Here is a 72089-nt window from a genome sequence, read left to right on the forward strand (position 1 = left end):
GATTGATGAAATGTACATTTCATCTTCCAAAATGAATGAAAGATTTTAGTTTGATAAAAGTCCTCCTTTGATCAATTTATATTGATTGCATTTCCCCTCCCTTTTCATCTTGATCCCGTTCTCTCTTCATTCATGTCATAGACCTATGATATCTCTACATCCTACGGCTAGTTGATTGTAAATGAACATGAGTATGGATGAGATTAGGCCCACCCTTTTGCATATTCTTTTTAAGTGTGGTATGTTTTAGGAGCATGGTTCATAATACCATGTCTCTAACATGGATTAACACTAAAATTTCTATTGCCCGACCTCAAATAGTTGTGACTTCTACATAAGTCCAATTACGATTTCTTAACATATTGACACAAAAGGCATATCATTCTATTAAGTGAGTTTGTAAGTCTCTCCTCTTTCATGGTATTGTGTGGAAACTTGGCCTTTTTTTCATTCCTTTGGAAGATGTCTTGGTTCAAGGATCCATGCTTGTGAATAGTGGGTTGAGTGTTCTCCAAAGAATGACTTAAACAAAACAAAAGCAAAAGCAATACTAACTTCAAATCAACTAACAACTAACATTTAATTTCAAGCCATTTACTTTTATGCACTTTAATTTTGAACCTTTATTCATTTGCCATTATGCATACCATTTAACTTGTTTACTTTATTGTCATTTTCACTTTTCTCATTTGAGCCTTATTTGTGATTATATTGTGTTTGTAAATAGTTGTTTGTGTTTGTGGTATTTTGACCTTTATGTACATAATAACAACAAAAAACTCTAAAAGACATTTTGTGTGGACTGTCGGTTTGCTCTGATACATTGGAATTAGAATTAGGTAACATTCCCTATGCAAAAAGGACTTGGCCAATGCCAACTTTCATGGAACCAAATGCTTGTGAATTGAAACTTCATCTGAAGCAAGTATTATGATCCCATATGAATTCATCTGCTACATGGTCTTTTAGAGTTGTTACTTTGAATCTATACCTAGTGCCCATCTTTGAGTTCATCTGATGCATGGGAAATTATGAAGAAGATGATGAAGTTGCTAAGATTGGATGTGGTTATCTTTATTTTATGCCTTGCTCTTTATCTTGACTTTTTGTGTACTGATATTTCTTGATTCTAAAGTCCAAGGAAAATATGGGTTTCTATATGACATTCTTATCTATTGGATTGCAGCCCATTGGTCAGATCTTTTCAACTCTTAACTTTTAAATTTGTGCTTAGGATTAGTCTCTTCATCTCCTCCCCCATTTATTTAATTTCAAATCTCTCCCTCCTTTTGAAAATCTTCTTTGATTGTGTTTGTTTTCTAAACTTAGACCATTTTGCAAATTAGAAACTTTGGCCTTCTGCCATTGCATTTTAAAACTCTTTTCTTAATCAAACTTGTAAATGAACTTAACTATACTTGACTTAAAATTTCAAAAGCCAAAAATAACTAACACTCATTCAAGCCATTTTTAGGCCTCTTATGCCTTTGTCAAGCTTAAATTTTTGTTAAAAGTAATGCACTCATTTTGAAATTATTACCATGAAATACGAGGTTTTGATCCCTCATTTTATGGTGGTACATAGGCACAGGTCCGAAGGTCTTGTCAAACACGAAAATATAATTAATGAATTCTTTTCTCATCCCTCCACTCTATTTATTGCAAACATCATTTTATACAAAAATATATATTCACACAAAAAAAAGGATCCCTAAAAGTACCTAGGACATTTTGGGTGCTACCACCTTCCCTCTGTGTAACCAATCCCCTTACTTGTAATCTCTGGAATTTTATTAGTTTTGATTTGAAAACTTCTTATCTTTGGGTTTTGTTCGTACTTTTTCCTTTTCCCTTGGAAATAATAAAAGCGCGACGTCGACTCTGGTTTAATTGACGTCTAGCTTATCCATAACTTGATGGTCATGAATTTACCACTATAGAAATTAAGTGGTGACTCTGATGGGGAGTAGTCTCCAGTGGGTTTAGCCTACTTTTTTTGTGTGCATATATTTGTATATTTGATGTATGTATATTTGTTTGTGTGATATAATATGCTTGTTGTGCTTGGTGATCTCTGAGTGGTGAGATAAGTTCTAACCCGAACTTGAATGCAATTAAGATAGGAGGATGGTATAGTCATGTTCGACTTGTGTGGAGTAGTCCTTAACAAGTTGGCTTGAGACCCATCTACTCAGTGGAGACCCTTTTGGAGTTATGAATTTCACACAAGTTATTTGTGGTTAGGCATTACTTTCTCTAATTTGGGGTCTGAGAAGCTGAGGACCATAGAACATTTAACCCCTCTTGGCCTATTTAGGACGTAGTGCGGAGACTGTTCAAGTGTAGACTTGATAACAGTTGTTACGCGATACTACACTCAGACGAGTTTTTGTTGAGAATATCATGGGTTGATGAGTCAGTCATCCTAACCTGTAATATCTGATAGATGGAATTATGACTCTGGGAACTTTTTAGAACATGATCTACATGTTTTTATCCTTAGTTCACTCCTTTGGGATGATTCTTACCCAAACTCCATGCTCGTGACTCACAACAAACCCTTGATTCTGGGTTGATCCGATCAAGTATTGTCAATATCAATGGAACTTGGGTGTTGATAAGGTGTAAACCATAATCCACCAAAATGGATGATTGATTTTGACAATGACTTGATTCATCCCTTTACCTTTGTGTGTTTGCCTTATGTGTGATCCCTTATTTGTGATTGTTGCATTCATGCATTCATGCGCATCATAACATTCATCACACCAGAAAAATAATTTCAAAGAACTGAGGTCTTGTTTGTAAATATTTCCAGACCATGGATTATGGATGAAGGAACACTAAGAAGTACAGTTTCAGATGTCCGGACTTGAAAGAGTTAAGGAAGCTATCATATTTTGTATTAGATCCCTTGGACTTCAAGCAACATCATGGGAAGCTTCTGTCTATCTTGTCTGCTGATGTGGTTGAAGGACTCTTAAGTGTGTTGGTTCAATTTTATGATCCTTTCTACCATTGCTTCTCTTTTCCTAATAATCAGCTTATGCCTACATTGGAGGAGTATGCCCATCTCTTGGGAATACATATTTCTAGCAGAGTGCCTTTTAGTGGATTGGAAGAGACTCCCAGATCTCATATTATAGCTGAAGCTCTTCACTTGAAGAAGTCTGAGATAAAGGCTCATTGGATGAAGAAAGGAGGATTGTTTGGATTGACTTCTGAGTTCCTAATCAAGGAAGCTACTACCTTTGCTCAAACCGGTAGTGTGGATGATTTTGAAGCTATCTTTGTGTTTCTCATCTATGGTTTAGCCTTTTTCCCTAACATTGACGGTTTTATTAATGTTAACGCCATTAGAATTTTCTTGAGTTGGAATCCTATGCCTAATTTGTTGGGTGATATGCACTTCTCTTTACATCTAAGGAATTCTAAAGGTGGTGTAACTATTGTATGTTGTGTTCCTCTTCTGTACAAGTGGTTTATTTCGCACTTGCCTCAGACGCCTACTTTTATGGAGAACAAACAATGTCTAAGGTGGTCTCAGAGACTTATGTCTCTCACTAATGATGATATAGTTTGGTATGATTCTTCATTAAGTAGTTTAGATATTATTGATTATTGTGGTGAATTCTCTAATGTACCTCTCATTGGTACACAATGAGGAATCAACTACAACCTTGCATTGGCTCGTCGTCAACTTGGGTTCCCCTTGAGAGACAAACCTAATAATACTTTTTTAGAAGGTCTTTTCTATCAAGAGGGTAAAGATCCCCAACATTTGAAGCAGAAGATGGTGCATGCTTGGCATAATGTACATAGGAAAGGAAGACCCGAGCTTGGGTAGCGCAATTGTGTAGCTTTGGAAGCATACACTCTTTGGGTGAAGAAGAGAGATTTGGAGTTGAAGATGCCTTATGCTTGTGAGAGACCTATGTTTATGGTTGTGGTTGAGCCATTAACTCTCCCTAACCAGGATGTAGAGGAGTTGGAAGACGCGCTCGCAAAGATGAAGCAAGAAAAGGATATGTGGGAAGAGCAATTCCATGCTTTGAGTAGAAAGCATGAGGAGTTGAAACTTGAGTCTAAGGACAAAGATGCACTTATTGAGCTTCTTGAATACTGAGTAATAAAGAGACAAAGAGAGGCAGATGTCTTATCTTCCTCTAGTATGCCTCAACCTTCCATTGCTTGGAAGAAGATTGTTGATCAGCTTGTTCTCGAGAAGACGCAGATGAAGACTTCTTTTGAGTCCGAGATTCGATGCATCCGAAGGAAGTACGCGCCTACAACCCGATCTTCTGATATTGTTGTTAGGGATCCTTAGGATGACTAGTCTCCTTTCCTCTTGTATTTTGTATTTTTGGTTTCTGAAATTGTACTATGTGTAATCCTTCCAATTATATAAATAAAAGAGATTTTATGGTCAATTAAATTGTGCAATTGTTATTATATATATATATTTGCAAATAAAATAGTAAGTTCCTTGAAAATAAAAACAATCAAGCATTTCATTTCATGCATCATATGCATACAGGTTTCTCTTTCTCCAGATGTCTTATTGGTATTTCTTCTGTGCTTCAGCCAAGCTGACTCATCGATACAATACTCGTGCCAATCACTAAAGAATTATGGAACATCTAGAGCAAGAGAACAAAGACTTGAAGGACGAGATTGCCCGTCTGACTGCCATGATGGAGTCAGTGTTATCTGCTCATAGTCAATCATCTCCAACGCCTGCAACTCCTCCTCCTTAGAGGACAATCATTTCAAAGGTTACTACCTTTACCGTTCCTGCTACTGCTGCTCACTTCGCGCCTTCCATGCCTGCCAGATTCCCGTGGGGAATGCCGCCTAATTTCATGCCTGAAGGTTTTGCGCCTACTTTTGCTTCCATGCCGACATCTAGCCCGATCATGTCTGTGCCACCACTGGTTGTTCACACTCTTCCTCGTGTTGAGGACACCATATATCATTCCGAGCCGTCTGAAGGCCCTGATGTTTATAAAAAGATGGACGAAATGAAAGACCAATTCCTTGAGCTGCGAAAGGAGTTGAAGACCTTAAGGGGAAATGATTTATTCGGTAAGAGTGTTGCGGAACTTTGCTTGGTTACTAATGTGAAAATACCGATGAAGTTCAAAGTCCCTGACTTTGAAATGTATAAGGGGAATACCTGTCCACTCAGTCATCTCGTCATGTATGCTAGAAAGATGTCGACGCAAACTGATAATGATCAGTTACTGATTCATTATTTTCAAGACAGTCTGACTGGTGCCGCTCTAAGGTGGTACATGGGTCTGGATTTAGTGTGAGTGTCCATATGTTCAATAATTTGGGTGAAGCATTCATAAAATAGTACAAATATAATATGGATATGGTGCCGGATAGGGACCAGCTGAGGTCATTGTCTCAGAAGGACAAAGAGACATTTAAGGAGTATGCTCAATGATGGAGAGAGCTAGCCGCTCAGATCAATCCTCCTTTGGAAGAAAAGGAGATGACTAAGTTTTTTCTCAAGACCCTAAGCTTATTTTACTATGAGTGCATGATTGCCACTGCCTCCAGTGATTTTACCGAACTGGTAAACATGGGGACGAGGTTAGAAGAAGGTGTTCGAGAGGGACGGTTGTCTAAAGATGAGGTTTCATCTAGCAAGAAGTATGACAGTGAATTTTCCAGAAAGAGAGAGAACGAGACTAATGCAGTATCTGTTGGGAGGCAAAGGAGGCCTCATGCTAGAATGAGTCCACAACCCCGTCATCAAGTATCATCGGTAATTCCGGTATTTTCTAACAACCAGTCAACACCAATTCAACAATAACGTCAACAACAACCACTATAAAGAACAAACGCCTACAACAACAACAATACCAACAACCACAAAATTTTGAGAGGAAGAAGGTATCTTTTGACCTAATTCCTATGACTTATGCTGAACTGTATCCATCTCTGGTTCTCAAGAACCTTTTGCAACCAAGAAATCCTCCACAGATTCCTGAACCACTTCCATGGTGGTACAAGCCAGAGCTTAATTGTGCCTTTCACCAAGGATCTCCCAGTCATGATATTGAGAATTGTTACCCCCTGAAGTATGAAGTCCAAAAGATGGTAAAGAGTGGGATGGTGTCCTTTGAGGACCGTGCGCCAAATGTCAAAGCTAATCTACTACCTGCTCATGGTAACCTTGTTGTCAATATGGTGGATGGTTGTCCTGGGGAGTTCAAGGTATTTGATGTCCGCTTTATTAGGAGGTCCTTGGTGACGATGCACAAGGATATCTGTTTGGTGAGTGATTGTGAGCATGACCGTCATGGTTGTGCAGTCTGCAGTGTCAACCCCCGAGGTTGTGTGGTTGTGAAGAGAGACATCGAAAGGTTGATGGATGAATACATGATCCAAATTCTCCATTCCCGTCACGTGGATGACGATGTGAATTTAATAGTTCCTGTGTTCAAGACACCAGAGAGAATGGTGATTCAATTTGACAACAACAACTGTAATAGTGTCAGCAACAAATCGGTATCGCCGTTGGTAATATGGTTAGCGGGTCCAGTCCCATATACATCCGATAAAGCGATTCCGTATGAGTACAATGCAACCATGTTAGAGAATGGTCAAAAGGTCCCTTTACCTACGATTAGTTCTGTTGTGAGCATAGTTGATGTTAAAAAGGTGGCCCGTAGTGGTCGAGTTTTGGGGTCGATGTTCCCTAAGAATGTAGAAGATTGTTAAGTTGGTAAGAAGATCGAAGTGCCTGCAGTAGATCCAACTAGTGCTCCAAAGCGTCTGTCTGGTGAATCCAGCGATTTTAAGCCTATTGATGATGATGAGGTACTCCGATTGATTAAGAAAAGTGAATTCAATGTGGTGGAGCAGTTGCTCCAAACTCCTTCCAAGATTTCAGTGTTGTCTCTGCTTATGAAATCTGAAGCGCACAGAGAAGCATTGTAAAAGGTATTGGAGTAAGCGTATGTTGAGCATGATGCTACGATGGATCAGTCTGATCATATTGTGGCTAACATCACTTCCTGCAACAATTTGAGCTTCTGTGATGAGGAACTTCCTGAGGAAGGTAGAAATCACAATCTAGCGTTGCACATTTCAATGAATTGCAAGGAGGATGTTCTGTCGGATGTGTTGGTCGACATTGGCTCTTCATTGAATGTACTTCCCAAATCAACCTTGTCAAGATTTTCGTATTAAGGTGCTCCAATGAGATATAGTGGCGTGATCGTCAAGGCTTTTGATGGTTCTTACAAAACTGTGATTGGTGAAGTGGACCTTCCTGTGAAGATAGGTCCGAGTGATTTCCAAATTACTTTCCAGGTAATGGATATCCACCCGACCTATAGTTGCTTGTTAGGAAGACCATGGATACATGAGGAAGGAGCCGTTACTTCAACGCTGCATCAGAAATTGAAGTTTGTCAAGAATGGTAAGTTGGTTATTGTCGGTGGGGAGAAGGCTTTATTGGTAAGCCACCTATCGTCTTTCTCTTACGTGGAAGCTGAAGATGAGATTGGAACTCCGTTCCATGCCTTATCTATTACTGAGGAAAAGAGAGCTAGGGCACCTATGTCCTCATTCAAGGATGCGCAGAAGATTGTCGAAGATGGTAGTTCTGATTAGTGGGGGCCAGATGGTAGAGGTCGCCAACAAAAAGAGAAAAGCTGGTTTGGGATTCCAACCAGGTTCATCTGTTGTTAGAGATGAAGATGTGCAACCCAGTTTCCGTAGCGGAGGGTTCATTCATGGTAATGAACAACACTTAGCTACCGTAATCAAGGGTGATGAAGATGAAGACTACACCAATTTTGTGACGCATGGAAAAGCTTGCAACAATTGGACTACTATTGATGTTTCCATTATTGTGCTCGATCTAAGTAATTGCTTTTTATTTGTTTTTGAAAATCCTTCTCCTATGCCTAAGGGAGAAGTGAACATTGTTAGGCATTTTAAATTTATTCATCAATAAAATTCTATTCTATTCATCCACATCTATGATGTTTTACTTTTACTTTTTTCTTTTTCTGGAAAATGGTAATCACAAAAAACATAAATCAATAAATAATAATTGTCCATCTGCATAATATTTGGTCATAATTCACTTCTCTAAAATCAAAATATCAAATCATTATGCAGGTCGGTTTCTAAACCCATTGAATACAATGATCCTACTCCATCTCCAAATTTTGAATTCCCTGTGTTTGAGGTTGAGGAGGAAAGTGATGAAGATGTATCTGATGAATTGTCTCGTCTACTTGAGCACAAGGAAAAAGCCATTCAGCCGTTCGAAAAGCAAATTGAGTCAGTCAACTTGGGTTCCGAAGATGATGTGAAGGAAGTCAACATTGGGTCTCAACTGTGCCTAAAGGTTAATAAGGGGTTGGTTGATCTTCTTTGAGAGTATTCAGATGTGTTTGCTTGGTCCTATCAAGACATGCCTGGGTTGGATTCTGAGATTGTGGAGCATAGATTACCGTTGAAGCCAGAATGCCCGCCAGTCAAGCAGAAATTGAGGAGAACTCATCCTGACATGGCAATAAAAATCAAAGAGGAATTGCAGAAGCAGATTGACGCCGGTTTCCTTGTCATTGCTGAGTATCCGTAGTGGGTGGCCAATATTGTGTCTGTTCCAAAGAAGGATGGAAAAGTCCGTATGTGTGTTGAATATAGAGATTTAAGCAAAGCTAGTTTGGAAGATGATTTCCCTCTGCCACACATTGATATGTTGGTAGACAGTACATCTAAATTCAAAGTCTTTTCGTTTATGGACGAATTTTCCGGTTATAATCAGATCAAGATGGCACCCGAAGATATGGAGAAGACCACATTCATTACACCCTGGGGAACATTCTGTTATAGAGTGATGCCTTTCGGTCTAAAGAATACTGGTGCAACTTACCAGAGGGTAATGGCTACTCTTTTTCATGATATTATGCATAAAGTGATCGAAGTCTATGTTGATGATATGATTGCCAAATCCATTGATGAAGAGGAACATGTTGAGCATTTATTGAAGTTATTCTAGCATTTGAGGAAGTACAAACTCCGCTTGAATTCCAATAAATGTACTTTTGGTGTTCGTTCTGGTAAGTTGTTGGGCTTTATTGTCAGCGAGAAGGGTATTGAAGGTGATCCTGCCAAGGTCAAAGCAATACAAGAGTTGCCGACGCCCAAAACTGAGAAGCAAGTCAGAGGCTTTCTTGGCCGCTTGAATTATATCTCGAGATTCATTTCACACATGACTGCCACATGTGCGCCTATATTCAAGCTTCTTCAGAAAGGTCAGTCTTGTGATTAGACCGAAGATTGCCAGAAAGTGTTTGACAGTATCAAAGAGTATCTGCTCGAGCCTCCGATTTTGTCTCCGCCTGTTGAAGGACGACCGTTAATCATGTATTTGATTGTGCTTGAAGAGAGTATGGGTTGTGTTCTTGGTTAGCAAGGTGAGACTGGAAAGAAAGAATATGCTATTTACTACCTCAGTAAGAAGTTCAGTGATTGTGAGACGCGGTATTCTATGCTTGAGAAGACTTGTTGCGCATTGGATTGGGCTACTAAGCGTCTACGCCAATATATGTTGAATCATATTACCTGGTTGATATCCAAAATGGATCCAATTAAGTATATTTTAGAGAATCCTGCTTTAACTGAGAGGATTGCCCATTGGCAGATGTTATTATCAGAGTATGATATTGAATACCGATCTCATAAAGCAATCAAAGGTAGTGTCTTGGCTGACCATTTGTCTCACCAACCGATTGAAGATTACCTGTCAGTGCAATATGATTTCCCGGATGAAGATATTTTGTACTTGAAAATGAAAGATTGTGATGAACCATTGCTTGAAGAAGGGCCAGAACCTAGTTCCCCGTGGGGCATGGTATTTGATGGAACTGTTAATCAATATGGTAATGGCATTGGGGCATTGATTATTACTCCTCAAGGCACACTTTTTCTGTTTACAGCTAGATTTACTTTCAAGTGTACAAACAACATGGCTGAATATGAAGCTTGCGTTATGGGGCTTGAAGAGGCCATCGATCTCAGAATCGAGTATTTGGACGTCTATGGAGATTCAACTTTGGTTGTGAATCAGATCAAAGGTGAATGGGAGATGAATCAATCCGGTTTGATACCATATAGAGACTATGCAAGGAGGATTTCAACTTTCTTTACAAAGGTTGAGTTCCATCATACCCCTCGAGATGAAAACTGGATGGCAGATGCTCTTGCAACTTTAGCTTCGATGATTATAGTGAAGTATTGGAATGAGGTTCCCAATTTAACTATGATGTGTCTTGATAGGACAACTCATGTGTTTGTTGTTGAAAAGGCCAAAGATGAGAAGCCGTGGTATTTTGATATCAAGTGTTTCCAACAAAGTCAGATTTACACGCCTGGGGCATCTTTGAAAGATAAGAAGACTTTGAGAAGATTAGCCGGCAACTTCTACCGAAATGATGATGTATTGTATAAGAGAAACTTCGATATGGTTCTGCTCAGATGCATGGATAGACACGAAGCAAACTTGTTGATGACTGAAGTCCATGAAGGTTCCTTTGGTACTCATTCCAATGGACATGTTATGGCAAAGAAGATGTTGCGAGCAGGTTAATATTGGCTGACAATGGAATCTGACTGTTGCAAGTTTGTGAAGAAATGCCACAAGTGTCAAATCTATGCAGATAAGATTCACGTTCCTCCGACACTGTTAAACGCCATTTCCTCCCCATGACCCTTCTTCATGTGGGGAATTGATATGATTGGCATGATTGAGCCCAAAGCGTCGAATGGACATCATTTCATTTTGGTGGCAATTGACTACTCCACAAAGTGGATCAAAGCGGCATCGTACGCGAATGTAACCAAGCAAGTTGTTGTGAGGTTCATCAAGAATAAGATCATATGCCATTATGGTGTTCCAAGTAAGATCATTACTGATAATGGATCAAACTTGAATAATAATATGGTGGAAGCTCTTTGCAAAGACTTCAAGATTGCACATTATAATTCTTCTCCCTACAGACCTAAGATGAATGGGGTCGTTGAAGGTGCAAATAAGAATATCAAGAAGATCATCCAGAAGATGGTTGTAACATACAAAGATTGGCATGAGATGCTCCCATTTTCTTTGCACGGGTATCGTACATCCATCTGCACTTCAACATAGGAAACCCCTTTCTTACTTGTTTATGGAATGGAAGTTGTGCTCCCACTAGAGGTAGAGATCCCATCATTGTGTGTCTTGATGGAAGCCAAGTTGACTGAAGCTGAATGGTGTCAGGCCAAGTTTGATCAGTTAAATTTGATTGAAGAGAAGAGGTTGACTTCCATGTGTCATGGTCAGTTGTACCAGCAGAGAATGAAGAAAGCATTTGATAAGAAGGTCAGACCTCGTGTATATAGAGAAGGTGACCTTGTGCTCAAGAAGATTTGATCTTTCAAGCCAGATTCAAGGGGAAAATGGACTCCTAATTATGAAGGCCCATATGTTGTTAAGACAGCCTTTTCAGGCGGTGCTTTGATTCTTACAACTATGGATGGGGAAGAGTTCACACGTCCTGTGAATGCAGATGCAGTCAAGAAATACTTCGCCTAAAAAGAAAAGAACAACTTGCTAAGTTGAAAACCTGAAAGGGAGCCTTAGGCAAAAATGAGTGTCTCGGTGGATTGAACCCGAAAGGGAAATCCAGGCAAAAGTTAGAGACATAAAACAGAAAAAGAATTATCTCGATAAATTGAGTATCCTACCTTGGGACAATTTATGCAAAAATTAGGGATTATAGCAAGTAACTACATCCTGCTGATCTTCAGTTTTGAAGACATTCTTGAGCAAGTCGGTCAATTCTGATTCATCATTCCCCGCCGTCGCCAAGAGCACAGTGGACATCAAAAGTTGGTAGAAGGATTAGTGATCATTGTATTTAATGTAGCCATTTTCCGTGTAAATTACCACTTTTCAACTTTTGTAAAGATCTATGGAGTCTTGTCATTTACAAACTACCATTCTATTAAATAAAGTTGAGCTTTTATCCAATTGTTTCTACTCTTATTTATTATTCAGCCAAATAGATTTAAATTTTATTGTGATCATTCTTGAAAATAAAATTTAAAACAAAATCATGTTTTCCTAAATATATAAAAGCAGTTATTTTTTAGTAATCGATTTTATTTAAAAGAATATCAACAATGGTTTGAAAATAGTAAGCCATAAATATGGAGCATTGTTGGTTCTTCCCAAGCAGTCGGCGTGACCCCTGCCTTTCATCCCTGGCAGCATATCGACATCCAATGTTTGTTGGTTTCCTCAACCGAGTTTTGTTGACACTCCTAGCCGATTTTGTTGGCCTCCCTTGAGTTGTAGGCGCGCTATTTCAGCAGTTTGTTTGGTTTCGGAAGAATTTTGGCTTCCCCGTAAATCACCATCAGATTCTCCCCCAGTTAGAGTTTCTCCTTGATTCTGAGCAGCTATTATGTTATCCTCTGCAGGGTTGTCTCTCATTTGATATGACATTGACCTAAAATTCTCTACAAACTTTGTAGCAGCTTCCTCAGCAGATCCTCTCCTTTCTTCCCCATCCAAGGTCGGGCCTTCGAGATGTTTGATCTTTTCTCCAGCAGTTGTTCCCCCTTGTGTGGATTGGCCAAGAATTGTATCGATGATTCAAATCAGCGACAATTCTATCCTTTGTGATCGTTTTGTCAGCATAATCATCATATATACATATACATATACATATACATATACATATACATATACATATACATATACATATACATATACATATACATATACATATTTATAAATTTCATTATTGCATCATTTTACTTTGTGATTCATTGATTTTTGATCCTCTGTTATGGCAATTGATCAGTGACCATTTATAGTAAGTTTTCATTACTGATTCGACGCAAAACAGAGATATTTGACACACTGTGCACGCATTTAAGGTACAATTCGAGTAGTTTTACTTCCGTTATGTCATTTACGCATTTTTTATCTTTATTATGTTTTATTTTGTTTATTTTGATTTTATGCGTGGAATAGCTGTGTTTTTGTCAGACAGATCCAGGTAGAAGAACCGGAGGACTCAAAACACGACAGTGCGAGAGTCCGGTATGAAAAAGAACGGAAAATCCCAGTACAGGAGGCCTGACACGGCCACCAGTGTCAGCTGACACGGGCCGTGTCAAGGAAAGGGAGACAGAGGAAGAAAACAGTAGCCTGACACGGCCACCCGTGTCAGCTGACACGGGCCTTGTCAGGCAGACTTCACCCCCGTGTTAGGCCTGCCAGGGGCGTGTCAAGCTAACCAGTAGGCTGACACGGCCACCCGTGTCAGCTGACACGGGCCGTGTCAGCCCAAGCCCAATATTTCCAGTTTTTCCGGGCTTTTCATTCTTCGGGCTTTGTGGAGACATCTTTGGACCTGTCCAACTGCTGCTGGGAACTTTCACTATAAAAAGAGGTCTTCTACCAAAGGAAAAATCATTCTGGAGTACAACAAACCACGGTATTGTGAAGCAATCAAGTATTACAGAGATCAAGGCATTTGGAGAGCTGAAGAGATTCATGAGCGGGAGCGATTGAATATCAAAGTCATCCAAATTACTTGTAATGTGTAATTTTTATTTTGCATTGGTTTTAAACAATATGAGTAGCTAAACCCCCAAATGCTAGGGGGGTGTCCCTGATTTAGAATTGTAATGAATTTGAGTTTACATTTGCATTTATAATATTTTATTTACGGTAACCTATTGATGTGTTTATTGCTTTCTCTTTCGGACCAATCGAGATTGATCTATGGTTATCACCTAGGCTGGACCGCCAGTGATAAGGTTTTCATCAGGTTACTCTACAGTAGATATCACCTAGGACTAGGGATACCCTGTATGAACCAGAGCATTCTTGATATTATACAGCTTAACTTCACACTCATTGGCTATGGACATAGGAATGAGGATAGATTGATTAAAGGTTTTCTCACCAAGGACTTGGGAGAAAATACCCTTTAGAACTGGTAGTAATTGATATTTGTTGATGCAATAGTAACTCAGAGTAATTACAAGGATAAATCATACACCTTCCCTGGCATTGTTCCTTTTTCTCCAGAAACCCCTATTTTCTTATTGCTTTATTATTTTCTTTTTACACTCAAAAAACCCAAATTAATACTTTTTGTTTAATTGAATGATAATTTAAACTCAATACTAACGTGAAGTCCTTGAGATCGACATTTGGGGATTTTCCCCATTATTACTATAACAGGCAAAATAGTACAGTTGCTATTTTTCCCGATCAAGTTTTTGGCGCCGTTGCCGGGGACTGCCAAAAATATAGAGTTTAAATTTTATTTCAATTAAAATTTTGTTTCTTTGCAATAAAATTATATTTCAGTCATACTAACCAGTGTCTGCGAGGAAAATCCTTAGCTGAAATTCTTTTTGACACAGAGATCGAGAGAACCCTTCCCAGAAGACGCAGAGAACAAAGAGTGGATTCTATAGAAGAAAGTACCTCGGATCAACCAGAAGTCAAGGAACCAATGGCTGAAGTTCCTCCAGTCCCACCTCCTCAAAACCCACCTCCGGAGAGACTCCTAGGTGATTATGGAGGTGCAAACGCACCGGGTGGTCGACTGACCATAGTTAACCAACCGGTGAATCTGACAAATTTTCAACTGCATCCTAGCATAATAAATCAATTGGAAAGAAAACCTTTCACCGGAAAGGTTAATGAAGATGCTAACAAACACCTGCATAGATTTCTGACCATGAGCACCACCTTGAAAATTGATGGTCACACTGATGAAGCAAAAAAATTAAGAATGTTCCCGTTCACTTTAGCTGAAGACGCGAAAAAATGGTTCTATTCTCTTCCTGCCGGTAGTATCACTTCCTGGGAGGAGATGGAAACTGCATTCTTAAATGAGTATTTTCCAGCATCAGTATTTCCGAGAAAAAGGTATGAAAGTTTGAATTTCAAACAGAAGGATGATGAATCATTGCGAGACACTTACAAAAGATTCAAAAGGATCTTAGTTGCGTGTCCCACTCATAATATGGATCAGACAGAACAAATGCAAATGTTCGTTAATGGTCTGAAAATAAAGACAAAGTAGTTGATTGATACAGCAGCCGGTGGCTCAACAAATTTCTCAACAGCCACTGGCATCAAGAGGATTATTGAAGCAATAGCTGCGAATGAGCATCTAGAGCTATATGACAGGTGTACCAGTAAACAAGATAGGGTGATTGATCTAAAATTGGAGGCAAATAAAATCCGCCTGGAAGACACTGTTGCTGCCGAAATAGACAAAAAGCTGAAAGCTATGAATATAGGTATCCAACAGATAGCACAAGTTCAACCAGTTCAGGAGAGCACTTGTGAAATCTGTAATGGACCTCACCACACTGTCTATTGCTTTGCGACTCCTCAACAAATTTAAGAGATCAAATTCTTGAAGCAAAATAATCCCTACTCTAGTACGTACAACCCAAGGTGGAAGAATCATCCAAACTTCTCCTGGAAAGATCAGAGAGGGAATCTCTCGCAACAAGGTACAGGGCCATATCAGACTCAGTATCAGCAACAACAACAACAACAGGCACCTAAAAAGGCTGATTGGGAGATTGCCATTGAAAAATTGGCAGCCCCCAGTATACAGTTCCAAGAAGAAACAAGGACTAATCAGAAAAACACCACAGCCTCCATCAAAAATCTCGAAGTTCAGATGGGACAGATAGCACAACAGTTAGCATCCAATTCTCAAGCCCCTGGAACCCTACCTAGTGGTACGGTAACAAATCCGCGGGAACATAACACTGTTAACCTGTCACAACCCGAAGTTGAAAGTCAACCGAGGTTAATGATATTGAAAAAGATGAATTAATAGAGGTGGATTTAGAAATCAAGGAAACAAAAGTCCAAGATGAAGAAGCAATACCACCTCCTGTCTAGGATAAGGAAAAGGTTCCTAAACCCATAATCAAACTTCCTTACCCTCCACGATAGAAGAAGAAGAATCAACATGAGAGAAATTTCGAGAAATTTCTGGGAATGTTCAAGAAACTCGAAATCAATATCCCTTTTTCGGAAGCATTGGAACAAATGCCAATATATGCCAAGTTCATGAAAGATATAATTTCCAAGAAGCGTTCCACTGATACTGAACCGATCATCCTGACTGAAACATGCAGTGCCGTTCTCCAAGGCATGAAAATACCAGTAAAAAAGAAAGACAGGGGATCAGTTACTATTCCTTGCACTATTGGTGATCAAAAATTCAAGAAGGCTTTGATTGACTTAGGAGCAAGTGCAAGTTTGATGCCACTATCCATCTATAAGAAGCTAGGCATCGGTTCTGTTCAAGACACTTGAATGACCCTTCAGTTTGCTGATCGCTCAGTTCGGCGACCCTATGGTATTGTGGAAGATGTTCTTGTGAAAATTGACAAGTTTGTCTTTCCAGTCGACTTCGTCATTTTAGAGATGCCGGAGGATGAAGAGATCCTTCTCATATTGGGAAGACCCTTTTTGGAAACAGGACGATGTATGATAGATATTGAGGAAGGAACTATGACCCTCAAGGTCTATGATGAAGACTTAAATATAGATGTGAGGAATACCATGCAATACAAAGATGATGTCGGCACAAGCAACACTATAGAAATAATCGACCAGGTAATTGCTCAAGAAAATGACCAGCATAGACCCCGGTCACCTCTAAACCGGGTCTTAAGCCTGTCCATTTTTGAAAGTAATAAAGATGAAGAAGAATCTGAGGTGCTTGCTCTTATAGAAAAACAACCTGAATGGATTAGAACTAGACCACACCGATGGGAAGATCTAAGGCCATCACCATCCGATGTCACTGAAGAACCAAAAAAAGGGGTGAATCTAAAGCAGTTGCCAAAAAATATGAAGTATGTATTTCTAGACACTGAAGAAAATGTCCAGCCATCATTAATGCTAGTCTACAGAGCGTCCAAGAGGCAAAACTCATTCAAGTGCTAAAAAATACAGGGGTGCAATCGGATGGGTAATTGAAGACTTAAAAGGTATAAGCCCTACTGTTTGCATGCACAAAATCTTAATGGAGGATGACCACAAACCCGTGGTGCAACCGCAACGAAGACTTAACCCTGCCATGAAAGAAGTAGTGCGCAAAGAGGTTGTAAAACTGTTAGATGCAGGTCTAATCTACCCTATCTCCGATAGTTCTTGGGTAAGTCCAGTCCACGTGGTACCCAAAAAAGGGGGCACAACGGTAATAAATAATGAAAAGAATGAGTTGATTCCAACCCGCACTGTTACAGGTTGGAGAGTGTGCATCGATTACAGAAGGCTAAATTTGGCAACAAGGAAGGATCACTTCCCGTTACCATTCATTGATCAAATGCTGGAAAGGTTAGCAGGACACGAATACTATTGTTTCCTATACGGTTATTCAGGGTACAACCAGATTGCAGTTGCTCCGGAAGACCAAGAGAAGACAACATTCACATGCCCCTATGGTATTTTTGCTTATAGAAGAATGCCATTTGGCTTGTGCAACGCACCAGCCACATTTCAAAGGTGTATGACTTCTATTTTTGCGGACATGCTCGAAAAGCATATGGAAGTATTTATGGATAACTTCTCGGTGTTCGGTTCTTCATTTGATAACTGTTTGACTAACCTATCACTTGTTTTAGAAAGATGTCAGCAAACAAATTTGATCCTGAATTGGGAAAAATGTCACTTCATGGTCCGGGAAAGAATCGTATTGGGACACAAGATCTCCAACAAGGGTATCGAAGTGGATATAGCAAAAGTGGAGGTAATAGCAAACTTACCACCACCAGTAAATGAAAAAGGCATCCGAAGCTTCTTAGGACATGCAGGTTTCTACCGCAGGTTCATAAAAGATTTTTCCAAGATTGCCAAACCATTGACTAGTCTGCTGGTAAAAGATACCCCGTTCTTGTTTGACAAAGACTGCAGGAAAGCCTTCGAGACCTTAAAAAAAGAACTGGTGTCAACACCCATAGTTATTGCCCCAGATTGGTCTCTTCCGTTTGAGATAATGTGTGATGCAAGTGATAACGCAGTGGGGGCGGTACTAGGGCAGCGCAAGGAGAAGCTCTTGCATGTGATCTACTATGCAAGCCATGTACTCAACCCTGCTCAAATGAACTATGCTACCACAGAAAAAGAACTCCTGGCGGTGGTATACGCCTTTGACAAATTCAGATCCTATCTGCTGGGATCAAAGGTAATTGTTTATACTGACCATGCTACTTTGAAATATCTTTTTGAAAAACGGGAATCCAAGCCGAGACTGTTGCGATGGATCCTCCTCTTACAAGAATTCGATTTGGAAATCAGAGATAAAAAGGGGAGTGAAAACACTGTTGCTGATCACTTGTCTCGGATGACTCCGATTCAAGAAATTGAAGAATCACACCCCATCAGAGATGAGTTCACGGACGAACGCATTCTAGCCGTTACGCATATCCCATGGTTCGCCGATTACGCGAACTTTGTGGTAGGTGGACTGATACCTGATGACTTTGACTCTAACAGACGAATTTTTTTTTTGCATGATTGCAGGTTCTATGTATGGGACGATCCATTCCTTTACAAAAAGGGATTAGATGGCCTAGTCAGGAGATGTGTTCTAGAGGAAGAGCAGAGGGATATTTTAAAAGCTTGTCATAACTCCGAATATGGAGGACATTTCAGCGGAGACAGAACCGCAGCCAAAGTCCTCCAATCTAGATTGTACTGGCCCACACTATTCAAAGATTCCCAAGTAGTGGTAAAAGAATGCGACCGATGTCAAAGAATAGGCAACATATCTAGAAGAAATCAGATGCCTCAGAATGCCATGTTAGAGGTCGAACTGTTCGATGTATGGGGGATAGATTTTATGGGACCATTCCCACCGTCCTTCAGAAAACAGTACATTCTAGTTGCTGTGGACTATGTGTCAAAATGGGTGGAAGCAGTTGCACTGCCCACGAATGATGCAAAGGTGGTGATCAACTTCCTCAAGAATTGTATCTTCGCACGGTTCGGGGTACCAAGAGCACTTATTAGTGATGAGGGTACCCACTTCCTAAACAAATTGATGGAGAACCTACTGCGAAAATACAATGTAAAGCATAGAATAGCCACTCCATACCACCCTCAGACCAGTGGACAGGTTGAGGTATCCAATCGGCAGATCAAGCAAATCCTAGAAAAAACTGTCAGTGCCTCTAGAAAGGATTGGTCAATCAAACTCGATGACGCACTCTGGGCATACCGAACAACGTTCAAAACACCAATAGGTATGTCCCCTTATCAGTTAGTCTATGGTAAAGCTTGTCACCTGCCACTAGAACTGGAGCATAAGGCATTCTGGGCCACCAAATTCCTCAACTATGATCTGGCCAAAGCAGGAAAGTCTAGGATCCTCCAATTACAGGAGCTAGAAGAGTTCAGGAAATAAGCGTATGAGAATGCCAAGATCTACAAAGAACAAACCAAAACCTGGCATGACAAGCGCATTCAGAAGAAAGACCTTCAGGAAGGACAACTAGTATTATTATTCAACTCAAGGTTGAAACTCTTCCTAGGGAAACTGAGGTCCCGATGGTCGGGACCCTTTGAGATACAAAAGGTATTTCCCCATGGAGCCATTGAATTAAGAAATCCAGCGAACGGAGACACGTTCAAGGTAAATGTGCAGAGAGTGAAACCTTACATACAAGACCAGGAGAATGATCCAATAGAAAAAGCCCGTCTCACCTAAGTAGACGAAGAACCGTCGAGCCATGCGACGTTAAACGAAGCGCTTCGTGGGAGGCAACCCACGCTTTTTATTTCTAAGCATTTTTTTTTGTGTCTATAGGTATACAAGAGTCCCACAGGAAGGAGCCAGAGGATCCAGCAATCAACCTGACAAGAAAACCTAAAAACGGCAAAAAGGACAGCCTGCCACGACCACCCATGTCATCTGACACGGGCCGTGTCAGAAGAGGAAAATTTGGAAAGGAGATTTGGAAAAAACAGTGACCTGACACGGCCCCCCGTGTCAGCTGACACGGGCCATGTCAGGAGCACTGTAAGAAAAGCAAATTTGAGGATGAAAAACAGTGGCCTGACACGGCCCGTGTCAGGACCACTATAACAAAAACTGGAAAAAAGGGTAAACTAGTAGCCTGACACGACCACCTGTGTCAAGCGTGCGATTTTTTTTTGAAAATATTAAATTTTTGTGGGGCCCACCCACTTAAACTTTTTTTAACCACTCTTTTTTTCTCTTAATCACTCATCATCAGATTTTTTACACCACTCTCTCTCATACTTTTCATCCTCTTCTCCCTCGCTCTCACAAACCCCATTAAACTTCACTCACCTCACCACAAAAACCTTACATGCAACCAAGATCCACTCACCTATAGCCAAAACATCCTTCACAAATATTTCTCACCTCGCCGTCCCGGTCGAAACCGCGGTTTTAGATTTTTCTAACTTGAAAGTTCAAAATTTTACTATTTTTGCAGGTCCAAAATGTCCTCGAACAAAATCCTTACGGGAAAGCAACAATGTGCAGAGATGGAAAAGTTCCGGAAGCGCCCGAGCCGGAATCCTAATCCCCACAATATTGTGTTTGACAACCCGGAGCAAGAGAGATGTTACCAAATTCACCGGAAACACAAGCTCACGCCGACCCGGTATATGTGTGAAAAGACTCTGACTGATCTAGGGCTAAAAATTGAGGTAGACCGCATGTTCCACGTCTTGGGCATGCTTGAGTTTATGAGGTTTGAGGAGCTGACCTACAAGCGCATTACTCTCGAGTTTCTCAACACCTTGGAGTTTCAACTCGAAAAACGGTGGGTCAACACAACCAGGTATTATTTCGGTACTCTACGCTTCCGGTTGTTTAACAATTACCATGAACTGTCTGTTGAGGAGTTAGCTGCTATACTCCGCCTCCCGCTAAACGGACCCGGAGCGGTCCCCGACGGGTTTTCTCCTAAGGATTTCTAGATCGCCATAACCGGAAGGATGGATTACTCCTCCAAAGGTGCGAAGGCATCGGGCATCCAGAATCCCTGTTTCAGGTACGCCCAAAAAGGTTTAGCCTACACATTGTTTGGTAGAGGCGACAACACTGGAGTAGCTACTCAGCGAGAACTATTCTTCATGTACTTGATGGCTCAAAATCAGACCATCAATGTAGCTGCCTTTGCAGCAGACTACCTGGGGAGAGTCGGCCGAGCAAACTCCGGAGGCATTTCCGTGGGAGGTATGATCACTCATATTGCATTGCATTTCGGGTATCAGGCTGTTTTACTCGAGGACACGCCAATCGCAGGTAATACTAAAATTGACATGTCTGCTCTGATTGCCCAAGGTATGATTGCGGTTGCCCCTACCCATTATTCTGTCCTCATTCATAAACGGTTTATCATCGCTTTGCCGGATCCGGACAGAGTAGCTATCACTGATTGTGTGAATTGGCTGTATGTGAGCACCGATCCCGATGCGGATGAGGGCCACGACACTGACCATTTTTATGCAGGTGACCAATTTGTAGATGACCAGGAAGAAGGACGAGAATAAGATCCTCAAGCACCGCCTGAGAAGTTTGTCCCACAACCTCAGGAACCCACCCAACAGGCGGAAGGTTCCTCATCTTGGTCAACTGACCAATGGGGCTGGATACAGACCGAAATAGGTGACTTGAGGGCTGAACAGCAAAGGCAAGGCATCGAGCAAGCCCGTCAGGGAGCGATGTTGGATGACATGAGCAGCATGATGCGACAGTTGATGTTGCATTTCCCGCAACCGCCCCCTCAGTAGGACTCTGTAAGTTCCCTCCTCCGCGCTTGTTCGCAAACATTGTGGACAATGTTGAGTTCAAGTGTGGGGGAGATTTTATGTCTTTTATTTTGCAATTTGTTTGTGTTATTTTTACTTTTTAATTTTGTATTGAATTTTGTATTGAATGTACATTATGCTGCAAGTGTGTGTGTCAGGTCTGTGTTACAGGTTGGAAAAGTAATGATCACAAGTAAAAAGTGGATGAAAGATCACACCACTCACCATGGCTTGTTGTGAAGGATCTCCCCAGAAAGTGACACTGCTGAAAGTAAAGATCAGACGCAACATACATAGCTTAATCGACACAAGTATCCTGCATACTCCAAAGTAAGAAAGCAATTGCACCAAATTAAGAAGCACTGTGGATCCTGTCAAAGCTGAACCAAACCCAGTGAGTCAGAAAAGGCCAAACACATTAATCATCATGAGCGTCATTCAGGTTTGTCTTTATCACTCTTAACTTGCGTAGACTCTCTGGGACTGTCACTGCATGATCCACACACTGAGGCACGTTATTTGTAATTAACCCCGAGCCTTTCTAGCCATCCCGCATTATTATATCCTTCGTTAACCCCATTTGAGCATATATCCATTTTTTGTTTAAAACACCATGAATGTAACCATTGGCCAAGAACACTTCCTCACCCTGCTCAGAGTCATGAAAATATTCCAATTGTGTTGAAAAGCTAAGTTTGGGGTAAAAACCCCAAAAGCTCTCAAATCCCTAAAAAGTGCAAAAACGAGAGAAAAAGAAAAAGTGATGAATCGAGAAAAAGAAAGAAAAATAAAAATCAAATACTCGATGATTCAAAGGAAAGAAGCACGGAAAAGGGTAGTCGGTAAAATTTCAAGAAATAAGAAAAGAAAACCGAGGAACTAAAAAAAAACCAACACAGGATATAACATCGACTCTGAGCCAAAAGCCCCTTGTTTTCCTTTTTTTGTGTGAATCCATACCCTAACCCAAGCCAAGTTACAACCCTAAAGACCTCAAAAGTGTGTGTGTTATGTGTAGGTGATGAGAAAAGAGAAACTATTCAAACTTGTGAGTGATATTGCATACTTTGAATTATGAGTGTAAACAGTTAACCCCGAGAGAATTGGTGAGCATGTGAAATAAGCTGACAGGTGAAATGGTGCTTTAAAGTGGAAGTGTGAATGATAACTTATGAAGATGGGTAGGACTTGTGGAAGAAAAGGGGAAGACGTTTACGAATGATCTCAGCAGTGGTGGAAAGCATAAAGAATTCTAGGGAGTGATACCGAAGCATTACTTGGGACAAGCAATGAGCTAAGTTTGGGGTTGTGATCAGTCACCATTTATAGTAAGTTTTCATTACTGATCTGACGCAAAACAGAGATATTTGACACACTGTGCACGCATTTAAGGTACAATTCGAGTAGTTTTACTTCCGTTATGTCATTTACGCATTTTTTATCTTTATTATGTTTTATTTTGTTTATTTTGATCTTATGCGTGGAATAGCTGTGTTTTTGTCAGACATATCCAGGTAGAAGAACCAGAGGACTCAAAACACGATAGTGCGAGAGTCCGGTATGAAAAAGAACAAAAAATCCCAGTACAAGAGGCCTGACACGGCCACCAGTGCCAGCTGACATGGGCCGTGTCATGGAAAGGGAGACAGAGGAAGAAAACAGTAGCCTGACACGGCCACCCGTGTCAGCTGACACGGGCCTTGTCAGGCAGACTTCACCCCCGTGTTAGGCCTGCCAGGGGCGTGTCAAGCTAACTAGTAGGCTGACACGGCCACCCGTGTCATCCCAAGCCCAATATTTCCAGTTTTTCCGGGCTTTTCATTCTTCGGGCTTTGTGGAGACATCTTTGGACCTGTCCAACTGCTTCTGGGAACTTTCACTATAAAAAGAGGTCTTCTACCAAAGGAAAAATCATTCTGGAGTACAACAAACCACGGTATTGTGAAGCAATCAAGTATTACAGAGATCAAGGCATTTGGAGAGCTGAAGAGATTCATGAGCGGGAGCGATTGAAGATCAAAGTCATCCAAATTACTTGTAATGTGTAATTTTTATCTTGCATTGGTTTTAAACAATATGAGTAGCTAACCCCCTAATGCTAGGGGGTGTCCCTGATTTAGAATTGTAATGAATTTGAGTTTACATTTGCATTTATAATATTTTATTTACGGTAACCTGTTGATGTGTTTATTGCTTTCTCTTTCGGGCCAATCGAGATTGATCTATGGTTATCACCTAGGCTGGACCGCCAGTGATAAGGTTTTCATCAGGTTACTCTGCAGTAGATATCACCTAGGACTATGGATACCCTATATGAACCAGAGCATTCTTGATATTATACAACTTAACTTCACACTCATTAGCTATGGACATAGGAATGAGGATAGATTGATTAAAGGTTTTCTCACCAAGGACTTGGGAGAAAATACCCTTAAGAACTGGTAGTAATTGATATTTGTTGATGCAATAGTAACTCAGAGTAATTACAAGGATAAATCATACACCTTCCCTGGCATTGTTCCTTTTTCTCCAGAAACCCCTATTTTCTTATTGCTTTATTATTTTCTTTTTACACTCAAAAAACCCAAATTAATACTTTTTGTTTAATTGAATGATAATTTAAACTCAATACTAACGTGCAGTCCTTGAGATCGACATTCGGGGATTTTCCCCATTATTACTATAACAGGCAAAATAGTACACTTGCTATTTTTCCCGATCAACAATATATCTTTTTCCCCATGCATATTTGGTGTATCTGTCCTCTTTCAATCGTAGAGTGTCAGCCCAATAAGCAGAAAAAATTTAACCTTTCTCTTTTCCCTACTGAGTTATTTCGTCGTGGACGATTATTATTTCAGTTTCCTCCCCAGATGATTATCTGGATATAACCACTCCCCTTGGATTATATCCTCATTGGGTTGAGTCCTTTGATTGACCTTTCTTTCGAAATCTTACCTAGATAGAACCTTTTGGCCCTCTGAGAGCCAATTACCCAATAACTGGTAATATTCTTCTCATGTTTGTTACTTCTGCCCAATACCCGGCAAGAACGACCTTTGTTTCCCCAGCGGATTCATTTTCACATTTCCCAGGAAGTATATCCTTGATATGTTCATCATAACTGATGACGAATATTTTCTTCCCCTGCTTTGAGTTTATCCTTGATATGTTCATCCTAACCAATGACGGATATTTTCTTACCCTGCTTTGAGGTTATCCTTGATATGTTCATCTTAACCGATGACGGATATTCTTGATAACGCGAAAACACATCTGATAATTGCCTTAATTTACACCCAAAGATCACACCATTTCGATTAATATCCCGATTATTGCGCAAGTATTCATGTTGTTTTTACAGGTATTTGAATCTCCATACACTAAAGAGCAAAATAAAGAAAAGGAAGAAAAAGAAGAAGAAACAAGTGAAAAAGCACAGGAAAACCAGAAAAATACAGATTATGCAGATTTTACTGATGTGACGATCGCCACACATTCATGACGCTCGTCACAACCCAGACTGTGGCGACCGTCACAGGCCCATGAAGAGCGTCACGCGGCCACAAAGTGCGCTTTGAAGCAGTCAGCAACAGGCACCCAAACGTGCCTAAATCTCCTCCAACAAACTTTTCCCACGGATTCCTCCCTCAAGACCAAGTCTTCCTTTATTTTCTCAACTACCAAGACCTAATGGACACTATATAAAGGACTCAATTGGGAAAAATTGGGGACGCCTACTTTGATATTTACGCTCTGCAATTTAATTTTCAACTTTCTAGCATTCAACATTTTTTCTTTCTTTCCAGCAACCCTGTTTCCGTTGCCTTATTGTATTCACCATTCTTTTTATAGTTTCCCTTTTTCCAGTTAGTTTTCCAATTAGCCATAGTAGTAGTTTCCTACACTGGGGAACTACTACACTTTATTTTATTTTAGTTGTAATCTGTATTGAAGAAGTAAAGCCTACCGACTTGTGGAGGACTGCTCAAGTGCTCCAAGAATCGCTATACTCTGTACTTCGATCTCCAGGTTTTTATTGAATTATTATTGTTATTGCCCATTTATTGTTATAATCATGTTTGCCGCAATGTTGATTTGTGTATGCCTTGTGTTTGCTTTATTTAATATGTCCGGCTAAACTACCGGTATCGGTATGTAGCAACTAAATTTGATGGGATTTAATAATAACCGGTGAAAACCTTTTTTCTCAAATGACCTTTTAGGCTGAAGTTTTTAATCTAAATTTAATTAACGTTATCACAAAAGCGTGAAAAGCTATTTAACACGATTTTGCCACGAGAGTGGGAAATTAACTAAGGTGAGAACCAACAATCACGAGAGCGTGAGGCTCGAGCTGGATAGTAAAAATTAGGCATTGAGTTTAAAAACAGCAAGAGCACTTTAAAAACAATTAGAACTTATTTATTTTCAAAAAGTAATTTTGACTTCAAATGGGACAACAAGAGCGTACATTCTGATTTAAAATTATAGGTCGAATCAACAACCACGAGAGTGTGAGATAAAGTCTTTTAAATAAACATTTTCTACTGAGAGATATTTGGTATTTAAACTATTCACCGGTAACTTATCGAATCCCTGACGATTAATGCGCTGCATATTGATCCCTTCCATTAATTCTTTCTTAAAACCGAAAATTTCCCTTAGATTTACTATATTACCCCCGAACTTCTACTAATCAATTCCCTTAGCTAAACATAGTGACGTTAGTAGCACTAGTTTGACCATAGGTCCATGTGGGATCAATATCTTTTAAAACTAAAGCGACTAGACTGTGCACTTGCAGTCAAGTACCCGACAGACTATATTTTATATATAGCAACGATAAGCATCAAGTTTTTGGCGCCGTTTCCGGGTACCTGTTTTAGTCGAATAGTGCGATTCTTTCGTTGCACGGTATAAACTAAGGTAAAAATGAAAAAACAAAAAACTTAATCTTCTCTCCTTTTTCTTTCCCTGATTGTATGCCAAGTACTCGCTCACAAGGCGATAACTTAGCACCATCAATCCCCGAATTAGAGCGTTTCCTATACGTGAGACGCCGAATACACGAATATCAACAAAAATACGATATTCCCGATATCTCCTTTCCTCCTAAATCAAAAGAAAAACGAAACATGGGTAAAGAAGGACCCCAAAATCGTCCTCTTAAATTCTACGCTACCCCATCTCAACAAGAACCTCACAACAGCATTGCTTCCTCGCTATTAATCAAAACGATTTCGAGCTGAAACCCTCACTCTTATCAGCCGTCCAACAACATCAATTTGCTGGAAATCCAACAGAAGATCCTAATGAACACCTGGCCAAGTTTGTGCAGTATGCGGATACTGTAAAAGTGAATGGTGTATCTCAAGATGCGATAAGACTGCGCCTTTTCCCCTTTTCACTAATAGACAGAGCTTGGGCTTGGTTGCAATCCTTGCCCTCCAACTCCGTTACAACATGGGAGGAGCTGAAGAACGTCTTCTTATCCCGATACTTTCCGCCGAGCAAAATTGCTATGCCGAGAGCTCAAATCAACGGATTCAGGCAAAAATATATGGAATCTCTCTACGAAGCGTGGGAGAGATACAAGGACATGATGAGAATATGTCCACATCACAGTCTAGTAGACTGGGTGATCATTCACACGTTTTATAATGGGTTTCTGTATAACACAAGACTTACAATAGACGCTGCCGCGGGCGGTGCACTCATGGATAAGCCATACACCGAAGCCTATCAACTCATTGAAAACATGGCCCAAAACCATTGCCAATGGGGAGGTGAACGAACTCCAGTGGAAAAGTCCCAGACTAAGGGTGGAATGTACGAAATCAGTAGCCTTGACCATGTTCATGCAAAGGTAGATGCCCTTGTCCAAAAATTAGATAACTTGACCATACCACCCACAACCACCGTGGCTGTTGTAACTCCAAACTGTGAGTTATGTGGAAACCCTGGACACACTGCACAAGAATGTCAAATATTAGCAGGAGTCCCAATAGATCAAGTGAACTACACACAAGGAAATCCCTATTCAAATACTTACAACCCTGGTTGGAAAAACCATCCCAATTTCTCGTATAAGAATAACAATGCCCTTTATGCACCTGGCCAAGCACCAGCTGTTCCGCCTGGATATCAAAAGCCAGCTAATAATGCTCCTAACATGCCTAGGAAGTCAAATCTCGAGTTGATGATGGAAAGCTTCATAGCTACTCAAGCTCAAACAAACAAGGACTTCTTGAACCAAAACATACATACTAGCGAGCAACTTAAACAACTAACGAATAAAGTAGACGCCTTAGCCACCCACAATAAAGTGCTTGAAACACAAATTTCACAAGTGGCTCAACATCAAGCGTCTACAGTGGCTCCAACTGGAACATTTCCTGGACAGCCGCAACCTAATCCGAAGGGACATGCAAATGCCGTTATACTGAGGAGTGGAAAAGAAGTAAATGGACCCATAGATCCGAGACTCCAAAACCCTACCATGTACCAAAAACCAGATAAAACCTCAATTGAGCAGGTGAATGAACCAAAGGAAACAAAAGATAATACCCAGGAGGCCGAAGAGAAAGAGAAACCTTATGTGCCTCCACCTCCTTATAAACCACCCATTTCGTATCCTTAAAGACTCAAAAGTTCTAAAACTGCGAATCAATTTAGGAAATTTGTTGAGCTTCTGAAGCAATTAAACATTATGATACCCTTTACAGAAGCCATCACACAAATTCCCTCCTATGCCAAATTTCTTAAGGAAATCCTATCCAATAAGAAAAAGATTGAGGATGACGAAACAGTTACACTTACTGCCGAGTGTAGCGCCATAATCCATAATAATATGCCTCCCAAACTAAAAGACCCGGGTAGTTTCTCCATACCCCGTGTCATTGGAAAATTCGTCATAGACAAAGCTCTATGCGATCTAGGAGCCAGCATTAGCGTAATGCCCCTAACCATTTGTAGAAGGCTCAGTATGGGAGAATTAAGATCGACAAAGATGTCTGTTCAATTAGCTGACCGCTCGATTAAATATCCTGTCGGTATACTAGAGAATGTCCCAGTTCGTGTAGGACAATTTTACATTCCTACCGATTTCATAATCATGGACATTAAAGAAGATGCCAGTACACCTATCATTCTAGGAAGACCATTCTTGGCTACCGCCGGAGCCATAATAGATGTAAAGAGAGGTAAGTTGACATTCGAAGTTGGAGAGGAAAAGGTTGAATTCATCTTAACCCAATTCTTACAAGCGCCAGCTATAGACGACACCTGCTATCTGCTTGATGTCATTGACGAATGCGTGAGAGAGATGGAGATGGAAGAAACCACGTACTCAGAAATAATGAAAATCCAAATCCCTCCAATCCTTGAAGACAATAATTGGCATGAACCATACCAAAACGAAAGTCTAAGCGAATGCTTAACACTTAAACCCGACCACATGCCATGCCCAAAGAAACCTGACTTGGAATTAAAAACACTACCAAAGAACCTAAGATACGAATTCCTAGACACTGAACTGAAAAGACCAGTAATAGTCAACGATGACTTAGGACATATGGAAACCGAGAAATTATTAGATGTCCTAAGAAAATATCCAACAACGTTAGGATATAACATCGCCGATCTAAAAGGAATAAGTCCTTCGATCTGTATGCATCGTATTATGCTGGAGGAAGAATGCAAAACCTCTAGAGAGCACCGGAGAAGGATCGACCCAATCCTAAGTACCGTAGTCAATGATGAAGTAAAGAAACTTCTAGACGCTAGAATCATATACCCGATCTCAGAAAGTCAATGGGTTAGCCTCGTTCATGTAGTACCCAAGAAAGGAGGTGTTACAGTTGTTAAGAACGAGAAGGGAGAATCCATAGCACAAAGAGTTGTGACCGGAAGTAGAATGTGCATTGACTATAGAAAACTAAATAAATCCACTCGGAAAGATCATTTCCTTCTACCCTTCATAGATCAAATGCTTGAACGACTGGCTAAGCATTCTCACTTCTGCTATCTAGATGGTTATTCAGGATTCTTTCAAATCCCAATCCATCCTGACGACCAAGAAAAGACTACCTTCACATGCCCTTATGGTACATTCGCCTACCGGTGAATGCCATTTGGCCTATGTAACGCTCCCGCAACATTTCAAAGATGCATGATGGCAATCTTCGCAGATTTTATAGATGACATCATGGAAGTCTTCATGGACGATTTTTCTGTTTGCGGTCAGAGTTTCGAAGGATGTCTATCTAACCTCGAAATGGTACTCGAAAGATGTGTAAAAGTAAACCCCGTTTTAAACTGGGAGAAATGCCATTTTATGGTTCAATAAGGAATTGTATTAGGTCACGTGGTATCTTATAGAGGAATTGAAGTGGACAAAGCTAAAATCGAAATTATAGAGAACCTTCAACCTCTGAAAACTGTTTGAGAGATAAGAAGCTTTCTAGGACACGCCGGTTTCTACCGACGTTTTATTAAAGATTTCTCAAAAATAACCAATCCACTTACAGGATTATTAATGAAAGACGCTGACTTCATATTTGATGAAAAATGCTTAACAGCGTTCAACCAACTAAAAACATCTTTAATCACCGCACCCATAATGCAACCACCTGACTGGAGATTACCATTTGAAATCATGTGCGATACGAGTGACTACGCAGTGGGCGTAATACTAGGACAAAGGAAGGATAAGAAGCTTCATGCTATTTACTATGCGAGTAGAACACTTGATCCTGCCTAAATGAACTACGCCACCACTGAAAAAGAACTTCTAGCTGTCGTGTTCGCATTGGACAAATTCCGTTCCTACCTGGTAGGGGCGAAGATTATCATCTATACCGACCACACCACTATTAGATATTTGTTAAGTAAGAAGGATGCCAAACCAAGACTTTTAAGATGGATCTTGCTCTTACAAGAATTTGATTTAGAAATAAAAGATAAGAAAGGTACTGAGAACGTAGTAGCAGACCACTTATCTCGTATCGAAGGGAACAAGCCTGAACAAATCCCAATTAATGACGATTTCCCTTACGAACGACTCATAGCCCAAATGGAAAGTGATGTGTCTGAACTGACATTAAACGATACAGAAATAGAAGAATTCGTGGAAGAAGTACACGCGAATGCAACTCTGCCATGGTACGTTGACTTTGTCAACTACCTAGCCGTCGGAGTACTTCCACCGGACCTATCTTATCAACAAAAGAAGAAGTTCTTTCATGACCTAAAATAGTATTACTGGGATGAACCCCTTCTTTTCAAAAGAGGGACCGACGGTATTTTCCGTCGATGTGTTCCCGAGGATGAAATCGAAGATATAATCTCTAATTGCCATTCCGCCCCTATGGAGGGCATGCAAGTACCTCAAAGACCTGCACTAAGATCCTGCAATCCGGCCTATTTTGGCCTACTCTATGGAAAGACGTCCATAACGCAGTTATAAAATGCGACCGGTGCCAACGCACTAGCAACATCTCAAGACACGATGAAATGCCACAAACAGGAATCTTAGAAGTCGAAGTCTTTGACGTACGGGGGATTGACTTCATGGGACCATTTCCAGCTTCTTTTGGCAATAAATACATACTCGTTGCTGTCGACTATGATTCAAAATGGATCGAGGTTGTAGCCTCTCCAACATATGACACACGAGTAGTAATCAAGTTATTCAAAAACATTATCTTTCCCAGATTCGGTGTGCCGAAACTAGTAGTTAGTGACGGTGGCTCCCACTTTATATCGAATATATTTGGAAAACTCCTTTTGAAGTATGGAGTCCGACACCGCGTAGCAACACCGTACCATCCACAAACTAGTGGGAAAGTCGAAGTCTCGAATCGAGAAATAAAACAAATTCTTGAGAAGACCGTAGAAATATCTAGAAAGGACTGGTCATCCAAACTAAACGAAGCTTTGTGGGCCTACCAGACGGCTTACAAAACCCCGATAGGAACCACACACTTCAAACTAGATTATGGTAAATCATGCCACCTCCCTGTAGAACTGGAACACAAAGCGTATTGGGAAATTAAAACCCTTAACATAAACTACACTTCCGCAGGCGAGAAACGGATTCTGGACATCCACGAATTAGAAGAGCTGAGATTGGACGCTTACGAGAATGCCAGGATCTACAAAGAACGAACCAAAAGATGGCATGACAAACTTATTTCTAGGAAGGAGTTTAAAGTCGGCGACGTAGTGCTGCTATTTAACTTAAGACTTAAACTTTTTCCAGGAAAGCTAAAATCTCGGTGGTCAGGTCCTTTTGAGATCACCAAGGTTCTCACTAGTGGCGCGATAGAAATAAAAGGTAGAAATAGCGACCCTTTTGTAGTAAACGGGAAGCGCTTAAAGCACTATCATAATATAGAAAACAGAGGTTATTCGAATAGTCTCAGACTCATAGAGCTGCCCACTCAACCCCAAACCTAGTACAACATGACACTACTGTCGAACTTGCGACATTAAACAAAGTGCTTAGTGGGAAACAACCCACCATTTTTTATTTTCGTTATTTTTCTTACACTCTACTTTCTCTTCTTTAATTTTATTCTTTATTTTGTTTGCTCCCCCCTTCTTGATTCTTTGCAGTCACTCTTGTTGTTTCTAGTAACTAACTATGACATATTGGATACTGACAAACAGGAAAATTACTAACTACTTAGTTAATTACTTTCATCATGCAACATCCATAGACAGTTTTCAGAGGTAGAGTTCAACGCAGGCGGTATGATTATCTAGCCCGAAAGGATATGGCATTGACCATCTATTATGATGGACCGACCATGGATAAATTAGGCATCCGAGATAGCATCCTATATATGTTTAACCAACTTGGGTGGGAGAACGCAGCCATTAAGAGACGGTTTGTCACGTACCATGAACTAACCTTAGAATTCCTGAGTTCCCTTGTATACATCCCTGAGCATGGTTACGGACTAAACAAAGGGTTAACATCCTTTAGGTTATTTAGCATGGACTTCACCTACACGCGTCGAGACCTTGCTCACCTCCTAGGATTCCCTAGCGGCCCTTTCGTCTTTACTACCCGCCAGGAGGACCTTATCGATGACATTGATCTCGATGACTTCTGGGGTTGCATATCCGGAGAATCCAACCCAAACCCGAATGAGACGCACTCACAAATGATCCATAACCCTGCTATCCAATATTTTCATAAAATACTAGCCCACACCTTATTTGGTAAGGAAGAAAATAACACCTTAGTGTCCCGCGACGAACTCTTCATCCTGCTGTGTGTCGATCAAGGTCGACACGTCAATATAGTGACATTCATGATGGAAAGATTTATCCACCTTGCTAAGAATAACCGTACCCCAATAATCATAGGTGGCCTAGTTACCATGATAGCAGACACCATAGGACTTGTACGCCCATTTTATGAGCTTGTACCTTTTGGAAACATCCGACCCATGGATATCGACTTTTGCTTTAACTGCAGAATCATAGGAAACCTTGGGACGGATACCTTTGATTATCTAATCAATAACGAAGTGGTTCGACTATTCACCTTGCCTAACCATGAGAAAATGAGTGTTCACAACCGAGACAACTGGCTCTATGACTTAGAGGAACACCCTATCAACCCACCTTCACCTCCCGCTACACCGCCAAAATATGAGTGTTTAATGATCCTATCCATAAGGAAGAATCTGACCCTGAAACACCTCATAACTATTACAACATTGTTGAACCGGTTCCTCCATCTTGTGCTGATAATCATGCCATGCTCATCACCCGTCTGAATACTTTCCAAGCTGACATCACCATTGTGACAGAAGATATAAAGCTCATACGCTTTGATGTCCTAGACCCGATGGATATAGCCGTTGAGCAATTTCATTATCTGAACGAAGTTGTCGCTGCATTGGGACAAAAACGTGGCTGAAACTACTGACCACTGATTTCTCCTACTCGCACTAAGAAATAAGGACACTGCCTTGTTTTGTGTGGGGAGGGAGCACTTTTATTTATTGCATTACTTTTATTCTATTGCTTTCATTTGCTATGTTATCGCTACATTTTTCTCCTATGTTACATTTAATTTCAATTTATTAATTCAATTGTTATTTATTTAATTATGCTTATTTCATCTATTTATTTATTTCTGCATTTATGTTGTTAAATTAAAATTGCTTAAGCCATTATTTTTGCTGCTATCAAATTCTGCTGTAACCTGTGCAAGAGGAAATTTTTGAAATTCAGCGCGTGACGACCGTCACTATAGGGTGACGTCCGTCTCACAGACGTGACGACCATCATGAATCTGGAACGATCGTCACACACATGAAAGTGACCGTTACGAGCATATGACCGTTGCAGACGACCATTACGCTCCGTTGCGCGTGATGACTGTCACACCCCTGTGACGACCGTCACGAATTCCAGAGAGCTCGCCTATAAAAGCAGGCGCTCTTTCTCCCTTTTTCCTCACCAATTATCGCTCTTTTACATTATGATCATCATCTATTAAATTCTTCATTATTTTCTTCGAGTGTATAACTCACAAACCTTCCACCTCACCCACCAACACCAAAAGTTTCCCAACTCATCAAATGGCCCGTCAAGAAAGAGGCACTCCCGACCTATCAACCGTCACATTCCGTGATGGCGAAGCCGGCGAACGCCAAAGAAGCAACTACCTCAAGTTTTGCCAACGCTCTATTCAAGCCACGAGGTATGTGGATCATGAATGCCTAAGGGAGTTAGGACTTTTGGAGGGTGTGGAATGGATGCTAACTGCCTCCAGCTTGACGCAACTCTATACCACACTGCAACCAACCTACGAAGCGCTTACCCTGGAATTTCTGAGTTCCTACTCTTATATCACACCCCTTGGAACTCAATAATATCTCACCGGTGTGGCCACATTTAGAATGTTCGGCACCGAGTATTCCCTTAATCAAACCCAGATTGCGAGAATGCTTGGTTTCCGACATGGAGAAGGAATCCATTGCTGCATCCCAGAAGGATGGTCAGAGACAACATTCCAAGTATGGCACAACCTCACCAACATGAACGCAACAAGCTGGGATACGCTTAACACAACATATATCCACAATCCAACCATTAGATACTTTCACCGAGTCCTGGGGCACACAGTTTTTGGAAGAGTCAACAACCACAAGGTAAACTCCAAGGAACTTTTCCTTCTTCACTGTGTGTTTGCCCAAATTGCGTTCAATGTTACTCCTTTCCTACTAGCCCACATCCAGGCTGCTTGCATGAGAGGCAGCCAGGCGTTTTGTTGTGGGGGAATTATCACCTCCATAACATTAGGCTTGAACCTGAGAGATAGGCTAGCCAACTTACCAGCCCTGGAAACAGAATTCCTCGACATCGACTACTGCCGAGCCTCACACCTAATCAAAGCAAGAGATGATGGGAAGTATCATCCTGTTGTCAGAAACAAGACAGTACATAGCATCATCATGCCCAACAGGAACCGCACAGATCCAAGAGAAATGACAAATTGGACTTTTGATCTGGAGGCCCCCGAGCCAAATGATGGAAATCCAGGTATTGGTATAGATGAAGTCGAAGAGGAGCTTGACAGAGGCATGCCTCAACCACCTCAAGAGCACGCTGCAGAGACCTCCTCCCGAGGACAACGAAGAAGCGAACGAAGACCCGCCTCCATGGAAAACATCTACGCCGAGATGTTGAGACACAACCAAATAATGGAAGACCGCCAAACAGAAATGATGCAAGCGATCCAGCAAATGCAGCGAGATCGGCACGATTATGCTCACTGGCATGATCAGGGGATGGCGGAACTTTCAGATCAGATGAGTGCCTTGACTTATCGCGTAGATTCCATCCAGGAGTACACTCAACACGTAGGATTGGATCCTACCCAGCGAGGACGAGGTGAGCGCGCAAGAGCAAGAGCCAAAGCACGAAGAAGCCAGCCGCGTAATGATGAGCAGTGATTTTTGTTTCTTTCCTTTTTACTTCTGTATACTGTCGCATTGAGGACAATGCATTGTTTAAATATGGGAGGAAATCCTTATCACTCCTCTACTTGTTTCTATTGCTAATATTTTCAGCCAATACAAAAAATTTTGCTTGTCCTTTTCAATCATTTACACATATCTTGGCATAACAATTTTTTTTCCTTAAGATTAAATGCATACCCTAGAAGTACATAGGTTGTCCCGCAGAGGCTTTGTTAGGAAAACTGAGAAAGATCTAACAAGATTGATACCGTCCCGACACCCTAGACCCCTTATTTCTACGAGATTAGTTTGAATAACCATTATACCGACACCTTAAGCCTCCATTCTAGATTAACCCCTAGTAGTTTATACTAGCAGTCAACACCCTCTCAAGCGCAAACCATGTGGAGAGCCGATGAATATAAGTGTTTGATGCCTACAAATCAAGAAACTCCTTCATACTGTTGCTATCAAGAAATTGATAAAAGAACCATACAAAAGGTTGCAAAGTTGTGCAAAAAGAAGGAATAAAAACCCCAGTTGGTTGGTCCAGAGGTACCTGGTACTGGACTCGGTAGGGTGAACTACAGTTCAATCCCCCACAACTTTCAAAAAGGGGATATATAAAAGGGTACCACACTAGTGTACCAGGCCTCCGTGCTAAGAAAAGGATCAAAGTCAGTAACCGGCTACTTCACTAAGTGCGTGCGGAGGCAAAAGGCTTAATAGCGCTAGAATGAAACCGGGTGAAATAGAAACAGAGACACTAGGTCGAGCTATAATAGCATGATTCGAACTGGCTTGTGTAAAGGAGAGATCTATGATAAAGCTGAAAGCTCGTGTCGTCACAGTATCTTTGGTGTTTTACTCAATATCGGACATCCTACTAATCCGTCTGACAACCACGTTCGAACGGGTAATGTATTCGCATTTAATTTTGTTTTCAAATTGTGTTTGCTTGAGGACAAGCAAAGACTCAAGTTTAGGGGAGTTTGATAACGCGAAAACACATCAGATAATTGCCTTAATTTACACCCAAAGATCACACCATTTCGATTAATATCCCGATTATTGCGCAAGTATTCGTGTTTTTTTTGCGGGTATTTGAATCTCCATACACTAAAGAGCAAAATAAAGAAAAGGAAGAAAAAGAAGAAGAAACAAGTGAAAAAGCACAGGAAAACCATAAAAACACAGGTTATGCAGATTTTGCTGATGTGACGATCGCCACACATTCATGACGCTCGTCACAACCCAGACTGTGACGACCGTCACAGGCCCATGACGAGCTTCACGCGGCCACAAAGTGCGCTTTGAAGCAATCAGCAACAGGCACCCAAACGTGCCTAAATCTCCTCCAACAAACTTTTCCCACGGATTCCTCCCTCAAGACCAAGTCTTCCTTGATTTTCTCAACTACCAAGACCTAATGGACACTATATAAAGGACTCAATTGGGAAAAATTGGGGACGCCTACTTTGATATTTACGCTCTGCAATTTAATTTTCAGCTTTCTAGCATTCAACATTTTTTCTTTCTTTCCAGCAACCTTGTTTCCGTGGCCTTATTGTATTCGCCATTCTTTTTATAGTTTCCCTTTTTCCAGTTAGTTTTCCAGTTAGTCATAGTAGTAGTTTCCTACACTGGGGAACTACTACACTTTATTTTATTTTAGTAGTAATCTGTATTGAAGAAGCAAAGCCTACCGACTTGTGGAGGACTGCTCAAGTGCTCCAAGAATCGCTATACTCTGTACTTCGATCTCTAGGTTTTTATTGAATTATTATTGTTATTGCCCATTTATTGTTATAAGCCTGTTTGCCGCAATGTTGATCTGTGTATGCCTTGTGTTTGCTTTATTTAATATGTCCGGCTAAACTACCGGTATCGGTATGTAGCAACTTAATTTGATGGGATTTAATAATAACCGGTGAAAACCTTTTTTCTCAAATGACCTTTTAGGCTGAAGTTTTTAATCTAAATTTAATTAACGTTATCACAAAAGCGTGAAAATCTATTTAACACGATTTTGCCACGAGAGTGGGAAATTAACTAAGGTGAGAACCAACAATCACAAGAGCGTGAGGCTCGAGCTGGATAGTAAAAATTAGGCATTGAGTTTAAAAACAGCAAGAGCACTTTAAAAACAATTAGAACTTATTTATTTTCAAAAAGTAATTTTGACTTCAAATGGGACAACAAGAGCGTACATTCTGATTTAAAATTATAGGTCGAATCAACAACCACGAGAGTGTGAGATAAAGTCTTTTAAATAAACATTTTCTAATGAGAGATATTTCGTATTTAAACTATTCACCGGTAACTTATCGAATCCCTGACGATTAATGCGCTGCATATTGATCCCTTCCATTAATTCTTTCTTAAAACCGAAAATTTCCCGTAGATTTACTATATTACCCCCGAACTTCTACTAATCAATTCCCTTAGCTAATTATAGTGACGTTAGTAGCACTAGTTTGACCATAGGTCCCTGTGGGATCGATATCTTTTAAAACTAAAGTGACTAGACTGTGCACTTGTAGTCAAGTACCCGACAGACTATATTTTATATATAGCCACGACAAGCATCAATTCTCTTTGTGGTATTCTACTCAGTAAAAAGGTAGTTGTAATCCCTATTTCATCCCCCAGAGAGTTAATCCTTGATATGTTCATCATAACCGGTGACAGGTTTCCTTCTCTTTGCGGTTTTCTGCCCAATAACCTGTAGTTGTAAGTCCTGTTTCTTCTCCCCTTTGTAGATTTTATCCTTGATATATTCATCCTAACCGGTGACGGATATTCTCTTTTTGGTATTCTATCTAGTAACTGATAGATATAATTCCTATTTCTCTCATCTGAGTCTATCCTTGATATGTTCATCCTAACCGATGACATATATTCTCTTTTTGGTATTTTATCCAGCATTCGATAGATGTAATTCCTACTTTTTCAGGAAGTTTATCCTTGATATGTTCATCTTAATCGATGACGGATATCCTCCTTGATTTCCCCAAGCAAGTCTATCCTTGATATGCTCATCCTAACCGATGACGGATTTTCTTTCCTTTGAGTCTATCCTTGATATGTTCACTTTAACAAGTGATGTATATTCTCTCTCTTTGGTTTTCTACCCAGTAACCGGTAGTTGTAAACCCTATTTTTGGATTTTCCCCAGTAGTTTATTCTTACCCAGTAGCCGATAACGAATACACCTTATGGATTGCCTTCAGCGAGTCATCCTTGATATGTTTACCCTAACCGGTAATGGATGTCCTCCCTGTCAGATTTTTGTTATCCCCTTACCCAGTAACCGGTAACGGATAATATATTTCTATTCCTCCTGTGTTGAAGATATTTTTTCCCCAGTTGAGTTTGAGTGTGCATTTCCTAAGTGAAATCGTTGTTTCCTGTTTGGCTCGAGTATTTCAGCTTCGTTCTGATCTACTCGCTTCCCCTACAGATGTCCTTTTCCCCGAATGAGTCTTTCCATTGATTTATTTTCATGGAATCTCTTGTGTCCCCAGCAGTTTTCAAGTCGTAGCCTGGCCTACGCACAACCCCTTTATCCCCCCAGAGTATCTGTCTCCCCGGTGAGATTTCCTTACATAATGCATTACACTCCTGCGGACTCTCAGTCTCTCCAAATTCTTTTCCTTTGTGGCAACATTTCCCCATAGAGATTTATTTTAACATTTCATAACATATGCATCATGAGGTCTCTTAGGGACCAAAATTTGTTTCTATATATTGTTATTTAAGCCCATTCTACTGAGTCGATGCGAAGATTTTAACCTTCATCTCCTCAGCTAGAACGTCCTTAAATAGGGGCAGCTATAAGACCCAAATTTTGACCCTAAGATCCCTCATGATATCTCATCATATGCATTGGCATTGGGATCACATATTGGCATCCTCTTTACCCCTTCTTCACTGGGTTTGCATTGGGAGAGATCATCAAGCATCATTTGATTATATCATACTTTGTATTTTATCATCTTTACTAACCAAAATACCAAAAATATGTCTTTGTATGCACTAACTCTTTTGTAGGTAGGGCATGTGCTCACCTTTGATTCATCAAGCTCACATCTAGGGTTTAAAACCCTCATTGCAAGGAGCTCAATCAAGAAGTGGTTTACTATGGCTCTATACATCATATATGAATCCCCATGAGCTTCACATGTTATTTTGATCAAGAATTCATCAAGAGTTTGGAATTGGTTTGCCTTGGAAACCCTAGTTCATTTGGGTATCTTGTGTAACTTCTTCAACAATTGATCAAAAATTTAAAGGGATGTTCCAAATTTCATTATCTTATGCATATATGATCTTCCATGGGTCCCAAAAGTCAAGAGAATTGCAAGTTAGCAAGTTTGTTGATGGTGGTTGACCAGAGGAATTCATCTGATCAAAACTGGGTTCCCTAGACCCTATCTCCTACAATTTTTGTCATATGAAAATGATTCCAAGAGAAAAGTTAGTCTAAATGACAAACAACTTTAATGTTGAGGTCTAGAGCTTGTTTTTCTTGGAAAGTTATTGCTTGTGGTGAAAGATTATAGGTCATTTTGTCTAACCCGTAATTTGGAGGACAACTTCCCAATGCCATAACTTGCTCATTTTTTATGATATAAAATATTTCCAAGTTGCACAATCAAATTCAAGATGTATATTTCAACTTTTCTGTTTGGAGGAAGAGCTAATTCAACTTTGATGTGCATGGGATATAAGGATACATTATAGGTCATTTTGGACCAATGCCATTGAATAAGCGATTTTCCTCAACTTCAAAAATGCATAAAACCTTCATATTAAATCCAAATGAGGTAAATTTTTTAACCATTTTAAAGGAATTTGAGATAGATACAACTTTGATAAAGGAAATTTTTTCATTTGAAGCTCATACAAAAAGTTAGCCAAGGTGGAATAAGTGAGCATATGGCTTGACCCTTAGAAAAGTTTTTGACATGTTTGATTTTCCTAACTTCCACCTCAAAATTCATCATGATCCAAGATTCAAATGAAAAAATGCCCAACATGAAAGTTGTTCCTCTTGATCTAAAATTTCCAAAAAGTCCAATTTCATACATTTTGGACAAGATTTGAATGGGATGCGCATGGCTTGAACATTGGATCATCATTTGGCAAGATTGAACTTGAACATTCCATACACCATTGCCTAGCATTCCAACATGATCTTAGCACTTCCTGTACTCAATTATGGATCAGAAAAAGTGATTTCATGGGCCTGTATACGCCCATGCATCCGTGCATTGCACATTTCTATTTATGGAATTCCATTTCAAGTGTGCAAATATCAAACCATTTGGCTATAAATAGAGCCCTTTATGCTCAGAAATGAGGAACCTGCGTGCCATCTTTGCTTCTAAACCTTCAAACCCTTTCATTTCAGAGGATAATCTTGATAATTTCCATTGGAAATTGAGTTTGAATCTCACTGTTTTGAGATTAAAATCTCCAAGGATCCTGAACCTTTTGATCATTCAATTCTACTCCTCCAAGTGTCCTAAGCAAGATCAAGCACAAGCAAGAGCAAGATCAATCGAATTCAGACCTGCATTGAAGGTATTTTCCAGAAATTTTCATCTCTTCGATTCTCATTCATTTTCTCCATAATTCTCTTGGGTCCTTGGTTGTCTGAAGTCCTACCAATGTAGGCAACAAAATTGAGTTGCTTTGAGGTTAAATCGAAGCAACTCAGATCGTGCATTTCAAATTTCAACTCCTTGTATCCCTCAATATACTTGGAGTTAGGATAAACTGAGGCCAGATTCGAGCTCGGTGGCATTTTTACTTTAAATTCATGTCCTCATTTTTAATTTTGGTAATGGTTGTGACTGAACCAGTCCGGCGAAGCACATCAGAGAAGGAGACCGAAGCTTTGGCTCCGGTGGTGAGTTGGCAGTCATCAGAGCCACATGATCCATTTGAATTGATCTAATCTCGCACGTTGGTTTGGAGTACCACTTGTGTTACGCATTGACTCGTGACTATGGTGGAAAGCGCGCTAGCAGCCACTTGATCTGCCACCTCAATTAATGTGGGAGATCAAGTGGTCCACGTTTTTTCTATTTTCTGATTTTCCCTTTTATTTGGTTTATTTTCATTAATTCATATTAATTTTAATATTGATCCAAAAAATATGAGAGTTTCACCAAAAAAATTTAAATAAATTCCTTTTTCATTTTCTGAATTAAAATTATTTTTTGGATCATTATTAATATTTTTGATGATTTAATTGATTTGGTGAATATTTTTAATTGTTTAAAAATACTTTTAAGTTTCCAAAAATTATGAATTTTTTTCTCCAAGGTCCTTTGACCTTGTTGTCCCTATGATAAATCTCTTGGCCATTTCTTTGGTGTTTTGATGAGGTTTTAGGAATTTGACAAATAATAATTTAATTTAGTGCATTATTTAATTGATTTTAATTGTTTAATTGCAAAATAAATTATGTTGAGCATTTGGTATTGACTTTGTAAGTTTGACTTGTGTTGTTGGGCCTTGGTCAAGGTTGATTTGACTTTGTTGAGTTAAAATCATTGGATTTAGGGGATTGATGAAATGTACATTTCATCTCCCATAATGAATGAATGATTTTAATTTGATAAAATTCCTCCTTTGACCAATTTATGTTGATTCCATTTCCCCTCCCTCTTCATCTTGATCCCATTCTCTCTTCATTCATGTCATAGACCTATGATATCTCTACATCTTATGGCTAGTTGATTGTAAATCAACATGAGTATGGATGAGATTAGGTCCACCCTTTTGCATATTCTTTTTAAGTGTGGTATGTTTTAGGAGCATGGTTCAAAGTACCATGTCTATAACATGCATTAACACTAAAATTTCTATTGCTCGACTTCAAATAGTTGTGACTTCTACATAAGTCCAATTACGATTGCTTAACATAACACTAAATTGTTGACACAAAAGGCATAACATTCTAGTAAGTGAGATTGTAAGCCTCCCCTCTTTCATGGTATTATGTGGAAACTTGGCCTTTTTTCCTTCCTTTGGAAGATGTCTTGGTTCAAGGATCCATGCTTGTGAATAGTGGGTTGAGTGTTCTCCAAAGAATGACTTAAATAAAACAAAAGAAAAAGCAATACTAACTTCTAATCAACTAACAACTAACATTTAATTTCAAGCCATTTACTTTTATGCACTTTAATTTTGAACCTTTATTCATTTGCCATTATGCATACCATTTAACTTGTTTACTTTAATGTAATTTTCACTTTGCTCATTTGAGCCTTATCTATTGATTATATTGTGTTTGTATATACTTGTTTGTGTTTGTGGTCTTTTGACCTTAATGTACATAATAACAACAAAAAACCCTAAAAGACATTTTGTGTGGACTGTTGGTTTGCTCTGATACATTGGACTTAGAATTAGGCAACATTCCCTATGCAAAAAGGACTTGGCCAATGCCAACTTTCATGGAACCAAGTGCTTGTGAATTGAAACTTCATCTGAAGCAAGTATTGTGATCCCGTCTGAATTCATCTGCTACATGGTCTTTTGGAGATGTTACTTTGAATCTGTGCCTAGTGCCCATCTTTGAGTTCATCTGATGCATGGGAAATTATGAAGAAGATCATGAAGTTTCTAAGCTTGGATGTGGCTATCTTTATTTGATGCCTTGCTCTTTATCTTTCTATTTGTGTATTGATATTGCTTGATTCTAAAGTCCAAGGGAAATATGGGTTTCTATATGACATTATTGTCTATTAGATTGCAGCCCTTTGGTCAGATCTTTTCAACTCTTAACTTTTAAATTTGTGCTTAGGATTAGTCTCTTCATATCCTCCCCCATTTATTTAAGTTCAAATCTCTACCTCCTTTTAACAATCTTCTTTGATTGTGTTCGTTTTCTAAACTTAGACCATTTTACAAATTAGAAACTTTGGCCTTATGCCATTGCATTTTAAAACTCTTTTCTTAATCAAACTTGTAAATGAACTTAACTATACTTGACTTAAAATTTAAAAAGCCAAAAAGAACTAACACTCATTCAAACCATTTTTAGGCCTCTTGGGCCTTTGTCAAGCTTAAATGTTTGTTAAAAGCAATGCACGCATTTTGAAATTGTTACCACGAACTACGAGGTTTTGATCCCTCATTTTATGTTGGTACGTAGGCACAAGTCCGAAGGTCTTGTCAAACACAAAAATATAATTAATTAATTATTTTCTCATCCATCTACTCCATTTATTGCAAACATCATTTTGTACAAAAATACATACGCACACAAAAAAGGGCTTCTTAGGAGTACCTAGGACACTTTGGGTGCTAACACCTTCCCTCTATGTAACCAACCGTCTTACCTGTAATCTCTGGCATTTTATTAGTTTTGATTTGAAAACTTCTTATCTTTGAGTTTTGTTCGTACTTTTCCCTTTTCCTTTGGAAATAATAAAAGCACGGTGGCGACTCTGGTTTAATTGACGTCTAGCTTATCTATAGCTTGACGGTCATGAATTTACCGCTACATGAAGAACACATGGGTTGTGTCCAAGACTTGATGAATCATGGGGTCTTACAGTTTGCAAGACCCAAAGTCGTAGAAGAGATTTCCGTCATCAAGCTAATTGAGATTCTGTACCGTAAGAAGAAGTTTGAGGCTCCGATGAAGAGCATACAACCTATCAACGTTTGTGTTCCTACTTGTTTTCCGTACCAAGATTTCAAGGCGGTGCCCTGCAAATATAATGCAACTATCTATATTTGGGGAAAGAAATCCAGTATTCCAAGGCAGAAATTGTCAACATAGTAGGAATATGGGGCATGACCCACAACAGTCGTGTGTTTGCACCGAACTATACTCCCAAAGTCATCCTAGCACCAGTGGTGGTTCCTCCTCCTCCTCCTCCTCAGGAAGGGGTATCTGTGGTTGTCCCTACCATTCTAGTTGAAATGTCAGAAGGTACTTCCAGTAACACAACTAAGGTAGCCACCTCTAAGGGTAAGGAAATAGCCAAGAAACAAGAGCAACTTACTACAGAAGAAGGGCAAGAGTTCCTCAAACTGATCAAGAAGAGTGATTTTAAGATTGTTGAACAGTTGGGCCAAACTCCTTCAAAGATTTCAATTTTGTCACTGCTGCTCACCTCTGAGGCTTACTGCAAGGCTCAGATGAAAGTTCTTAACGCTACTCATGTGATGCAAGACATAACGATGGACCAATTTGATGATGTAGTGGATAGCATCACTACAAGTTGGTACTTGGATTTCACCAAAGAAGAATTGACAATTGAGGGTCACAATCACAATAATGCTTTGCACATTTTTGTTACATGTTCAGACACTTTAGTCTCTAGGGTTCTGGTTGATACATGTTCTTCACTCAATGTGTTGCCGAAGAGCACATTGAGTTAATTGCAATTTGAAGGACCAGAGATGTGGGCTAGTGCACTAATTATCCGAGATTTTGATGGATCAAGGAGGGAGGTCATTGGAGAGGTGGATTTGCCAATCTGTATGGGTACTCACTAGTTTACCATTACTTTTCAAGTGATGAACATTCAACCCGTTTACAACTGCATGTTAGGGAGGTCGTGGATTCACGTTGCTGGTGCAGTAATATCCATTTTGCATAAGAAACTAAAGTTCATGGTTGGAGACAGAGGAAGGGATAACTGAGGTCCCTTTCCACTATTTGGATTTCGAGGATGTTATCCCTGCGTTTGTCAATCAGTGTCAGTCAACAGCTGTAGTGTTATCTTCAGCAGAAAGTGCTTGGAAGACTGTTGAAAATGGGCCTCTCTCCCGTTGGGGCCATATTGTGAAAGTAGCAAAGAAACATGACCTCTTTGGTCTTGGTCATCATCCCGCTTCCCGAAATCTGAATGCAAGAAGTTTAATCCCATTCGGTTCACCAGCGCAGGCTACCAGTATGATCTTTCCATAACAATGGTGGATAGGGCAAGCTCCAGCAAGCCAACAGTCTTCGATTTCGTCCGTAATTGTCCTCCTAGATTCAAGCTATACAATTGGATCTCTATTGTAGTCCCTGTGGTCTTTTTAGAAGAGATGTAATGCATTTTGTTTTTCTTATCCCTTGCCCTCGCCTGAGGCATGTGGGTAGTTTGTAAGGACTTTCCATTGTTTTAAACGCATTATGAAATCAATGAAAGACAAATTTTATATTCAAAATCAAGACTCCTTTTATTTATGTTATTATTTACTTTTTCACTAAAATGAAAATGGTAAAAGTTTCTTTTTCTCTTTTAAACATTTTCAAAAGCTCATTCTAAAAATAAGCTCATACGCGTGCTGAGTGAATAACTCCATTGAAAACAACTTAGCTAGAGTTCGCTGTAAATATGGGTTTCCGATTAACCAAGCCGAAGACGTTGGTGAGGAAGACTATGAAGTACTGGCTGAAATTGCAAGGATTCTTGAACATGAAGAGAAAGAGATCCAGCCACACCAAGAGCCGATAGAAGTGATCAATTTGGGTTCTGATGAGGTCAGAAGAGAAATCAAGATTGGGGCATCCCTCGCCGAGTATGTACATAATATGTTGGTCAACCTACTTCGTGAGTATGTTGATGTCTTCGCCTGGTCTTATCAATATATTCCTGGCTTGGATACCAATATTGTTGAATATCGCCTACCGCTCAAGCCCGAATGTCCTCCGATAAAATAGAAGCTTCACAGTACCGAACCCGACATGGGACTGAAAATTCGAGAAGACGTATAAAGCAGTTTGATATTGGTTTCTTAACTATTTTTGAATATCCTCAATGGGTTGCTAATATTGTTCCAATTCTGAAGAGAGAGGGGAAGGTCAAAATTTGTGTAGATTACCGAGATCTTAACAAAGTGAGTATGAAGGATGACTTTCCTTTGCCTCATATTGATGTTCTGGTAGATAACAATGCTCAACACTCATTCTTTTCCTTCATGGATGGGTTCTAAGGGTATAATAAATTAAGATGGCTCCAAATGACATGGAGAAGACAACTTTCTTCACACCTGGGGAACATACTGCTACAAAGTCATGACCTTTGGTTTGGAGAGTACAGGGGCAACATATCAGTGTGCTATGATGATTCTCTTTCACGACATGATCTACAAAGAGATTTAAGTGTATATAGACGACATGATTTCCAAATCCAAGACTGAAGATGATGACTTGGACCATTTGAGAAATATATTTTCCAGACTCCGAAATTCAAGTTGACGTTGAATCCTTCAAAGTGAACTTTTGGGGTCCGACCAGGCAAGTTGCTAGGGTTCATTGTGAGTTAGAGAGGTATTGAGGTTGATCTTGATAAAGGCAGAGCCATTCAAGACATGCCAACTCCCAAAATAGAAAAAGAAGTCTGAGGTTTCCTTGGATGACTTAACTACATTTCAAGGTTCATCTCTCATTTAACGGCTACCTGTGAGTCGAATTTCAAATTGTTAAGAAAGAATCAAGCGATCATATGGAACAATGATTGTCAAGAGGAATTTGAAAAAAATAAAAAAGTAATTGCAAGAACCACTGATCTTGAAACCACCTATTCCTGGTGGGCCACTAATCATGTATCTTACCGTGTTGGATGAATCAATGGGTTGTGTATTGGGTCAATATGATGACACGGGCCGAAAAAAGCATGAAATTTATTAATTAAGTAAGAAGTTCACCAATTGTGAGACCATATACTCACTATTGGAAAAGACATGTTGTGCTTTAACTTGGGCAGCTCGACGCCTAGGATAATATATGATTTTCCATACAAGTTTTTTGATATCCAAAATGGATCCAATAAAGTACATTTCTAAAAAGTTCGTTGTTAGTGTAAGAATTACCCGATGGCAAATGTTGTTAACCGAGTACGACATCCAATATATAACACAAAAGGCTATAAAGGGGAGCGTCTTGTCTGACCACCTTGCCCACCAACTCATGGAGTGCTATCAACCGATGCAATTTGACTTTCTTGTGGAAGACATCATATCCATTCAAAATTACTATATCCCAGGCCCTGACAAAAAACCCGAAACAGGAGCGCGATGGACACTCGTGTTCAACGGTTCCTCTAATGCAAAGGGACGTGGGATAGGGGAAATCATCACATCTTCGACTAGTTTTCACATTCTGTTTACCGCTAGATTATGCTTTGACTGCACCAATAACATGGCAAAATATGAGGCATGCATCTACGATATTGAAGCAACTATCAACTTGAGAATCAAGATTCTGGAAGTATATAGAGACTCTGCTTTAGTGATCATTCAAGTTTGAGGAGACTGGGAAACTCAGGGTAAGAAGTTGATTCCATACAAAGAACATGTGTGGAAGCTGATTCCCTATTTTGATGAAATCACTTTTCATTACATCCTAGGGGAAGAGAAGCAGTTAGCTGATGATCTGGAAACTCTGGCATCCATGTTTAAAGTCAAGTGGAAGAATGAAGCACCTGCCATCCTCATTGACCACCTGGATGAACCAACACATTGTCTAGCAATGGAGGCTGAATCTGACTATAAGCCTTGGTTCTATGACATTAAGAGATATCTAGATAAACAAGAGTATCCTGAGAAAGCATCTATCACTAATATGAAAACTTTGAGAATATTTTCTACCAAGTTCTTTCTGAATGGGGATGTGTTGTACAAGAGGAATTATGATTTCATGTTGCTCAGGTGTCTGGATAGACATGAAGCAAACACAATCATAAGGTCCATCCATGAAGTTTATGAAGGTGTACATGCAAAGGGGCCCACCATGGCCAAGAAAATCCTTCAGGATGGTTATTATTGGACAACCATGGAGGTCAATAGTTACAACTGAATCAATAGATGTCACAAATGTCAGATATTTGGTGACAATATCCATGTTCCTCCAACTCCATTGAAGATACTGAATTCTCCTTGGCCCTTATCCATGTGGGGTCTTGACATGATTGTCATGATTGAACCGGAAGCTTCTAATAGGGATCATTCCATCCTTGTTGCCATTGACTACTTCACGAAGTGGGTTGAAGCTACTTCCTATGCGAGTGTTACAAGACAAGTGGTTACCTGATTCATAAAGAAATATGTCACTACAGGGTTCCTAGCAAGATTATTACTAACAATGTCAGTAACCTCAACAACAAAATGATGAGTGAGTTGTGCCAAGAACTCAAGATCGAGCATCACAACTTTTCACCATACCCTACCAAGATAAATGGTGTCGCCAAAGCAACTAATAAGAATATCAAGAGAATTATACAGAAGATGGTCAAGACATATAAGGACTAGCATGAGATTCTTCCTTTTTCTTTGCATGGCTATAGAACCTTAGTGCACACTTCTACTAGGGAATCTCCCTATTCGCTTGTATATGAAATGAAGGCAGTTTTCCCTATTAAAGTTGAAATCCCCTCTCTAAGAGTCATCATGGAAGTATATCTTAATGAAGTGGAATGGGTGCAATCCAGATATGATCACCTGAATCTTATTGAAGAAAAGCATTAAACGGTCGTCTACCATGGTTAGCTATACTAAAGGCGCCTCAAGAGAGATTTTGATAAGAAGGTTCTCCCTCACATGTTCCAAGCAGGTGAACTTATGCTCAAGTGATACTCTCCTATTCACACGGATCCTCGAGGAAAGTGGACTCCCAACTATGAAGGACCATCCATTATCAAAAAGTCCTTCTCATGAGAGGCTCTCATTCTCACCATAATGGATGATGATGACTTGCCAATTCCGATGAAATCAGATACAGTAAAAAAATATTATGCCTAGAAAAATGATGAATACAAAGATCGCTAGATTGGCATCTGCTCATTTCCAGTCTAGGCAAAAATGGTTATCCAGATGGACTCCAAAAAAAAAAGAAATGTCCATGCAAAAGTTAGGGATAAAAAAAATACAAGCCCGCTAAGTTGAAATCCAAAAAGGGCGACTTAGGCAAAAATGGGTATCCCGGTGGACAAAAAAATAAAGATTCCATGAAAAATTTAGGGATGAAGGTATTTGATTGTATCTTTTGAGCCTATCTTATCATCATCTTGATCTCAGACGTTATCTGATCAGTCCAATCATCGTGAATAGAAGCAAAGTGTCGGAGCCCAGTGCTAAAGTGAATAGAGGCCAAAGTTGTAATCAGTGGAAAACCAAACAAGTTTCCCATTGATATTTACTTTGTTTTTCAATTTTCACAAATTCCTCTTTGAGGACTTTTGCATCCTGGTACACATCTCATATGTACAAAATTTTACAATCAATAAATTTCAGTCGTTATTCAGTAACTTCTTTTTATTTTTCCGCATTTTGTTTGCAAAATAACTGCCAATCTTAATTGTATAATATTATAAAACATTGAGAATAATAAACGCTAAATCAAAAGAAACACTTTATGTATTTGTAGCAATAAATTCATGACCATTAAGCTATGGATAAACTTAACGTCAATAAAACCAGAGTCGCCACCACGCTTTTATTGTTTCCAAGGGAAAAGGGAAAAGTACGAACAAAACCCAAAGATAAGAAGTTTTCAAATCAAAACTTATAAAATGCCAGAGATTACAGGTAAGGGGGTTGGTTACACAGAGGGAAGGTGTTAGCACCCAAAGTGTCTTAGGTACTCCTTGGGAGTCCTTTTTTGTGTGTACATGTGTTTTGGTATGAAAGGATGTTTGCAATAAATAGAGTGTGAGGATGAGAAAAGAATTCATTAATTATATTTTTGTGTTTGACAATACCTTCAGACTTGTGCCTACGTACCAACATAAAAATGAGGGATCAAAACCTCGTAGTTCGTGGTAACAATTTCAAAGTGAGTGAGTTGCTTTTAACAATTTTTTAAGTTTCAAAGAAGCACCAAAGGCCTAAAAGAGTTTGAATGGGTGTTAGTGCTTTTTGTCTTTTTAAATTTTAAGTCAATATGGTTAGATTCATATACAAATTTGATTAAGGCCAAAGTTTTTAATTTGCAATAAAGAGCCTAAGTTTAGAAATCACAAGCAAAGAAGATTTTAAAAGGAGGGAGAGATTTGAAATTCAAAAAGTGGAAGGAGATGAAGAGACTAATCCTATCAAAAATTTAAAAGTTAAGAGTTGAAAAGATTTGACCAATGGGATGCAATCCAATAGACAAGAATGTCATATAGAAATCCAATTTTCCCTTGGACTTTAGAATCAAGCAATAACAATATACACATAGCAAGATGAAGAGCAAGGCATCAAATAAAGATAGCCACATCCAAGCAAGAAACTCCATAGTCTTCTTCATAATCTCACATGCATCAGATGACACACTCCTTGAATGGCTCAAAATAAGGCATTAGACACAGGTTCAAAGTAACATTTGCATCAAGACCATGTAGCAGATGAACTCAAGTGGATCCCAATACTTGCACCAGATGAAAGTTCAATTCACAATGACTTAGCTTCAGAAAAGTTGGCATTAGCCAAGTCCTTTTGCATAGGGAATGTTGCTTAATTCTAAGTCCAAGTCTCAGATCAAATTTGGCCTCAATTTTGTCTAACTCCAAGTATATAGAAAGATACAGGGAGTTGAAATTTGAGGATCATGATCTGAGTTGCTTCGATTTGACCTCTAAGCAACTCAATCCTGTTGCCTATATTGGTAGGACTTCAGACAACCAAAAATTAACAAGAATAATGGAGAATTGAGTGAGAATCGAAGAGATGAAAAATTCTGAAAATCACCTTTAATGTAGCTTCAGATTGGCACGATCTTGCTCTCAATTATGCTTGGCCTTGCTTTAGATGCCTAATGGAGTGGAAATGGATTAAAGAGAAGGAAGGACTCTTGGAGTTTCAATCTCAAAAACAGTGAGATATTCAAACTCAATTTTCAAAGAAAATCTTCAAGCTTATCCTTTAAATGTGAGGGTTTAGGTTTGCTGATTCAAAACTTGCGTGCCAGGGTCCTTAATTCTGAGCAAGAGGACTTCTATTTATAACCAAGAAGATTGATAATTGCACAGTTCAATTTTTGGCCAAAGATGGAAATCTCACTTGCATGCTTGCATGGACGTGTGATAGGCCCATAAAAGGATGCACTTAGGTCCAAAATTATGTGTAAGCAATGCTCAAATCATGTGGAAGGGCCATGCAATCGTGTATAAAAAGTGGAACTTCAAATCTTCCAAATGGTCCTTCAACTTCAATCCATGCGCAAGTCATTCATACTTTGTCCAAATGAGATGAATTTGGACTTTTTGGAAAGGTTAGATTAAGAGGAAAAACTTTAATGTTGAACAATTGTTCATTTGAAGCTTGGATCATGATGAGTTTTGAGGTGGAAGTTTGGAAAATCAAACATATCAAGAAAAATTCTAAGTATCAAGCCACATGTTCACTTCTTCCACCTTGAGTAACTTTTTCTATGGGCTTCAAATGAAAAACTTTCCTTCAAAAAAGTTGTAGCTCTCTCAAATTACTTCAAATTGGTCACAAATTTGACCCCATTTGGATTTAGCGTGTAGGAGTTATGCATTTTAGAAGTTGAGGAAAATCACTTGTTCTATGGTATTGGCCCAAAATGACCTATAATGTTTCCCTTTATCACATGTATTTTAAAGTTGAATTTTCACTTCCTCCAAACATCAAAGTTTAAGTAGAGATCTTGAATTTTTTCATGCAACTTGAATGGATTTCATCTCATAAACATTGAGAAAGTTATGGTATTGGGAAGTTGACCTCCAAATTAGGGTTTAGACAAAATGAGCTATAATCTTTCACCCCAGTTTTGACCAGTTGACTTTTTCTGGTCAACCACCATGAACCATCTTGCTATCTTGACATTCTATTGATTTTTGGGACTCATGGAGGATAATATATGCATAAGATGATGAAATGTGAAGTATCCCTTGAAATTGTTGATCAATTGCTAAAGAAACTTGTTGAAGAAGTCACATAAGATACCCAGATGAATTAGGGTTTCCAAGGCAAACCAACTCCAAACTCTTGATGATTTCTTGATCAAAATAACATGTGAAGATCATGGGGATACATATATGATACTTATAGCCATAGTAAACCATTTATTGATTGAGATCCTTGCAATGAGGGTCTTAAACCCTATATATGAGCTTGATAGATCAAAGGTGAGCATGTGCACTACCTACAAAAAGAGTTACACTATACAATGACATATTTTTGGCATTTTTGTTAGTAAACAAAGAAAAAATGAAGTACGATACAATCAAATGTGCTTGGTGATCTCTCCCAATGCAAACCCAATGAATGAGGGGTAAGGAGGATGCCAAGGTGTGATCCCAATGTTAATGCATATGATGAGAATAATATGAGGGATATTAGGGTCAAAATTGGGGTCTTACAGTTGCCCCTATTTAAGGACATTCTAGCTGAGGAGACGAAGGTTAAAATCTTCACATCAACTCAGTAGAATGGACTTAAATAACAAAAAATAGAAACAAATCTTGGTCCCTAAGAGACCTCATGATGCATACGATTGAATGTTAAATTAATCTATGTGGGGAAATGTTGCCACAAAGGAAAATAATCCGGAGAGACCGAAAGTCTGTAGGAGTATAACGCATTCCATAAGGAAAACTCACTAGGTAGATAGAGACTATAGGGGGGAAAAGGTTATGCATATGCCATGCTACGACTTTAAAATTGTTGGGGGGCACGAGGGATTCCACGAAAATAAATCTATGGAAAGACTCAGTCGGGGATAAAAGGAACATCTGCAGGGGAAACGGGTAGATCAGAACAAAGACGAAATACTCGACCCAAGCCAGGAAAATGGCGATTTCACTGAGGAAATGCGCACTCAAACTCAACCGGGGAAGAAATGATCTTCTACACAGGAGCAACAAAAGTATATTATCCACTACCAGTTACTGGGTAAGGAGATAACATACTCTGTCAAAGAGGACATCCGTTACCGGTTAGGGTAAACATGTCAAGGATGAATCGCTGGGGGCAACCCAGAGATGTATTCATTACCAGTTACTGGGTAAGAGCAACTTGCTGGGGAATAGCAAAATAGGGTTTACAACTACCGGTTACCGGGAAGAAGACCGCAAAGAAAGAGAATATCCGTCACTGATTAAAGTGAACATATAAAGGATAAACTCAAAGGGGAAGAATATTTGTCATCGGTTAAGATGAACATATCAAGGATAGACTCACCTGTGGACATTAGGAAGGATATCCGTCATCGGTTAAGATGAACATATCAAAGATAAACTGCCTGAAAAAAGTACGAATTATATCTATCAGATACTGGATAGAATACCGAAAAGAGAATATCTGTCACCGGTTAGGATGAACATATCAAGGATAAACTCCGAGCGGAAGCAGGATTTACAACTACCCGTTACTGGGAAGAAGACCACAACGAAGAGGAAATCCGTCATCGGTTAGAATGAACATATCAAGATTTAACTCTTTGGGGAAAGGAAATAGGGATTACAACTACCTTTTTACTTGGTAGAATACCAAAAAGAGAATATCCGTCATCGGTTAGGATGAACATATCAAGGATAGACTCAACTGCGGGGGAAGAAAATATCCGTCATTGGTTAGGATGAACAAAGGATAAACTTCCTGGGAAACGTGAAACGAATCCGTTGGAGAGAAAAGGGTTACTTTTGCCGGGTATTGGGCAAAAGTGAAATACTTGCAAATTGAGAAGAATATTACCAGTTACTGGGTAATAGACTCTCAGGGAACCAAAAGCATCTATCTAGGTAAGATCTAGAAAGAAACGGTCAATCGAAGACTCAACCCAATGAGGATATAACTCAGGGGGAGTGATTCCATCCAAATAGTCAACCGGGAAGGAACTTGAAATAATGATAATCCACTAGGAAGTAACTCAGTGGGGAATGATAAAGGTTAAATTCATTTTGCTTAAGGGGTTGACACTCTACAATTGAAAGAGGGCAGACATACCAAATCTACGTGAGGGTAAAGGATACCACTATAGCAGAGGATCAGAGAAACAATGGATCACAAAGTGCATGCAAATAATGAAATCTCTAAATGTATATGTATATGTATAAATGATGATTATGCTGATAAAACGATCACAAATGATACAAATATCACTGGTCTGAATCATAGATACAATTCTCAGACAATCCCCTCAGGAGGGAAGCATCTGCTGGAGAGAATCATCCACCTCAAAGGCTCAAATCTGGCTGGGGAGAAGGAAAAGGTTTGCCGAAAACCTGCACTATCAACTCCGCGGGGAATTTTAGGTCAACACCATATCAAATGGGAGACAACCTTGCAGAGGATTGAAAATACTGCTTAAGAGTCGGGGCTAACAGAGGTTAGGGATAACTCTGATGGCGACTTACGGGGGAACAAAATTTGCTGAATCTATGCAACCTGCTGCAATAACGCGCCTACAACTCGAGGGAGGAAATTACGAACTCACTTGGGGAAACCAACAACTTGGCTGGAGATGCTGAAAAGATACAGAGAATAAACAGATATTGCACCAGCTGCTTGGGGAAAAATCGATAATGCTTTGCATGTAGGGCTTACCGTTTTTCAAACCGCTGTTGACATTCCTTTAATTGCTTTAAAGTAATTACTATTATTATTTAAGAAAACATGCTTTTATTTTAAAACTTTAATTTCAAAATGATCACAATAAAATTTAATTCTATTTAGCTGAATAGATAAGAGTATAAACAATTGGATAAAAAGCTCAACTTTCTTTAATGGAATGGTAGTTTGTAAATGACAAGACTCCATAGATCTGTACAAAAGTTGAAAAATGGTATTTTACATGGAAAAGGGCTACATTGAATACAATGATCACTAATCCTTCTACCAATTTTGATATCCAATGTGCTCTTGGCTTTGGCTGAATATGAATTAGAACCAAACATTATGTTCAAGAAAGTCTTCAAGACTGAAGATCAACCAACTTGTAGTTACTTGCCGTAATCCCTAATTTTTGCATAAATTGCCCAAGGGTGGGGTACTCAATTTATCGGGATAATTTTTCAGTTTTTATGTCTCTAATTTTTGCCTGGATCGCCCTTTTAGGGTTTGAATCCATCGAGATACTCATTTTTGCCTAACTCGCCCTTTCGGGTTTTCAACTTAGCGAGCTGTTCTTTTCTTTTTTAGGCGAAGTATTTCTTGACTGCATCGCCATTCACAGGACGTATGAAATCTTCACCATCCATAGTTGTAAGAATCAAAGCGTCGCCTGAAAAGGCTCTCTTTACAACGTATGGGCCTTTATAATTTGGAGTCCATTTTCCCCTAGAATCTGGTTTGAAGGATAAAATTTTCTTGAGTACAAGGTCACCTTCTTTGAACACATGAGGCCTGACCTTCTTATCAAAATCTTTCTTCATCCTCTGCTGATATAACTGACCATGACATATGGCAGTTAATCTCTTCTCTTCAATTAAATTTAGTTGATCAAACCTGGTCTGACACCATTCAGCTTCTGTCAACTTGGCTTCCATCAAAACACACAATGATGGGATCTCGACCTCTACCGGGAGCACAACTTCCAAACCATAAACAAGTGAGAAAGGGGTTGCCCCTGTTGAAGTGTGGATGGGTGTACGATACCCGTGCAAAGCAAATGGGAGCATCTCATGCCAATTCTTATACGTTACAACCATTTTCTGAATGATCTTCTTGATGTTCTTATTCGCAGCTTCAACAACCCCATTCATCTTAGGTCTGTAAGGAGAAGAATTATGGTGTGCAATCTAGAAGTCTTTGCAAATAGCTTTCACCATATTATTATTCAAGTTCAAACCATTATCAGTAACGATCTTACTTGGCACACCATATCGACATATAATCTGATTCTTGATAAACCTTACAACAACTTGCTTGGTCACATTCTCATATGATGTCGCTTCTACCCACCTCGTGAAGTAGTCAATAGCTACCAAAATGAAACGATGTTTGTTCGAAGGTTTGGGCTCAATCATGCCAATCATATCAATTCCCCACATGGAGAATGGCCATGGAGAGGAAATTACATTCAACAGTGTCGGAGGAACATGAATCTTATCTGCATATATTTGACATTTGTGGCAATTCTTCACAAACTTGCAACAATCAGATTCCATTGTTAGCCAATAGTAACCTGCTCGCAACATCTTCTTAGCCATAGCATGTCCATTGGAGTGAGTACCAAAGGAACCTTCATGGACTTTATTCATCAACAGGCCTGCTTCGTGTCTATCCACGCATCTGAGCAAAACCATATCAAAATTTCTCTTATAAATCACATCAACATTCAAGTAGAAGTTGCCAGCTAATCTCCTCAAAGTCTTCTTATCTTTCAAAGAGGCCCCAGGAGGCTAAATCTTACTTTGGAGAAAACATTTAATATCAAAATACCACGGCTTCTCCTTTTTGACTTCTTCAACAAAAAACACATGAGCTATCCTATCAAGATGCATCACAGTCAGATTAGGAACTTCATTCTAATACTTCACCATGATCATTGAAGCCAACGTTGCAAGAGCATCTTCCATCCGGTTTTCATCTCGAGGGATATGATGAAACTCAACCTTTGTAAAGAAAGTTGAAATCCTCCATGCATAATCTCTATATGGTATCAAACCGGGTTGATTCGTCTCCCATTCACCTTTGATCTGATTCACGACCAAAGCTGAATCTCCATAGACGTCTAAATACTTGATTCTGAGATCAATGGCATATTCAAGCCCCATAATGCAAGCTTCATACTCAGCCTTATTATTTGTACACTTGAAAGTCAACCTAGCTGTAAACAGAAAATGAGTGCCTTGAGGAGTAATAATCACTGCCCCAATGCCATTACCATACTGATTAACAACTCCATTAAATACCATGCCCCAACAGAAACCAGGTTCTGGCCCTTCTTCAAGCAATGGTTCATCACAATCTTTCATCTTCAAGTACATGATTTCTTCGTCAGGAAAATCATACTGCACTGACTGGTAATCTTCAATTGGTTGGTGAGCCAAATGGTTAGCCAAAACACTACCTTTGATCTCTTTTTAAGATCGATATTCAATATCATACTCTGATAACAACATCTTCCAACGGGCGGTCCTCCCAGTTAAAGCAGGCTTTTCAAAAATCTACTTGATTGAATCCATTTTGGATATCAACCAAGTGGTATGATTCAACATATACTGACGCAGACGCTTAGCAGCCCAAGCCAATACGCAATAAGTCTCTCTAGCATAGATACCGATTCTCACAATCGGTGAATTTCTTACTGAGGTAGTAAATAGAATATTCTTTATTTATAGTCTCGTCTTGCTGACCAAGAACACATCCCATATTCTCTTCAAGTACAGTCAAATACATGATCAAAGGTCTTCCTTCAACAGGCAGAGACAGAATCGGAGGCATAAGTAGATATTCTTCGATACTGTCAAAAGCTTTCTAGCAATCTTCCGTCCAATTATAAGACCGATCTTTCCGAAGAAGCTTGAATATAGACGCACATGTGACAGTCATGTATGAAATGAATCTTGAGATATAATTCAAGCGGCCGAGAAAACATCTGACTTTCTTCTCAGTTTTAGGTGTAGACATCTCTTGTATTGCTATTGGCAGGATCAACTTCAATATCCTTCTCACTGACAATAAATCCCAACAACTTACCAAAACGAACACCAAAAGTCCACTTATTGGGATTCAAGCGGAGTTTGTACTTCCTCAAACGCTGGAATAACTTCAACAAATGCTTAACATGTTCTTCTTCATCACTGGATTTTGCAATCATATCATCAACATAGACTTCGATCTCTTTGTGCATCATATCATGAAAAAGAGTGGTCATTGCTCTCTGGTAAGTTGCACAAGCATTCTTTAAACCGAAAGGCATCACTCTATAACAGAATGTTCCCCAGGGTGTAATGAATGTGGTCTTCTCCATATCCTCAGGTGTCATTTTAATCTGATTATAACCAGAAAATTTGTCCATAAACGATAAGACTTTGAATTTTGTTGTATTGTCTACCAACATATCAATGTGCGGCAGAGGGAAATCATCTTTCAGACTAGCTTTGTTCAAATCTCTATAATCAACACACATACGTACTTTTCCATCCTTCTTAGGAACATGCACAATATTGGCCGCCCACTGCGGATACTTAGCATAACAAGGAAACTTACATCAATCTACTTTTGTACTTCTTCTTTGATCTTCACTTCCATATAAGGATGAGACCTCCTCAACTTCTGCTTGACTGGCGGCCATTCTGGCTTCAACTCCAATCTATGCTCCACAATCTCAGAATCCAAACCATGCATGTCTTGATAGGACCAAGAAAATATATCTGAATACTCTTGAAGAAGATCAACCAACCCCTTCTTAACCTATGGACACAGTCGAGACCCAATCTTAACTTCCTTCACATCATCTTCGGACCCCAAGTTGACTAACTCAATCTGCTTTTCAAATGGATGAATGGCTTCTTCTTCGTGTTCAAGTAGACGAGACGATTGATGAGACACTTCTTCATCATTTTTCTCCTCATCCTCAAACACATGGAATCCAAAGTCTGGAAAAGGAGTAGGATCATTGTATTAAATGGGTTTAGAGAAGTGAATTGTGACCAAATATTATGTTTTTTGCGATTACCATTTTTCAGAAAAGCAAAAAAAGTAAAAATAAATCATCATAGATATGGATGAATAGAATTTCATTTTATGAATGATCAATTTGAAAGATGCCAAACAATGCTCACTTCTCCCTTAGGCATAGGAGAAGGTTTTTAAAAAATAATAAAGCAATTACTTAGAGCGATGAACAATAACAGGAACGCCGACAACGATCCACTTGTTGCAAGCTTTTCCATACATCACAAAATTGGTGTAGTCTTCATCTTCATCATCCTCAACCACTGCAGCTGAGTGTTGTTCATTACCATGAATGAACCCTCCGCTACGGAAACTGGGTTGCACATCTTCAATAAACGACCCTTGCTGAAAACCCAAACCAGCACGATTCTTGTTCTCGGCGACCTCTACCATCCGACCCCACTGATCAGAATTACCATCTTCAACAACTTTCTGCGCGTCTTTAAAAGAGGACATAGGTGCCCCAACTCTCTTTTCTTCAGCAATAGATAGAGCTTGGAACAGAGTTCCAATCTCATCCTTAGCTTTAACATATGAGAAAGACGACAGATGGCTCACCAAAAGAGCCTTCTCTCCACCCACAATGACGAGCTTACCATTCTTCACAAATTTCAATTTCTGATGCAGAGTTGACGTAACAGCTCTCGTTTCATGTATATATGGCCTTTCTAACAAGAAGCTATAGGCCGGGTGGATATCGAATACCTAGAAAGTAATTTGGAAATCACTCGGACTTATCTTCATTGGAAGGTCCACCTCACCAATAACAGTCTTGCGAGAACCATCAAAAGCTTTGACGATCACGCCACTGTATCTCATCGGAGCTCCTTGATACGAAAATCTTGACAGAGTTGACTTTGGGAGCACATTCAATGAAGAACCGGTATCAACCAACACATTTGATAATGCATCCTCCTTACAATTCATCGATATATGCACTGCCAGATTGTGATTTCTGCCTTCCTTAGGAAGTTCTTCGTCACCAAAGCTCATTTTGTTGCAGGAAGTGATATTAGCCACAATATGGTCAAACTGATCTACTATCACATCATGTTCCACATAAGCTTGCTCCAATACTTTTGCAATGCTTCTTTGTGCGCTTTAGAATTCATGAGCAGAGACAACACTGAAATCTTGGAAGGAGGTTGGAGCAGCTGATCCACCATATTGAATTCACTCTTCTTAATCAAACGAAGCACCTCATCATCATCATTAGGCTTCAAACTACCGAATTCACCATACTGACACTTTGGAGAACTAACCTGATCTACTACATGGACTTCCACCTTCTTACCAACATCCTCTACATCCTTTGGGAAAACAGGACCAAAAACACGGGTCACCTTTGCTATATCAACAATGTTCACAACAGAATTAGTCGTAGGCAATGTAACCTCTTGACCATTCTCTACCATTGTCGCATTATACTGATACGGAATAGCTCTATCGGATGCATATGGGACTGGGCCCGCTAATCGTATTACCAACGGTGATCCCGATCTATTGTTGCTGTTACTACTGCTGCTATCAGACCGAATTACCGCCCGCTCAAGGGTCTTGAACACTAGCACTATTACATTGACATCATCTATATCCCTTGACTGTTGAATCTAGATTACATTCTCATCCATCAACTTCTGGATATCTCTCTTAACAATCGAATACCCACGGGGGTTCACACCGCTGTTTGTACAACCGGCATGGTCATGCTCACAATCATTGATGGTGCATAAGGTCTTATGCATCTCAACCAAAGATCGACGAATACGTCGCACATCAAATACTCGGAAACTTCTTGGACAACCATCTATCATATTAACAGAGGAATTACCATGAGCAGGCAATGGGTTTGCTTTCACATTCGGTGCACGGTCCTTAAAGGACACCATCCCACTCTTCACTAGCTTTTGGACCTCATATTTCAAAGGGTAGCAGTTCTCAATATCATGGCCAGGAGCCCCTTGGTGAAAGGAACAATGGAGTTTTGGCTTATATCACCATGGAAGTGGTTCTGGAATTTGCAGTGGATTTCTCGGATGAAGAAGGTTCTTGAGAACCAAAGATGGGTACAATTCAACATAGGACATAGGAATGGGGTCGAAGAGAGATATTCTTCCTCTCAAAATTATGTTGTTGATTATTATTGTTGGTGTTGTTGTTGTTGTAGTTGTTTGTTCTTTGTTGTGGCTGTTGTTGACGTTGTTGTTGAACTGACATTGATTGATTGTTGGAAAACACTAGAATAATAGATGATACTTGATGATGATGTTGGCGTGGTTGTAGACTTCTTCTGACATGAGACCTCATCTGCCTCCCGACTGACACTGCATTGGTCCCGTCTTCCTTCTTCCTGGCGAAACTGTTACCATACTTATTTCTTGAAGATACCTCTTCCTTGGATAACCGTCCCTCACAGACACCTTCTTCTAATCTCATCCCCATATTTACCATTTGGGTAAAGTCAGTGGGGGCACTAGCAATCAATCGCTCATAGTAAAACGAGCTCAGGGTCTTGAGGAAAATCTTGCTCATCTCCTTTTCTTCCAATGGAGGGTTAATCTGAGCAGCAAGCTCCCTCCGTCTTTGGGCGTACTCTTTGAATGTCTCTTTGTCCTTCTGAGACATCGATCTCAACTGGTCCCTATCTGGCGTCATATCCACATTGTATTTGTACTGCTTCACAAAAGCCTCACCCAAATCATTGAACGTACGAACACTCTCACTATCCAGACCCATGTACCACCTTAGAGCGGCACCAGTTAGTCTATCTTGAAAGTAATGAATCAGTAATTGATCATTATCAGTTTGTGTCAACATTTTCCTGGCATACATGACAAGATGGACAAGTGTTTCCCTTATACTTTTCAAAGTCAGGGACTTTAAACTTCATCGGGATTTTGATGTTGGGCACTGTAAGACCCCAATTTTGACCCTAAGATCCCTCATGCTATTCTCATCATATGCATCAACATTGGGATCACACCTTGGTATCCTCCTCACCCCCCATTCATTGGGTTTGCATTGGGAGAGATCACCAAGCATTATGTGATTGTATCATACTTTGTTTTTTTATCATTTACTAACCAAAATACCAAAAATATGTCATTATATAGTTTAACTCTTTTGTAGGTAGTGCACATGCTCAGCTATGCTCTATCAAGTTCATATCTAGGGTTTAAAACCCTCATTACAAGGAGCTCAATCAAGAAGTGGTTTACTATGGATCTGAGTATCATATATGAATCCCCATGATCTTCAAATGTTGTTTTGATCAAGAAATCATCAAAATTTGGAGTTGGTTTGCCTTGGAAACCCTAATTCATTTAGGTATGTTATGTGACTTCTTCAATAAGTTTCTTCACCAATTGGTCAAATATTTCAAGGGATACTTCAAATATCACCATCTTATGTGTATATGATCCTCCATGAGTCCCAAAATTCAAGAGAATATCAATCTATCAAGTTGGTTCATGGTGGTTGACCAGAGGAATTCAACTGGTCAAAACTGGGGTTCCCTAGACCCTATCTCCTACACTTTTTGTCATATGAAAATGATTCCAAGAGCAATGTTACTATAAATGACATTCCAAACAACTTTCATATTGAGTTCAAGAGCTAGTTTGGCTTGGAAAGTATTTTTTATGATGAAATATTATAGGTCATTTTGTCTAAACCCTAATTTGGAGGTCAACTTCCCAAGACCATAACTTGCTCAATTTTTATGATATGAAAGATATTCAAGTTACACAATCAAATTCAAGATGTCTACATTAACGTTTATCTTTGGAGGAAGAGCAAATTCAACTTTTAAATGCATGTGATATGAGGAGAAATTATAGGCCATTTTGGGCCAATACCATTGAACAAGTGATTTTCCTCAACTTCTAAAATGCATACCCCGTTCATTCTAAATCCAAATGAGGTCAAATTTGTGACCAATTTGAAGTAATTTGAGATATCTACAACTTTGATGAAGGAACTTTTCTCAGTTGAAGCCCATAAAAAAATTTACTCAAGGGGGAAGAAGTGAACATATGGCTTAACACACAGAAATATTTTGATATGTTTGATTTTTCAAACTTCCACGTCATAATTCATCATGATCCAAGCTTCAAATGAAAAGGTGTTCAACATAAAAGTTGTTCCTCTTGATCTAACCTTTCCAAAAAGTCCAAGTTCATCCCATTTGGACATAGTATGAGTGACTTGTGCATGGCTTAAAGTTAGATGACCATTTGGCATATTTGAACTTCCACTTTCCATACACAAATGCATGGATTGTTAACATGACTTCAGCATTACTTGCACATGATTTTGGACCTGAATGCATCATTACATGGGCCTATTACACGCCCATGCATCCATGCAAGGCATTTTTACTATTTTTGAAAGCTTGAAACAAGTGTGCAAATAACAATGCCTTGGCTATAAATAGAAGATCTTTCACTCTGAATTGAGGACCCTTGTACGCCAGCTTTGAGTCTCCAACCCTAAACCCTCGTATTCAAAGGATAATCTTGAGGATTTTCATTTAAAATCGAGTTTGAATCTCCACTGTTTTGAGATTCAAATCTCCAAGAGTCTTGCTTCTTTCTTGATCCATTTTCACTCCATAAAGCATCTAGAGCAAGGCCAAGCACAATTGAGAGCAAGATCGTGTCCATCTGAACCTGTAGTGAAGGTGAATTTCTGAATTTTTCATCTCTTCGATTCTCACTCAATTCTCCATAATTCTTGTTGATTTTTGGTTGTCTGAAGTCCTACCAATATAGGCAACAAGGTTGAGTTTCTTAGAGGTCAAATCGAAACAACTCAAATCATGATCCTCAAAATTCAACTTCCTGTATATTTCAATATACTTGGAGTTAGGTAAAATTGAGGCCAAATTCGAGCTCCTAGGAATTTTTACTTTAAATTCATGTCCTCCTTTTTCATTTTGGTGATGGTTTAGGGTGGACCAGTCCGGTGAGGTCCACCGGAGAAGAAGACCGGAGCTCTAGCTCCGGCGCTACATTGGTATGTCTCAGACCATAAGATCCATGTATTTTGTTCTAATCCTGAGGGTTGGTTTCAATTACCACTTGTGCAGTGCATTGACTCAAGTCTACCATGGAACGCACACTGGGAGCCACTTGATCTGCCACCTCAATTTATGAGGGAGATCAAGTGGTCCACGTATTTTTGCATTTTCTGATTTTTAGTTTAATTGCTTTATTTTCATTAACTCATATTAATTTTAATATTGATCCAAAACATATGAGACTTTCACCAAATAAATTCAAATAAATTCCCCTTTCATTTTCAGAATTAAAATTATTTTTTGAGTCAATATTAATATTTTTCATGATTTAATTGTTTTTGTGCGTATTTTTAATTATTTAAAAATACTTTTAAGTTTCCAAAAATATTGAAATTTTTTCTCCAAGGTCCTTTGACCTTGTTTGACCTATGATAAATCTCATTGCCATTTATTTGGTATTTTGATGAGGTTTTAGGATTTTGACCAACCATAATTTAATTTAATGCAGTTTTAATTGATTTTTAATTGTTTAATTACAAATATATTGTGTTGAGATATTTGTGTTGACTTGTTGAGTTTGACTATTGTTGTTGGACATTGGTCAAGGTTGATTTAACTTTGTTGAGTTAAAATCATTGGATTTAGGGGATTGATGAAATGTACATTTCATCTCCCAAAATGAATGAATGATTTTAATTTGATAAAAGTCCTCCTTTGACCAATTTGTGTTGATTTCATTTTCCTTCCCTCTTCATCTCAATCCCATTCTATCCCCATCCATTTCTTTGACCTATGATATCTCTATATCCTAAGGATAGTTGATTGAAAAATTAACATAAGTATGGATGAGATTAGGTCCACCCTTTTGCCATTTTCTTTTATGTATGGTATGTTTTAGGAGTATGGTTCATAATATCATATCTCCAACATGCATTAACACTAAAATTTCTATTGCCCAGCCTCAAATAGTTGTGACTTCTACATAAGTCCAATTATGATTGCTTAACATAACGCTAAATTTTGACACAAAAGGCATAGCATTCTAGTAAGTGAGATTGTAAGTCTCCCCCCTTTCATTGTGTGGAAACTTGGCCTTTTTTCCTTCCTTTGGAAGATGTCTTGGTTCAAGGATCCATGCTTGTGAATAGTGGGTTGAGTGTTCTCCAAAGAATGACTTAAACAACAAAAAGCAAAAGCAATACTAACTTCTAATCAACTAACATTTGACTAACTTTTAGTTTCAAGTCATTTACCTTTTGCACTTTAAATTCAAGTCTTTTATCATTTGCCATTATTCATACCATTTAACTTGTTTACTTTAATGTCATTTTCACTTTGCTCACTTGAGCCATATCTTGTGATTATATTGTGATTGTATATACTCGTTTGTGTATTTTGTTTGTGTTTGTAGTCTTTTAACCTTAATGTACATAATAACAACAAAAACCCTAAAAAAATGTTTGTGTGGACTGTTGGATTTGATCTGAGACATTGGACCCCTTTTTCTGAAACCAAATGCTTGTGAAGAAAACTTTCATCTAGTACAAGTATTGAGACCCCTTTTTTGAGTTCATCTGCTACATGGTCTTGATGAAGTTGTTACTTTGAACTTGTGTCTAATGCCTATATCTGAGCCATTCAAGGAGTATGTCATCTAGTGCATGGGAGATTATGAAGAATATCATGGAGTTGTTAATCTTGGATGTGGCTATCTTTATTTTATGCCTTGCTATTCACCTTGCTATTGTGTGTATTGATATTGCTTGATTCTAAAGTCCAAGGTAAATTTGGGTTTCTATATGACATTCTTGTCTATTAGATTACATCCCATTGGTCAGATCTTTTCAACTCTTAACTTTTAATTTTTTTTCTTAGGATTAGTCTTTTCATCTCTTCCCACTTCTTTAATTTCAAAATGTCTCCCCCCTTTCAAAATCTTCTTTGCTTGTGATTTCTAAACTTAGACCTTGTTGCATATTAGACACTTTGGCCTTATGGCATTGTATTTTCAAACTCTTTTCTTAATCAAATTTGTAAATGAACTTAACTATACTTGACTTAAAAATTTCAAACGACAAAAAGAACTAACACTCATTCAAACCTCTTTAGGCCTTTTTTGCCTTTGTTAAACTTAAACTTTTGTTAAAAGCAACTCATTCACTTTAAAATTTTTACCACGAACTACAAGGTTTTGATCCCTCATTTTATATTGGTACGTAGGCACAAGTCTGAAGGTCTTGTCAAACACAAAAATATAATTAATGAATTCTTTTCTCATCCTCACACTCTATTTATTGCAAACATCACTTTATACCAAAACACATGTACACACAAAAAAGGGCTCCCTAGGAGTACCTAGGACACTTTGGGTGCTAACACCTTCCCTCTGTGTAACCAACCCCCTTACTTGTAATCTCTGGCATTTTATTAGTTTTGATTTGAAAACTTCTTATCTTTGGGTTTTTTTTCATACTTTTTCCTTTTCCTTTGGAAACAATAAAAGCGCGGTGGCGACTCTACTTTAATTGACGTTAAGTTTATCCATATGTTAATGGTCATGAATTTACCGCTACATGCACCAAGCAAAGCTCCACAACACTCTTACCAAACATGTCCTTTCCTCTCAATGTTTTCAACTCCTTTCGCAGGTCAAGGAATTGGTCTTTCATCTCGTTCATCTTTTCATAAACATTCGGACCCTCAGACGACTCAGAATGGTAGATGATGTCCTTAACACGAGGCAGCGTGTGATCAACTGGAGGCGGAACAAACCTGACCGGGCTAGATGCCTGCATGGAAGAAAAACTAGGCGCAAATCCTTTAGGCACAAAGTTCGGCGGCATTCCCCACGGGAATCCGACAGGCATAGCAGGCATAAACTCAATGGTAGGCATGGTTGAAGTAATAATCTCTAAAATGACAGTCCTCTAAGGAGGAGGAGTTGCAGGTGTTGGAGACGACTGACTCTAAGTAGCTAAAACAGACTCCATCATGGCAGTCAAACGGGTGATCTCGTCCTTCAACTCTCGGTTCTCTTGTTCCAAGTGTTCCATGATTCTCGGATGGGTGGCATGAGTATTGTATCGACCAGTCAGCTTGGCTGAAGCACAGAAGAATAACCAATAAGACATATGGCGGAAGAAAAACCTGTTATGCAAATGATGCATGAAATGCAATGCTTTGATTGTTTTTATTTTAAAGGATCATACTATCTTATTTGCAAATATATAATAATAACAATTGTAACAATTTGATTGATCATAAAATCTCTTTTATTCATATAATTTGGAAGGATTACACTGAATACAATTTCAGAAACCAAAAATACAAAATAAAAGAGAAAAGGAAACTAATCATCCTAAGGATCCCCTAACAACAATATCAGATGATCTGGCTGCAGGCGCGTACTTTCTTCGGATGCGTCGAATCTCAGACTCAAAGGATGTCTTCATTTGAGCCTTCTCGAGGACAAGTTGATCAACAATCTTCTTCCAAGCACCGGAAGGCTGAGGCATACTAGAGGAAGATGGACCCTCTGGCTCTCTGTGTCTCTTCATTGCTCGGTCTTCTAGAAGCTCGATAAGTGCATCTTTGTCCTTAGACTCAAACTATAACTCCTCATGTTTTCGGCTTAAAGCATGAAACCCTTCTTCCCACATGTCCTTCTCTTGCTTCATCTTGGCGAGTGCGTCTTCCAACTCCTCTACATCTTGGTTAGGAAGAGTTAATGGCTCGACCACAACCATAGACATAGGTCTCTCAAAAGCATATGGCATCTTCAATTCCAAATCTCTCTTCTTAACCCAAGTAGTGTAAGCTTCCAAAGCTACACAATTGCATGGACCAAGCTCAGATCTTCCTTTCCTATGCACATTATGCCAAGCATGCACTATCTTCTGCTTCAAATGTTGGGGATCTTTACCCTCTTGATAGAAAAGACCTTCTAACTGAGTGTTATTAGGCTTGTCTCTCAAGGGGAACCCAAGATGACGACGAGCCAAAGCAGGATTGAAGTTGATTCCTCCTTGTGTACCTATGAGAGGAACATTAGAGAATTCACCATAACTATCAGTAATATCCAAACTACTCAATGCAGAATCATACCAAACTATATCATCATTAGTGAGAGACATAAGTCTCTAAGACCACCTTAGACATTGTTTGTTCTCCACAAAAGCAGGCGCCTGAGGCAAGTGCGAAATAAGCCACTTGTACAGAAGAGGAACACAACATACAATAGTTCCACCACCTTTAGAATTCGTTAGATGCAAAGAGAAGTATATATCACCCAACAAAGTAGGCACATGATTTCCAATCAAGAAGATTCTAATGGAATTAACATCAATAAAACCATCAATGTTAGGGAAAAAAGCCAACCCGTAGATGAGAAACACAAAGATAGCTTCAAAAGCATCCACACTACCGGCTTGAGCAAAGGCAGTAGCTTTCCCAATAAGGAACTTAAAAGTCAACCCAAAGATTCCTCATTTCTTCACCCAATGAGCCTTAATCTCAGACTTCTTCAGATGAAGAGCTTTAGCTATAATATGAGATCTAGGAATCTCCTCCAATCCACTTAAAGGCACCTTGTTAGAGACATGTATTCCCAAGAGATAGGAATACTCCTCCAAAGTAGGCACGAGCTGATAATCGGGAAAAGTGAAGCAACGATAGAGAGGGTCATAAAACTGAACCAACACACTTAAGAGTCCTTCCACTACATCAGCAAACAACATACACAGAAGCTATCCACGACGTTGTTTGAAGTCCAAGGGATCTGATACAAATGATGATAGCTTCCTTAACTATTTCAAATCCGGACATCTGAAACTGTACTTCTTAGTGTTCCTTCGTCCATAATCAATGGTCCAAAAATATCTGCAAATAAAACCTCATTTCCTTGAAGTTATTTTTCGTGTGATAAATGTCATGATGCACATGAATGCATGAATGCAACAATCACAAGTAAAGGATAACACACAAGGCAAACAAACAAAGGTCAAGGGATGAATCAAGTCATTGTCAAGATCAATCATCCATTTTGGTGGATTATGGTTTTCACTTTATCAACACCCAAGTTCAATTGATATTGACAAGACTTGATTGGATCAACCAAGAATCAAGGGTTTATTGTGAGTCACGAACATGAAGTCAGGTTAAGAACCATCCCAAAGGAGTGTACTAAGGATAAAACTTATAGATCATGTTCTAAAAAGTTCCCAGAGTCTTAATTCCATCTATCAGATATTACAGGTTAGGATGATTGACTCATCTACCCATAATATTCTCAAGATAAACTTGCCTGAGTGTAGTATCGTGTAACAACTGTTATCAAGTCTACACTTGAACAGTCTCCGCACTATGTCCTAAATAGGCCAAGTTGGTTTAATGTTCTACGGTCCTTAGCTTCTTGGACCCCAAATCAGAGAAAGTAATGCCTAACCACAAATAACTTGTGTGACATCAATAGCTCCAAAAGGGTCTCGACTGAGTAGATGGGTCTCAAGCCAACTTGTTAAGGACTACTTCACACAAGTCGAACATGACTATACCATCCTCCTATCTTAAGTGCACTCAAGTTCGGGTTAGAACTTATCTCACCACTCAGAGATCACCAAGTACAACAAGCAGATTATATCATACAAACAAATATACAAACATAAAATACACAATTATATACACAAAAAGAAGTAGGCTAAACCCACTGAGGACTACTCCCCAGCAGAGTCGCCACTTAATTTCTGTAGAGGTAAATTCATGACCATTAAGCTATGGATAAACTTAACATCAATAAAACTAGAGTCGCCACCGCACTTTTATTGTTTCCAAGGGAAAAGGTAAAAGTACGAACAAAACCCAAAGATAATAAGTTTTCAAATCAAAACTAATAAAATGCCAGAGATTACAGGTAAGGGGGTTAGTTACACAGAGGGAAGGTGTTAGCACCCAAAGTGTCTTAGGTACTCCTAGGGAGCCCTTTTTTGTGTGTACATGTGTTTTGGTATGAACATATGTTTGCAATAAATAGAGTGTGGGGATGAGAAAAGAATTCATTAATTATATTTTTGTGTTTGACAACACCTTCGGACTTGTGCCTACGTACCAACATAAAAATGAGGGATCAAAACCTCGTAGTTCTTGGTAACAATTTCAAAGTGAGTGAGTTGCTTTTAACAAAAAATTTAAGTTTAAAAGAGGCACCAAAGGCCTAAAAGGGTTTGAATGGGTGTTAGTTCTTTTTCTCTTTTGAAATTTTAAGTCAATATGGTTAGATTCATTTACAAATTTGATTAAGAAAAAGAGTTTAAAAATGCAATGGCATAAGGCCAAAGTTTCTAATTTGTAATAAAGAGTCTAAGTTTAGAAATCACAAGCAAAGAAGATTTTAAAAGGAGGGAGATATTTGAAATTAAAGAAGTGGGAGGAGATGAAGAGACTAATCCTAAGCAAAAATTTAAAAATTAAGAGTTGAAAAGATCTGACCAATGGGATGCAATCCAATAGACAAGAATGTCATATAGAAACCCAAATTTCCTTTGGACTTTAGAATCAAGCAATAACAATATACACATAGCAAGATGAAGAGCAAGGCATAAAATAAAGATAGCCACATCCAAGGAAGCAACTCCATAGTCTTCTTCATAGTCTCCCATGCATCAGATGACATACTCCTTGAATGGCTCAAAATAAGGCATTAGACACAGGTTCAAAGTAACATTTGTATCAAGACCATGTAGCAGATGAACTCAAGTGGATACCAATATTTGCACCGGATGAAAGTTCAATTCACAATGACTTAGCTTCAGAAAAGTTGGCATTGGCCAAGTCCTTTTGCATAGAAAATGTTTCCTAATTCTAAGTCCAAGACTCAGATCAAATCCAACAGTCCACACAAACATTTTTTAAGAGTTTTGTGTTGTTATTATGTACATTAAGGTCAAAAGGCCACAAATACAAACAAAATACACAAACAAGTATATACAATCACAATATATGGCTCAAATGAGCAAAGTGAAAATGGCAATAAGATTAACAAGTTAAATGGTATGAATAATGGCAAATAATAAAAGACTTGAATCTAAAGTGTATAAAAATAAATGGCTTGAAATTAAAAGTTAGTTAATCGTTAGTTGATTAGAAGTTAGTATTGTTTTTGCTTTTCAATTGTTTAAGTCATTCTTTGGAGAACACTCAACCCTCTATTTACAAGCATGGATCCTTGAACCAAGACATCTTCCAAAGGAAGGAAAAAAGGCCAAGTTTCCAGACAATACCATGAAAGGGGGGAGACTTACCATTCTCACTTACTAGAATGCTATGCCTTTGGGTCAAAATTTAGCGTTATGTTAAACAATCGTAATTGTACTTATGTAGAAGTCACAACTATTCGCGGTCGGGCAATAGAAATTTTAGTGTTAATGCATGTTAGAGATATGGTATAATAAACCATACTCCTAAAACATACCACACTTAAAAGAAAATGTCAAAAGGATGGACCTAATCTCATCCATACTTGTATTGGTTTGTGAACCAATAAGCCTTAGGATATAAAGATATCACAGGTCAATGAAATGGATGGGATAGAAGGGGGTTGATGATGAAGAGGGAAGGGAAATGAGACAAA

The 72089-nt window shown here is 39.2% G+C and overlaps 1 protein-coding gene and 1 non-coding gene across 2 annotated transcripts; one reads left to right on the plus strand and one right to left on the minus strand.

The window, feature by feature from the left end:
• Positions 1 to 5590: 5590 nt before the first annotated feature.
• LOC127130659 (uncharacterized) lies at positions 5591 to 16390 on the plus strand. Its single transcript, XM_051059630.1, has 2 exons — positions 5591 to 5776; positions 16025 to 16390. Exons 1-2 carry the CDS (start codon positions 5591 to 5593, stop codon positions 16388 to 16390), a joined length of 552 nt encoding a protein of 183 aa, XP_050915587.1.
• Positions 16391 to 27392: 11002 nt separating this feature from the next.
• On the minus strand, positions 27393 to 27499 carry LOC127134078 (small nucleolar RNA R71). The gene has a single exon (XR_007807852.1). It is a non-coding gene; the product is annotated as a small nucleolar RNA R71 (small nucleolar RNA).
• Positions 27500 to 72089: the final 44590 nt, after the last annotated feature.

This window comes from Lathyrus oleraceus, chromosome 3, assembly GCF_024323335.1.
Source record: "Lathyrus oleraceus cultivar Zhongwan6 chromosome 3, CAAS_Psat_ZW6_1.0, whole genome shotgun sequence".
NCBI classification, from domain to species: domain Eukaryota; kingdom Viridiplantae; phylum Streptophyta; class Magnoliopsida; order Fabales; family Fabaceae; genus Lathyrus; species Lathyrus oleraceus.

Bases quoted from the DNA above. Each gene is read 5' to 3' on its own strand.
- LOC127130659 (XM_051059630.1), top strand. From the start codon at position 5,591: ATGGGGACGAGGTTAGAAGAAGGTGTTCGAGAGGGACGGTTGTCTAAA. The intron at 5,777-16,024 runs GTAATTCCGGTA...CCTCCACGATAG, and splicing joins CCCGTCATCAAGTATCATCG to AAGAAGAAGAATCAACATGA.